This window comes from Oncorhynchus masou, chromosome 25, assembly GCF_036934945.1.
Source record: "Oncorhynchus masou masou isolate Uvic2021 chromosome 25, UVic_Omas_1.1, whole genome shotgun sequence".
Classification (NCBI taxonomy): Eukaryota; Metazoa; Chordata; class Actinopteri; order Salmoniformes; family Salmonidae; genus Oncorhynchus; species Oncorhynchus masou.
Genome location: NC_088236.1, coordinates 16,698,763 through 16,770,851, shown reverse-complemented (window position 1 = coordinate 16,770,851; position 72,089 = coordinate 16,698,763).

The window sequence follows — 72,089 nt, the reverse complement described above, 5'->3', positions numbered from 1 at the left end:
ATTCCGTTTCCTACATATTCCCTAAGGTGTCTACAGCATTTTGACGTAGTTTCACGCCTTTATTTTGAAGAATGTGGCAGGGTAGCCTAGTGGTTAGAGCATTGGACTAGTAACCGAAATGTTGCAAGTTCAAATCTCTGACCTGACAAGGTACAAATATGTCGTTCTGCCCCTGAACAGGCAGTTAACCCACTGTTCCTAGGCCGTCATTGAAAATAAGAGTTTGTTCTTAACTGACTTGCCTAGTAAAATAAAGGTAAAATTAAATTTTTAAAAAAATGAGCGTAAACGACTACAATGCGTAAGTGGCCAGCTGAGGGCTATCAGAGTGATTCTTGCGTAAAAGACAGGGGTAGTCATTTTCCCTCTCGCTCCTACTGAAAAGTCAATTGTCCCGGTTGATATATTATCGAATAGATATTTGAAAAACACCTTGAGGATTGATTATAAAAAACGTTTGCCATGTTTCTGTTGATATTATAGTTATATTTTGGATTTTTTTTTTCAGAATGTTTTGGTGGCGATTTTGGTATTTTGGGTGTAAAAATAATTTTTGGGAACAAAAGGAACATTTGCTGTCTAACTGGGGGTCTCGTGAGTGAAAAATTCCAAAGCTCATCAAAGGTAAATGGTTAATTTGATTGCTTTTCTGATTTTCGTGACCAAGCTTCCTGCTGCTAGCTGGACATAATGCTATGCTAGGCTATCGATAAACTTACACAAACGCTTGTCTTGCTTTGGCTGTAAAGCATAATTTCAAAATCTGAGATGACAGGGTGATTAACAAAAGGCTAAGCTGTGTCTCGTTCTATTTCACTTGTGATTTCATGAATATGAATATTTTCTAGTAATATATTTTGACCGTTGTGCTTTGCTAATTAGTGCAGTTGATGACAATTCTCCCGGATCCGGGATGGGTAGTTCCAAGATCTCTGATTGTCCACAAGAGGTCACAATGTCCTTGTCCTTAGTTGTCTGTGTTAACTTTCACTTGTTCTGGAAAAGTGGTCTTCTGAGGACAGCTAATCAGCTGTGTTGATGATCCCTAGAGTTGTGATGAGAGCAGTGTAGTCGACGTTGATTTCAAATCAAATCAAATTTGTTTATATAGCCCTTCTTACATCAGCTGAATTCTCAAAGTGCTGTACAGACACCCAGCCTAAAACCCCAAACAGCAAGCAATGCAGGTGTAGGACTCCATAGAAAGGCCAAAACCTAGATAGAAACCTAGAGAGGAACCAGGCTATGAGATGTGGCCAGTCCTCTTCTGGCTGTGCCGGATGGAGATTATAACAGAACATGGCCAAGATGTTAAAATCTTAAAATATGACCAGCACGGTCAAATAATAATAATCACAGTGGTTGTGGAGGGTGCCACAGGTCAGCACCTCAAAAGTAAATGTCAGTTGGCTCTTCATAGGCGATCATTGACAGTATCTCTACCGTTCATTCTGTCTCTAGAGAGTTGAAAACAGCAGGTCTGGGACAGGTGGATGTCCGGTGAACAGGTCAGGATTCCATAGCCGCAGGCAGAACAGTTGAAACTGGAGCAGCAGCTCGGCTAGGTGGACTGGGGACAGCAAGGAGTCATCATGCCAAGTAGTCCTGATGCATGGTCCTAGGGCTTTGGTTCTCCGAGAGAGAGAAAGAGAGAGCATACTTAAATTCACACAGGACACCGGATAAGACACGAGAATATTGCCCTCAAAGATCTCTGCCACGGCAAAACCCAAGGGGGGCGCCAACCCAGACAGGAAGACCACGTCAGTGACTCAACCCACTCAAGTGACGCACCCCTCCTAGGGACGGCATGGAAGAGCATCAGTAAGCTTGTGACTCAGCCCCTGTAATCGGGATAGAGGCAGAGAATCCCAGTGGAGAGAGGGGAACCGGCCAGGCAGAGACAGCAAGGGCGGTTCGTTGCTCCTGTGCCTTTCCATTCACCTTCACACTCCTGGGCCAGACTACACTCAATCATAGCGATTTCTCCTACACAGAGATTCTTTCAGGAAAAACTGAACATTTGCTATGTAACTGAGAGTCTCCTCGTTGAAAACATCCGAAGTTCTTCAAAGGTAAATGATTTTATTTATTTGGTTTTCTGTTTTTTGTGAAAATGTTGCGTGCTAAATGCTACGCTAAATGCTACGCTAAATGCTAAGCTAGCTAGCAATACTCTTACACAAATGCTTGATTTGCTATGGTTCAAAAGCATGTTTTGAAAATCTGAGATGACAGTGCTGTTAAGAAAAGGCTAAGCTTGAGAGCAGGCATATTAGTTTCATTTCATTTGCGATTTTCAGAAATCGTTAACGTTGCGTTATGGTAATGAGCCTGAGGCTGTATTCACGATCCCGGATACGGGATGGGTAGTATCAAGAAATTAAAGACTTAAAGGTTTCAGACCGAGTCTGTGTCTCTCATATGGGTAGGCAGACCATTCCATAAAAATTGAGCTCTATAGGAGACAGCCCTGCCTCCAGCTGTATGCTTAGAAATTCTAGGGACAATTGCGTCTTGTGACTGTAGCGTACTTGTAGGTATGTACGGCAGTACCAAATCGGAAAGCTAGGTAGGAGCCCTCCCATGTAATGCTTTGTAGGTTAGCAGTAAAACCTTGAAAGCAGCCCTTGCCTTAACCTCTTACATCTATGGGGGCGCTATTTCATTTTTGGATGAAAAACGTTCCCGTTTTAAACAAGATATTTTGTCACAAAAAGATGCTCGACTATGCATATAATTGATACCATTCGAAAGAAAACACTCTGACGTGTCCAGAAATACCAAGATATTCTCTGTGCGTGCCCTAGAACGTGAGCTTCAGGAAAAACCAAGATGAGATGGCATCCAGGAAATGACAAGGATTTTTGAGGCTCTGTTTTCCATTGTCTCCTTATATGGCTGTGAATGCGAGAGGAGTGAGTCAACCCTTTCTGTCGTTTCCCCAAGGTGTCTGCAGCATTGTGATGTATTTGTGGGCAGATCATTGGAAGATTGACCATAAGAGACCACATTTACCAGGTGTCCGCCCGGTGTCCTGCGCCGAAATTGGTGCGCAAAAGTCACCTGCCAGTATTTTTCCATGTGATACAGAGAGGAAAGCAAGCTTCCACGAACTGCATATCAATGAAGAGATATGTGAAAAAACACCTTGAGGATTGATTCCAAACAACGTTTGCCATGTTTCGGTCGATATTATGTAGTTAATCCGGAAAAAGTTTTACGTTGTAGGTGACTGAATTTTCGGTTCGTTTCGGTAGCCAGACGCAATGTAGAAAACGGAACGATTTCTCCTACACATAGACGCTTTCAGGAAAAACTGCGCATTTGGTATGTAACTGAGAATCTCCTCATTGAAAACATCAGAAGCTCTTCAAAGGTAAATGATTTTATTTATTTGGTTATCTGGTTTTTGTGAAAATGTTGCGTGCTAAATGCTACTCAAAATGCTATGCTAGCTTTGCATACTCTTACACAAATTAGTCAATTTCTATGGTTCAAAAGCTTATTTTGAAAATCTGAGATGACAGTGTTGTTAAGAAAAGGCTAAGCTTGAGAGCAGACGCATTATTTTCATTTTATTTGCGATTTTCAGAAATCGTTAACGTTGCGTTATGCTAATGAGCCTGAGGCTTTAGTCACAAACCCGGATCCGGGATGGGGAGTTTCAAGAAGTTAACAGGAAGCCAGTGTAGAGAGGCTAGCACTGGAATAATATGATTACATTTTTTTGTTCTAGTCAAGATTATAGCCGCCGCATTTAGCACAAACTGAAGATTATTTAGTGCTTTATCCAGCTAGCCGGAAAGTAGAGCATTTCCGTAGTCTAACCTAGAAGTGACAAATCATTTTTGGACAGGAAATGTCTGATTTTCAGATTTTTGCAATGTTACGTAGAATGACTGGGTGGTCCTATTTAAATTCACATTCTTACAGTATTTAGAGCAGCTACTCAACCGTAACATTGATTGTTAGAGGCTAGTTTTCCTTTTTCAACTTGTGTTGATTTTCAGGGTCGTGACCAATGGAGACCTAGCTGCAGCTTGTGGTCCTTCTATTCTAGTATTTTCATTCTTAACTCAATATTTTACACACATGGGTAAAAAAAAAGGGGTGTTTCCGTCATACTGACATGCTCTCTGAGCTCCCTCAGGCGTGGCTACAGGGCAAAACATCATCAAAAACAGTTAGAAAACATTCATCACATTCCGATCTTAGCAAAAGTATTTTCTTCATCTTTTATATTTCCTACACAGTGTAAAGGATGTAAACCTGATATACACAGCGTAAAGGATGTAAACCGGATATACATAGCGTAAAGGATGTAAACCTGATATACACAGTGTAAAGGATGTAAACCTGATATACACAGCGTAAAGGATGTAAACCTGATATACACAGCGTGAAGGATGTAAACCTGATATACACAGTGTAAAGGATGTAAACCTGATATACACAGCGTGAAGGATGTAAACCTGATATACACAGTGTTTACACTGTGGATGTAAACCTGATATACACAGTGTGAAAGCTCTTGAAGTTACAATATTTTCTTTATATCACTTTTATACTATTTTTTATGACAAAATAGACATTAATCTCCCATTTTCCCGCTCTCATCATTCCCCACATTCGGATGTTGAAATATATTGTCCCAGTGTATACTGTTGGACTTTAGAGTTTTTGGGTGGCAAAACCTCTAACAAAGTGATTCCATTCACTAACAATAGAGACCAAAATGAGTCGTCTGCTGCCTACAATTTACCATTGACGTGAGGTGTCATAAAACCTCCACACCAATCCCTCCTCCCCTCTGCAGGTGAGAGGCCTCTGTAGACGCTGATCCATTGTAACCTGATCTTTGGATCCTAACAGGAGAGTGATGACACATGACAACTCATAATCAGTTCTCTTCCTTTCTAATCAACACTCAATCCCAGAGCTGTCCTTTCCTTCCTTACGAGCAGATTTGTTTTATGTCTGAATTAAATTCTTCTCTGGAAATACTTCTATCACCTATCAAGTTCTTTCAGATAAAAGGTGACCAGAAAAGTAAAGGAAGCTGTGTAAGGTTATTGGAACAAATCCAATTCTTAGAATCACATACGGTATGGGTCAGAACAGAACCTCTCTCTCTCTCCCAGCCCCCTCCCTCCTTCCCTCTCTCCTCCATCTGATTGATGGTCTGAGTGTAGTGAACATTGTGGTTCATGTGAACTGTAGTGTCCCCTGGCTTGATTAGCTGTAGATTTCGGAAGTTTTCTAATGCAGAATTAATTTACAGGCGTAGCGTTTGTTGTGTGGACAAATGTTGATTTACAACTCCAGCGTCATGACAGGCAGAAGATTAATCACCCGAGTCTCGTTAAATCAATGGGAAAATATCTTCCAAGAGTTGCTCTCATCGTTATGGCTACAGGCAGTTCTAAGTTACAGCATGTCATGTTTTATGTAAACAGTCTTTTCAGATGTATCTATATGTGTTTCACCAAACCCCATTAAAATGTTGGATTTAAATTCAATAATAGCTTTACCAGACATCAAAAAACACTTGTCAAATTAAAACTAGGTAATTACAATAAATGTTGATACTAAAACGTTCCACCTTTAATATCTCAAAACACTTGTATTAAATGGAGGAAAGATATTGTGGTTCTGTTTAAGAGAAAAAGAAAGAGTTGGGGGAGAGAGAAAAATAGATAGGCTTTGTAGGAAGGGACATTGACTGCGGGAGTGTATTAGAAAGTTAACGAGATGAGGGTTGAACCTCTCACTCCCCACGTCCCAGCTTAAGTGCCTGTTACTTTGCCACTCTACACACATGTACATCTCACACAGACATCACTGGGAAAGTGAAAACAGGGAGAATCAAGTCTAATAAAAAAGTCCCTTTGCTCTAAGTGGAGTGTTTTGAGGGCTCATGGGTGTGGTTCACATTCTATGATGTTTATGTCATTCTGCCCTTTCACAACACTAATGGCTTTAAACACCTCCCACTTCAATCTGAAATAGTACACCCAACACATGCTCATACGCATACACGCACACGCTTACACATACACACAAACACATAGCCATTGTAGCAGACCTCTTTGACCTCTAGGTCTAAAAAGACATGTTAAGCCAGTTGCCAATTTGAGACTGACTGAAGACATAAACTGGTTGTAAAATGAGCCTGTATATGTCAGGCTCTTAGTTTCCTGGGTCTAATTTTACAACTTGTTTCCCACTGTGTGGTCTGCCCCTAATAGAGAGAGGAGCAGCCATATTCTTTGAGTGTTTCGTGGGTGATTGTTCCTGTCTCTGTGTTTATATTCACGTGATAGGCTGTATAGTTTTTCACGTTTGCGTCTATTGTTTTTTGTTGTTTTTTGTACGTTTCAGTTATTTCATTCAGTTATTTCATGTCTAGTCATTTTTCATCAATAAACTTGAGTAACCACCACGCTGCATTTTGGTCCGCTCCTCCTTCAACAGAAGAAAGCCGTTACAGAATCACCCAACACAACAGGACCAAGCGGCGTGGTAACAGGCAGCAGGTGCAGCGAAAGGAGGAATGGACATAGGAGGACGAATTGTTTGGAGAAGGACCCTGGGATCTGCCTGGAGAATTTCGCCGCCCCAAAGAAGAACTGGAGGCGGCGAGAGCTGAGAGGCTTTGGTATGAGAGGCTTTGGTATGGGGGAAGGACTGCCCGTTCCATGATCTCGCCATCACGGTTGACAACTCCATTGTGTCCTCCTCCCAGAGCGCTAAGAACCTTGGCGTGATCCTGGACAACACCCTGTCGTTCTCAACTAACATCATGGCGGTGGCCCGTTCCTGTAGGTTCTTGCTCTACAACATCCGCAGAGTACGACCCTGCCTCACACAGGAAGCGGCGCAGGTCCTAATCCAGGCACTTGTCATCTCCCGTCTGGATTACTGCAACTCGCTGTTGGCTGGGCTCCCTGCCTGTGCCATTAAACCCCTACAACTCATCCAGAACGCCGCAGCCCGTCTGGTGTTCAACCTTCCCAAGTTCTCTCACGTCACCCCGCTCCTCCGCTCTCTCCACTGGCTTCCAGTTGAAGCTCGCATCCGCTACAAGACCATGGTGCTTGCCTACGGAGCTGTGAGGGGAACGGCACCGCAGTACCTCCAGGCTCTGATCAGGCCCTACACCCAAACAAGGGCACTGCGTTCATCCACCTCTGGCCTGCTCGCCTCCCTACCACTGAGGAAGTACAGTTCCCGCTCAGCCCAGTCAAAACTGTTCGCTGCTCTGGCCCCCCAATGGTGGAACAAACTCCCTCACGACGCCAGGACAGCGGAGTCAATCACCACCTTCCGGAGACACCTGAAACCCCACCTCTTCAAGGAATACCTAGGATAGGATAAAGTAATCCTTCTCACCCCCCCTTAAATGATTTAGATGCACTATTGTAAAGTGGCTGTTCCACTGGATGTCAGAAGGTGAATTCACCAATTTGTAAGTCGCTCTGGATAAGAGCGTCTGCTAAATGACTTAAATGTAAATGTAAATGTAAGCAACAGCGGCAGCAGGAGCAACAATATCGGGACTACACTACTTGGGAGGAAATAGACAGGTGGGCGGTCGACCCAGGGAGAGTGCCGGAGCCCGCCTGGGATTCACTGGAGCAGTGCGAAGAAGGTTATAGAAGAATGGAGATGGCGAAGCAAGCACGGCGGCGCGGAAGGAAGCCCGAGAGTCAGCCCCAAAAATGTCTTGGGAGAGGGCTCACAGGGAGTATGGCTACGCCAGGTAGGAGACCTGCGTACACTTCCTGTGCTTACCGGGGGGCTAAAGAGAACGGGCAGGCACCGTGTTATGCTGTGGAGCGCACGGTGTCTCCAGTGCGGGTGCATAGCCCGGTGCGGTACATACCAGCTCCTCGTATTGGCCGGGCTAGAGTGGGCATCGAGCCAGGTAAAGTTGGGCAGGCTCGGTGCTTAAGAGCTCCAGTGCGCCTGCACGGTCCGGTCTATCCAGTGCCACCTCCACACACCAGTCCTCCCGTGGCAGATCCCCGCACCAGGCTTCCTGTGTGTGTCCTCGTCCAAGTACCACCAGTGCCAGCACCACGCATCATGCCTACAGTGTGCATCGCCTCTCCAGTGCTGCCCGAGCCTTCCTCCTCTCCTGCGTTGTCGGAGCCTCTCGCCTGTTCAGCGCAGCCAAAGCCTTCCTCCTCTACAGTGCTGACAGAGTATCCCGCCTGTTCAGCGCAGCAAGAGCATTCCGCCTCTACAGCGTTGCCGGAGTCTCCTGCCTGTTTAGCGCAGCCAGAGCTGCCAGTCTGCATGGAGCAGCAAGAGCTGTTAGTCTGCATGGAGCAGCCAGAGCTGTCAGTCTGCATGGAGCAGCTAGAGATGTCAGTCTGCATGGAGCAGCCAGATATGTCAGTCTGCAAGGAGCTGTCAGTCTGCAAGGAGCTGTCAGTCTGCAAGGAGCTGTCAGTCTGCATGGAGCTGTCAGTCTGCATGGAGCAGCCAGAGCTGCCAGTCTGCAAGAAGCCGCCAGAGCTGCCAATCTGCAAGAAGCCGCCAGAGCTGCCAATCTGCATGGAGCTGCCAGAGCTGCCAATCTGCATGGAGCTGCCAGAGCTGCCAGTTTGCATGGAGCAGCCAGAGCCGCCAGTCAGCATGAAGCAGTCAGAGCTGTCAGTCAGCATGGAGCAGCCAGAGCCGTCAGTCTGCCAAGATCCGCCAATCAACCAGACTCTTCCAGACCTGCCAGTCAGCCAGACTCTTCCAGACCTGCCAGTCAGCCAGACTCTTCCAGACCTGCCAGTCAGCCAGACTCTTCCAGCCCTGCCAGACTCTTCCAGACCTGCCAGTCAGCCAGACTCTTCCAGCCCTGCCAGTCAGCCAGACTCTTCCTGACCTGCCAGTCAGCCAGACTCTTCCAGACCTGCCAGTCAGCCAGGATCTGCCAGAACCGCCAGCCAGCCAGGATCTGCCGGATCCAACTACCTGGCTGAGCTTTCTCTCAGTGCTGGGCTTCCTCTCAGTGCTGGGCTTCCTCTCAGTGCTGGGCTGACCCTCAGTCCCGAGCTGACCCTCAGTCCCGAGCTGACCCTCAGTCCCGAGCTGAACCTCAGTCCAGTGGGGTTCTGGGTGAGGACTACTAGGCCATGGTCGGCGGCGAGGGTGGACTATCCTAGGACGCGAGGAGGGGGGACTAAGACATTTATAGAGTGGGGTCCACGTCCCGCGCCGGAGCCACCACCATGGACAGACGCCCACCTGGACCCTCCCTATTGTTTTGATGTGCGTCTGGGAGTCCGCACCTTAGGGGGGGGGGGTGGGTTCTGTCACGCCCTGGTCAAAATATATTATGTTTATCTTCATTTATTGGGTCAGGCCAGGGTGTGACATGGCTTTACTGTGGTGTGTTTCGTCTTTGGGTTTTGTGGGGTGTATAACGTAGCCTATGGCTGCCTGAGGCGGTTCTCAATCAGAGTCAGGTGATTATCGTTGTCTCTGATTGGGAACCATATTTAGGCAGCCATATTCTTTGAGTGTTTCGTGGGTGATTGTTCCTGTCTCTGTGTTTATATTCACCAGATAGGCTGTATAGTTTTTCACGTTTCCGTCTGTTGTTTTTTGTACGTTTCAGTTATTTCATGTCTAGTCATTTTTCATCAATAAACATGAGTAACCACCACACTGCATTTTTGTCCGCTCCTCCTTCAACAGAAGAACGCCGTTACAGTTAACATGTGTTTCCCATGCCAATAAAGCCCTTGAATTGAATTGAATTAAATTGAGAGAGAGATAAACTCCCACATCTATCAGGTGAAATATCACAGTGTGCCATTACCGCACAACAAGCTCTCACAGTCTCACGTAAGAATTAGACGTTCATCCATGTTTCTCAAACGTCACATTTCAAAGTGTTTGAGGTTAAGTTAAGGCATAAACTCTGAAATCTTAAGGTTAGGCATAAACTCTGAATGGTTAAGATAAGGGTTAAGGTTGGGGATAGTCTTAAAACAGAACTTTCAAAAACAACCTTCTGTCGCTGGATATGAACATGCAACCTTTGGCATCCACAGCACCCTAACAAAACCGAAACATACTTGAAGGTAACAATGCTCACTGTTGCTCCTAGTGGACCGTTTTTATATATCATCTCCCGACCGACGTTCTCAGACATTTATGGACGTCGAATACTGACTTGTATCATGGGTGACCTGGCTGCACAGATACAAGATGTGTGACCTGTTGCCATAAGAAAAGGGCAACCACTAAAGCACTAACACCACTGTAAATACTAACTATATTTATCAGTTTATTTGTTTGCCCTTTCATACTTCAACTATTTGCACATTGTTACAACACTATACATAGCCATAATATAACATTTGAAATGTCTATATTCTTTTAAAACTTTTGTGTTTACTGTTAACTTATGATTGATAATTTCTCTTTTGTTTATTATCTATTCCACTTGTTTGGCAATGTAAACATGTTTCCCAAGCCAATAAAGCCTTTTGAATTTAATTAAATGTAATTGAGAGAACGAGAGAGAGAGAGAGAGAGAGAGAGAAGAGAGAAGAATGATAAGGGAGGGAGAAACAGAGAGCGAGACAAAGGAGGATGAGGAGGACAGGAGAGAGAGAGTTGGTGGGGGTGGGGGAGGGATGGAGTACACAGAAGCAGAATAGATGAATGATTCTATGTCTCTGTGGCCCCCTCTCCAGTTGTGTTTTACAGAGGGCTTCCATCAGAATTAACCAGTATCAACCACATGAAGTTCATGCTAAGACAATTGCATTCACATAGTTCTACTTCCTGATAGTGTAGATAGAGGATGGGACCACTGGCTAGTCTGAGTAGACTTTAATTAAAGCCCTGTACAACTGATGCACCCAGCTGTGTATTTTCTCTGTGATTCAGAAGACATGTTGCAAGCTCTAAGGAGTGTGTGTGTGTTGTGTGTGTGAATATTGAGGTTATAGAAAAGGGCTCTGCTGCGTTAAAGGCCCACTAATGAGAGAAAGAGAGAAGAAAAAGAAGAAGGAGAAGGACAGGTGTTTCATATTTTGGTGTGAAACAGACCAGAGGAGAGGATTGTTTTTACTCTGCTTTCTCCTCTCCCAGCACAGGGAGGAGGGAAAGTATAGAGGGAGTGGAGGGGAGAGGTGGAATGAGAATGGAGGAAAGGTCAAGAAAAGGAGAGAGATCTAAAGAAAGGAGAAAGGAAGGAGAGCGAAAGACTAGGAGAAAATATAGAAATTAGGAAAAAAATGAGGCTTGGGGAAATGAGTGAGCAGAGAGAGGAAGGACAAAGAGTGAGAATATCAGAGAGGAAAGAGAAACGAGGAGGCGAGAGCAACACGAAGAGATGGCAGACAAGGAAGGTAAAGAATAGAGGGGTAGAAAGAGGAGAGGATGGAGAAAGTAGAGTTTTGAGGGGATTATGAAGTTGCCCTGTTTGGTCTCTTCCTCTGGTCCTCGTCTCTCGTGACAGAGTAGTGAAAGAGGCTTATTACTGAGCTATGCATCACAGAACGTGTGTGTGTTAATTCATATTGTCTAAAAAGGGTTCCTATGAGACCCGTTGTCTCAACTCTGGCCTGTACAGACAGCATGCTACTGACCTCATGACTATCAGCCTAATCAAACACATACAAACACATGCACAGACGAGCACATACACATACACTCACACACAAACCCACACACAAACACACACACACACAACCTGCTAAACTGGAAATGACAATGTGGCAACTTGCAAAATCTATGCATCTAATAGCAATCTATGCATCTAATACTTTTATTCTTCTTATGAAAATCAATGACAAAACAGCATAAGAGTCAGACGACACAACAGTAGTAGGCTTGATTACCAAATATGACGAGACAGCCTACAGAGAGGGAGGTGAGGGCTCTGGGAGTGAGTGCCAGGAAAATAACCTCTCACTCAGCATCAACAAAACAAAGGAGATGAGCGTGGACTTCAGGAAACAGCAGAAGGAGCACCCACGGCGTACACATCACAGACAAATTGAAATGGTCCACCCACACAGAAGTGTGTTGAAGAAGGCGCAACAGCTTATCTCTCAATTCTAGAAAATGTGTCTATACTATACTTTGACCCTTGATAACGAACTTTATGTTGTAAATCCATTACATGATCACTGCCCATATCATTGCATAGTACAGAAAATACATGAGAGTTCAGGGGCCTTGCTTTAATAAAGTTAACCATTTTCACTGTAGTGTCCAAACCGTCTTTCAAGCTGTCAGGCATTCCCTTGGCAGCAAGAGACTCTCTGTGGATGCTGCAGTGTACCCAAGCGGCATTGGGAGCAACTGCTTGCATGCATGTTATCACTCCACTATGTCTCCCTGTCATGGCATTTGCGTCATCAGTACAGATACCAACACATCTTGACCACCAAAGTCCATTTGATGTCACAAACCTGTCCAGTACTTTAAAAACATCCTCTCATGTTCCCCTGGTTTCCAGCGGATTGCAGAAGAGGATGTCTTCCTTAATTGACCCCCCATAAACGTAACAGACATATACCAGGAGCTGTGCCATGCCTGCCATGTCTGTTGACTCATCCAACAGTAACGCAAATGATTCAGTGGCTTGTATGCGAAGCAGCAATTGTTGCAAGGCATCTCCTGCCATGCCACTGATGCGCCGTGAAACAGAAGGCATTGTTTGTATCGTTTTTTTTTTTTTTTATTTCCCCCAGCATTGTCCCAGCCATATGCGCAGCAGCAGGAAGAATTAAGTCCTCCACAATAGTATGGGGTTTGCCTGTCCTAGCCACTCGGTAGCTCAAGCCCCTTCTTATTAATGGTATCTGTTGCTTTTTACATGTCTTACTACTCGAAAGTCGTCTTTATTCTTCCTCAAAAAACTCCAGTCGCTTATTTTTCAAATTGTCATGTTTCGCTTCTAAATGTCTGCACAAGAGAGAAGGTTTCCAGCGAGAGGGTAACGGGTGTGTTGTTATTTCGTGTTGTTATTTTGCTGAACACTGGATGGTTTCGTTTTATTTTTGGCAGTGAAACGAGGCTACTTAGGCGAGAAAAATCTTGCCCAAATGTATAGCCTCGTTGGAAAATATAAATATACCTTTTGAAAATGTAAATATTAATTTTTTTGTTATTTGGCGTACCCCCAAAAGCATTGCACGTACCCCAGTTTGGGAATACCTGGACTAGACTAAACTAGATGGTCAGGCGACAGCTGGTAGTTTGCAAGACTAACCGCCTATGAGCTTAACATGACACACACACACACACACACAGACACACACACACACACACACACACACACATTTCCACACCTCTCAAGTTAATTTAAATGGTATGGATTTTACGCCACACGCAACATAAATATCATAAGCAAGCATTCCGATGGGCGCTAAGCTACAATAAATATTGCTTAAAATATATGTTGTGGGCAATGAGTTGATCTATTCAGCTAATACATGTATTTATGAACTGGAATAAAAACATATCGTTACATGGAGTGGGCTAGGCTGCAAAGACATGAAGAAGTGATGCAATCTACCTGAACTATAGCATTCAGGTCTATACACACAGCACAGACATGTGGATAATATCGTGGTGCCATATTGAACATGTAAAAATCTAACACAGTGGGCTCTAAGTTCCACAGAAAGGCTTTCATTCTTTCTTTTTAATTTATAATCTAGAAACCAGATGTGTACCCAGCAAACCAATATTGGTTCTGTGAATGTTCTGAAAACATTCATTAGGTCTCCCAAAAAGTTCTAATAACACAAAAACTGTTAAATTGTGCTGATGATTATACATGTTTGTATAAAACATTTGCCTGATGTTGAAAGAACGTTGCCAGAAGACATGTTGTTATTACATTACCTGGAAACATTTTATTCACCATTGAAACCAGGGTCTCTTTCGGAAGGGAGCCTTGTTTATATAATTCATAGACAAAATCAAATCAAAATCTGATAAAAAATAATAATAAAATACAGCACAACAAACATTCAGAAAAAACAGCCACATTCCTTAACAAATAGTTCCCCCTACTAGCACTGACTTTGCTAATAGCAAATTTAGTGAGGAACATGTACTTGCTATGACTGAGTTACAGTGCCTTCAGAAAGTACTCATATACCCCTTGACTTATTCCACATTTCGTTATGTTACAGAGTTCAAAATGGATTAAAAATGTCTTTCTCTCACCCAAAGTTCTCTAATGACAAAGTGAAAACATGTTTTTAGTTTTTACATAAGTATTCACACCCCTGAGTCAAAACTTTGTAGAAGCACCTTTGCAGCGATTACAGCTATGAGTCTTTATGGGTAAGTCTCCAAGAACTTTCCACACCTGGATTGTGCAACATTTGGCCATTCTTTTTTCCCCAAAATGTTTTGCAGTATTACTTTAGTGTTTCATTACAAACAAGATATATGTTTTGGAATAATTTTATTCTGTACAGGATTCCTTCTTTTCCTTCGTCAATTATGTTAATATTAAGGAGTAACTACAATGTTGTTGATCCATCCTCAGTTTTCTCCTACCACAGCCATTAAACTATGTACCTATTCTAAAGTCACCATCAGTGGTGTAAAGTACTTAAGTAAAATACTTTAAAGTACTACTTAAGTAGATTTTGGGGGCATCTGTTACTTTACTATTTGTATTTTTGACAACTTTTACTTTTACTTCACTACATTCCCAAAGAAAAGATTGCTATTTTTACCCCATACATTTTCCCTGACAACCAAAAGTACTTGTCACATTTTGAATGCTTAGCAGGACAGGCAAATGGTCCAATGGTCCAATTCACAATTCACACATTCATCCCAACAGCCTCTGGCCTGGTGGACTCACTAAAGACAAATGCATCTCTTGTAAATAATGTCTGAATGTCTGAGTGTGGCCCTGGCTATCCATACATTTTTAAAACAAGAAAATGGTGTCGTCCGCTATGCTTAATATAAGCACTTTTAAATGATTTATAATTTTACTTTTGATACTTAAGTATATTAAAAACCAAATACTTTGACTTTTACTCAAGTAATAGTTTACTTACTGCCTGGCTTTCACTTTTACTTGAGTAACTATCTATTAGGGTATCTATACTTTTACTCAAATATGACATTTGGGTACTTTTTCCACCACTGGTACCATTGGCCTCATGGTGAAATCCCTGCGTATTTCCCTGACTTAGGACGGAAACCTGTTTATATGAGGTGACTGGGTGGATTGATACACCATCCAAAGTATAATTAATAACTTCACCATGCTCAAACGGATATTCACTGTCTGCTTTTTTTACCCATCTACCAATACAGTAGGTGCCCTTCTTTGTGAGGCATTGGAAAACTTCCCTGGTCTTGGTGATTGAATCTGTGTTTGAAATTCACTGCTTGACTGAGGGACCTTAGAGATAACGTGTGTGGTACAGAGATGTCATTCAACAGTCATGCTAAACACTATTATTGCACACAGAGTGACTCCATGCAACGTATTATGTGACTTGTTAAGCACATTCTTACTCCTGAACTTATTTAGGCTTCCCATATCAAAGGGTTGGATGTTTATTGACTCAAGACATTCAGCTTTAATTTCTAAAAAAATGTTTACAAATTTCGAAAAACATAATTTTACTTTAACATTATGGGGTATTGTGTGTTGACCCATGACAAAAAAATACTTTTTAAAATCAGGCTGTAACACAACAAAATGTGGTAAAATTCAAGGGTGTGAATACTTTCTGAAAGCACTGTACAGTATGTGGAAGTCTCACCTAGCTATCTTAATTCTTGCGGTTATCAATCCCGGATCTGGGAGCGTAATCATAGCCTCAAACTAATTAGCATAACGCAGTGGACATAAATCTTCCTACAAAATCTTAGTCGAGCATCTTTTCGTGACAAAATATCTTGTCTAAAACGGGAACGTTTTCTATCCAAAAATGAAAATACTGCCCCCTAGTTACAGTTAAGATTAATGCACTAACTGTAAGTCACGCTGGATAAGTGTCTGCTAAATGACTAATATGTTCATGTATGCAATCAGTGGCAAGTGATCAATGAACTCCCAGAGGGAGAGGTGACAGCCAAAAGATGCTGGGGCCCTTTAGGATTGTAGTTTGACACCCCACATAAAGTATAGATCTTTTAATAACATCTATAGATGGATCTATAGGAATGTGTGGCAATGCCTTCCATAGTAATGGGGCTTTCATGTTTTGATGTTAACAGTCCTAAAGGCCTTTATCTCTGAGCAGGAAACCGGCCCAACAAGCCAGTCTCCACTACCTGGCCATGTTAGAGCAGTTGGTACAGTACTTTCTCACCACATACCCACATTTCAACCACTAACCCTAACATTTACCCTTAACCCCTGACCATAACCCCTTAAAGTAAGGAAAAAAAGGTTGTCCTACTTATTCATCAGTTCTTACAATATTTATTTTGTCCTTTCCAACATGACTATCTAGTGATGACCGATCTCAAAATTATAGGGATTTACCCGGAGTCTGGTATGCAGATGGCTCGGAATTGACCTATCTATGACTTTCTCTATGCTATAGGAACATAGGCAGGTTCAAATGGAAAACAGTTTCTGTTGTTCAATTGATTTCTCTTAAATAGCGATCATGAAACAGAAACCTTATCATGGAAATGGTTTCACCACTCACACAATCTCAAGCCAAGCACTAGGAATAACACTTGGAATAACACAGTCAAAACCAACAGGAGTCACACTCATTTAATACATATTCCTTCTGTCCATCCTTTAACTTTAGGGTGTGACATTTTATCTTGTTTCTTCACTGCATTGAGTGTTGTATTATAGGAATATTATAGAAGTATTATAGATGTATTATAGATGTATTATAGATGTATTATATATTTATTTTAGGTGTATTATAAAAGTATTATAGATGTATTATAGGTGTATTATAGATGTATTATATATGTATTATAAAAGCATTATAGATGTATTATATATGTATTATAGATGTATTATAGGTGTATTATAGGTGTGTTATAGGTGTATTATAGGTGTATTATAGGTGTATTATAAATGTATTATAGGTATATTATAGGTGTATTATAAATGTATTATAGGTGTATTATAGGTGTGTTATAGGTGTATTATAGGTGTATTATAGGTGTATTACAGGTGTATTATAGGTGAATTATAGATGTATTATAGATGTATTATAGGTGTATTCTAGGTGTATTATAGGTGAATTATAGATGTATTATAGATGTATTATAGGTGTATTCTAGGTCTATTATAGGTGCGTTATAGGTGCGCTATAGGTGCGTTATAAGTGTCACGGACCGACTTGTCACAAAAAGGGAGACAACATGGAGATAAAGAATCAAGCAAAAATATTTAATAACTGAAGTAACCAATATACAATAAACAATGGTGTGTGTAGTCAGTAGTGTATGTGAGTGGTTGCGTGCATGGATGTGAGAAAGAGGGGTGTTGAAAGTTACCAACGCAAATAAACAAAATGGTCACAAAAGTGCCACAACCAAAATCAAACAGTGTCTGAATGGAGTCTCCTCAATGAATGGGGCAGAGGTGTATTCATCCAGGGACACCCCCGGGCCCCTGGTATAGGAATGCCACCAAAAGTCTGACATTTCTATCCCCAATTACAACTTTTTCCATCAAGACTGAACTGCTGAAGGGGGCGGAATTGCAATCTACTGTAGAGATAGTATGACAGAACTCTGCAGGCTATCTAGGTCTATGCCCAAACTGTTTGAGCTTCTACTTTTAATGTTCCATCTCTCCGGAAATAAGTCCCTCACTGTTGCCACTTGTTATAGACCCCCTCAGCTCCCAGCTCTGCCCTGGACATCATATGTGAATTGATTGCCCCCATCCATCGTCAGAGTTCGTACTGCTATGTGACCTAAATTGGGATATGTTTAACACCCCTGCCTTCCTACAATCTAAGCTAGATGCCCCCAATCTCACACAAATGATCAAGGAACCTACCAGGTACAACCCCAAATCCGTAAACATGGGCACACTCGTAGAGATCATCCTGACCAACTTGCCCTCCAAATAGACCTCTGCTGTTTTCAACTAGGATCACAGCGATCACTGCCTCATTGCCTGCATCCGTTATTGGTCAAACGACCACCCCTCATCACTGTCAAACGCACCCTAAAACACTTCTGCGAGTAGGCCTTTCTATCGACCTGGCCCTGGTATCCTAGAAGGATATTGACCTCATCCCGTCAGTAGAGGATGCCTGGTTATTCTTTAAAAGTGCTTTCCTCACCATCTTAAATAAGCATGCCCCTTTCAAAAATGTTTAAACTAAGAACAGATACAGCCCTTGGTTCACTCCAGACTTGACTGCCCTTGACCAACACCCTTTTGCATACTGCACTAGGATCAAATAGTCCCCGCAATATGCAACTTTTCAGGGAAGTCAGGAACCAATACACACAGTCAGTTAGGAAAGCAAAGGCTAGCTTTTTCAAACAGAAATCTGCATCCTGTTCCAAAAAATTTTGGGACACTGTAAAGTCCATGGAGAATAAGAGTACCAGCTCCCAGCTGCCCACTGCACTGAGACTAGGAAACACTGTCACCACTGATAAATCCATGATAAACGTGGACACTTCAAGAATACCACTCTCCATCAGATTGGCGTTCAATATCAACCTAACAGAATTTTTTTTAAATGTTTATCACTAATTTCAACCTTGTAGTGATCAGCGATCTTCAACAGCTGTTCTTTAGTACATAATTCTAACAGTTCCTCTGATGGAAAGTGAATGAAATTGTCTACATTAGACGCCAATAAATACTAAAATAAATACCAAAAAAAGGATCTCGCTCTTCCCCTCTGCTGAGTACACCAGACCGGACCACAACAAGGGAAACACCAATCACACGGGCACCACAGGAAAGAGATGAGATACAGTGCCTTATGAAAGTATTCAGCCCCTTGAACTTTGCAACCTTTTGCCACATTTCAGGCTTCAAATATAAAGATATAAAACTGTATTTTTTGTGAAGAATCAACAACAAGTGGGACACAATCATGAAGTGGAACGACATTTATTGGATATTTCAAACTTTTTTAACAAATCAAAAAGTGAAAAATTGGGCGTGCAAAATTATTCAGCCCCCTTAAGTTAATACTTGGTAGCGCCACCTTTTGCTGCGATTACAGCTGTAAGTCGCTTGGGGTATGTCTCTATCAGTTTTGCACATCGAGAGACTGACATTTTTTCCCATTCCTCCTTGCAAAACAGCTCGAGCTCAGTGAGGTTGGATGGAGAGCATTTGTGAACAGCAGTTTTCACTTCTTTCCACAGATTATTGATTGGATTCAGGTCTGGACTTTGACTTGGCCATTCTAACCTGGATATGTTTATTTTGAACCATTCCATTGTAGATTTTGCTTTATGTTTTGGATCATTGTCTTGTTGGAAGACAAATCTCCGTCCCAGTCTCAGGTCTTTTGCAGATTCCATCAGGTTTTCTTCCAGAATGGTCCTGTATTTGGCTCCATCCATCTTCCCATCAATTTTAACCATATTCCCTGTCCCTGCTGAAGAAAAGCAGGCCCAAACCATGATGCTGCCACCACCATGTTTGACAGTGGGTATGGTGTGTTCAGGGTGATGAGCTGTGTTGCTTTTACGCCAAACACAACGTTTTGCATTGTTGCCAAAAAGTTCAATTTTGGTTTCATCTGACCAGAGCACCTTCTTCCACATGTTTGGTGTGTCTCCCAGGTGGCTTGTGGCAAACTTTAAACAACCCTTTGTATGGATATCTTTAAGAAATGACTTTCTTCTTGCCACTCTTCCATAAAGACCAGATTTGTGCAATATACGACTGATTGTTGTCCTATGGACAGAGTCCCCCACCTCAGCTGTAGATCTCTGCAGTTCATCCAGAGTGATCATGGGCCTCTTGGCTGCATCTCTGAACAGTCTTCTCCTTGTATGAGCTGAAAGTTTAGAGGGACGGCCAGGTCTTGGTAGATTTGCAGTGGTCTGATACTCCTTCCATTTCAATATTATCGCTTGCACAGTGCTCCTTGGGATGTTTAAAGCTTGGGAAATCTTTTTGTATCCAAATCCGGCTTTAAACTTCTTCACAACAGTATCTCGGACCTGCCTGGTGTGTAACAGGGGAAAAGAAAGGCTATAGCTCTGGGTATCAAATGACACTACTCTACCCAAATCTCCCATTGAGGTACACAGCAGAATGTACTCACCTCAGACCGATGTCCCAACAGCGAGTAGAGCAAGAGTTTCCAGCCTGGGCAGGGGCCGGGAAACTGACCCATCTACTTTTGTAACGGTTCTCGTCTGGTGAAGGAGAAGAGGACCAAAATGCAGCGTGGTATTTTTGAGACATGTTTAATGACGATGAAAAACGAACAATACAAAGACAACAAACGGAACGTGAAAACCTATACAGCCTATCTGGTGACAACAAACACAGAGACAGGAACAATCACCCACGAAATACTCAAAGAATATGGCTGCCTAAATATGGTTCCCAATCAGAGAAAACGATAAACACCTGCCTCTGATTGAGAACCACTTCAGACAGCCATAGACTATGCTAGATTACCCCCACTAAACCACACACCCAATACCTAACAAAACACAACACAATAAACCCATGTCACGCCCTGGCCTGACCAAATAAATAAAGACAAACACAATATATTTCGACCTGGGCGTGACAGAACCCCCCTCCCCCTCCCCTAAGGTGCGGACTCCCGGACGCACATCAAAACAATAGGGGAGGGTCCGGGTGGGCGTCTGTCCATGGTGGCGGCCCTGGCGCAGGACGTGGACCCCAATCTATCAATGTCTTAGTCCCTCCTCTTTGCGTCCTGGATAGTCCACCCTCGCCGCCGACCATGGCCTAGTAGTCCTCACCCAGGACACCACTGGACTGATGGGCAGCTCGGGACTGAGGGGCAGCTCGGGACTGAGGGGCAGCTCGGCACTGAGGGGCAGCTCGGCACTGAGGGGAAGCTCGGCACTGAGGGGAAGCTCGGCACTGAGGGGAAGCTCGGCACTGAGGGGAAGCTCGGCACTGAGGGGAAGCCCGGCACTGAGGGGAAGCCCAGCACTGAGAGGAAGCTCAGGCAGGTAGTTGGATCCGGCAGATCCTGGCTGGCTGGCGGTTCTGGCAGGTCCTGGCTGAGTGGCGGATCTGGCAGACTGACGGCTCTGGCTGCTCCATGCTGACTGGCAGCTCTGGCTGCTCAATGCAGACTGGCAGCTCTGGTGGCTTCTTGCAGACTGGCAGCTCTGGCGGCTTCTTGCAGACTGGCAGCTCTGGCTGCTCCATGCAGACTGGCAGCTCTGGCAGCTCCTTGCAGACTGGCAGCTCCTTGCAGACTGGCAGCTCCTTGCAGACTGGCAGCTCCTTGCAGACTGGCAGCTCTGGCTGCTCCATGCAGACTGACAGCTCCATGCAGACTGACAGCTCCATGCAGACTGACAGGTCTGGCTGCTCCATGCAGACTGGCAGCTCCATGCAGACTGACAGGTCTGGCTGCTCCATGCAGACTGACAGCTCTGGCTGCTCCATGCAGACTGGCAGCTCTGGCTGCTCCATGCAGACTGGCAGCTCTGGCTGCTCCATGCAGACTGGCAGCTCTGGCTGCGCTAAACAGGCAGGAGACTCCGTCAGCGCTGTAGAGGCGGAAGGCTCTGGCAGCGCTAAACAGGCGGGATACTCCGGCAGCGCAGGAGAGGAGGAAGGCTCCGGCAGCGCTGGAGTGGCGAGCCGCACTCAAGGCCTGATGCGTGGTGCTTGCACTGGTGGTACTGGGCCGAGGACACGCACAGGAAGCCTGGTGCGGGACCTGCCACCGGAGGGTGTGTGGAGGTGGCACTGGATGGGCTAGACCGTGAAGGCGTACTGGAGATCTTGAGAGCAGTGCTGGCACAGGACGTGCAAGGCTAGGGAGGTGCACAGGAGGACTGGTGCGTGAGGCTGGCACCATCTTCACCAGCCGACTAACACGCACCTCAGGACGAGTATGGAGCGCTGACCCAGGTGCCATCAAATCCCCGACACGCTCCGTCTGGCGAATTCCATGCTTAAAGCACCAACACAGCAACTCCCTCATTACGCTCTCCTCCAATTTCCCCATTAACTCCTTCACAGTCTCTGCTTCGCTCACCTCCAACACCGGCTCTGGTTCTGGTCTCCTCCTTGGCTCCTCACGATAAACAGGGAGAGTTGGCTCAGGTCTGACTCCTGACTCTGCCACACTCCCCCTGAGCCCCCCAATAAATTTTTGGGGCTGACTCTCGGGCTTCCATCCGCGTCGCCGTGCTGCCTCCTCATACCGGCGCCTCTCAGCTCTCGCCGCCTCCAGTTCTTCTTTGGGGCGGCGATATTCTCCAGGCTGATCCCAAGGTCCATCTCCGTAAAATTCGTCCTCCCATGTCCATTCCGCTCTTTGTTGCTCCTGCTGTTGCTGTTGCCTATTACCACGCCACTTGGTCCCGTTGTGGTGGGTGATTCTGTAACATTTCTCGTCTGGTGAAGGAGAAGCGGACCAAAATGCAGGGTGGTATTTTTGAGACATGTTTAATGACGATGAAAAACGAACAATACAAAGACAACAAACGGAACGTGAAAACCTATACAGCCTATCTGGTGACAACAAACACAGAGACAGGAACAATCACCCACGAAATACTCAAAGAATATGGCTGCCTAAATATGGTTCCCAATCAGAGACAGCGATCAACACCTGCCTCTGATTGAGAACCACTCCAGACAGCCATAGACTATGCTAGATTACCCCCACTAAACCACACACCCAATACCTAACAAAACCCCAAGACAAAACACACCACAATAAACCCATGTCACACCCTGGCCTGAACAAATAAATAAAGACAAACACAATATATTTCGACCAGGGCGTGACAACTTTCTCCAACGCAGCACAACCAACTATCCACTGCAGTGGCAAGCTTACCAAACAAACAAACGCAACCAACACTGGGACTACCAAACATCACAACTCAAACAAGCTGTAACAAAAGATGCAAACAAAGCACCTACAGAGTTTATTGAACAATAACTCCACATTTTCTCCAAATCAAAATACTCATACCAGTTAGCCTAACACTAGTAATATAACAAAGTGCTATATGCCAAAATGTCTAGGAACCAACCTTATGATCACGGATGACTCGCACCACAACGTGAGAAACATGCCTTCAAAATCCCGGATGAGCCCCCACTTGTCACGAACCAGCTAGAGCCCATAACAAAAAGGGAGACAACATGAAGAATAGGAATATCAAAAATATATTGAATGACTGAAGTAACCTATATACAATAAACAATGGTGTATGTAGTCAGTAGTGAAGTGAGTGGTTGTGTGCATAGTTTTGATAATGACGGGTGTTGAAAGGTGCCAATGCAAACAAACGGGCACAAAAAAATGCCACAACCAAAATAAAACAGTGTGTCTGCATGGAAAGAGTCTCCTTAAATGAATGGGAAAAAGGTGTATTTATTCCGGGACACACCCGGGCCCAAGTGTGTCCCGTTATGCTGACAACCCTCCCGGCTCCGCCCACCAACATCCTAAATAAGGAAAACAAGAGGAAAGAGAAAGAATACGGCAGACAAAGTGGGAGGGTCGTCACATAAGTGTGTTATCGGTGTGTTATAGATGTTTTAGGACTAACCTAACCTGTTGCTTTGTACCATATCACACAGACATATTGTCTATTAATTGTCGTGTCTTTGGCATCATTAAAGTGAAGACTGTTATTTTCCCAAATCAATTCTCTGTAATTATTATTACATGATTAAACTAATCACGTAAATGTAATCCACCAGGGTGTCAGGCACCACTGAAAATCTCCAGATTAGAAAGTTATAATTTTCCAAATATAACTCTTCAGATATTTTAATATGTGATCAACTAGTCTTCTATTAATGAATTATTCTTTAACTCACTTCAGTCTCATTCCAAATGTTGTAACTTGTTGGTTTTCTGCACGAACCAGCCTTTACTATGAATCATCCATACACCAATTGGCTAAATCAGTGATTTACTAACTAACTAAATAATCCCAGAAATGCATAAACAAACAACACAGTAGATATTGGTTACTAACACGGGACAGGGAAGATTCCCTAGTGGGCTAAGCAGATATGACGGCTTGGTGGACAAAGGGAAGTGGGTGTGGACTGAGAAAGAAGTGGAAAAGACAAAAGGGATCACTACACACAGTTGGTAATTATATTAATTGAAATGCTAATCCTTTTCACATGAACGCTCACTCATTCGGGAATAATTGCAGTCAATATATATTTACACCCATGTGTTATCGTGATCATCTCTGTTGGAATCTGGTCTCTCTGCTGGAGAGTTCATCCAAGTCTCTTTCTCTCTTTTGGTTTCCATGAAGAGCATTTAAGTATTTAATGGTTAGAATGGGTACTTCATAGTACCATTCAGAAATGTTCTCATAGAATCGATGTTTCAGCGGTTGTCAGGTTTACATAATTTCTAGTTGCAGACTAGTAATTAGTATCTAAGATTTGCTCTTATTCTGAAGGATTCGATAGTCTCAGAGTTGAACCATTTCCAGCCGTGTAGCCAATGCTCCACTTGGTATAGTTTTCTAGCTTTGGTACTCAAACCTGTGCCACCTCAGCTTATACAAGGTATGCGTGGTCTAAACAATTCGCAATCACAGCTCACGCTGTGGGTTTGCTCAGTCTGAAGAGGATGTTCTTAGGAGGGGCTTTAATTCGTAACAGTAGAAAAGGCGGTTCTATGACGCCTGATCATGTCTGTGCTCACGGGGGCCGGTCAATGACTTAGCTCAACTTTAAAGGGAATACAATTCTCTCACATTAAAGGTTTAACATCACATCATTTCACAAATAGTTTCATCTTTACTCATTCATTTTAAACAAGATTTTGCGACCTGAGATAACAGAACCTGGGTGTAGGAGATAGTGAGTGAGGGGGAAGGCATGATCTATACCCAGAAAGGGCCAAGTCATGACACTATGTAATTAAAGAACGGTATAGACTAAGATGGCTCCCGATTGGCGCAGCGGTCTAAGGCGTCACTACAGACTCTGTTTCTATTCCAGGCTGTATCACAACCGGCCGTGATTGGGAGTCCCATAGGGCAGCGCACAATTTGCCCAGCATCGTCCGGGTGAGGGTTTGGCCGGGATAGGCCTTCATTGAAAATAAGAATTTGATCTTAACTGACTTATCTGGTTAAGTAAAATAAAAAATAAAATAATATTTCAACCATCTACTAACCCCAGCTAACCCTAACATGAGCAAGCAGCTGCTTATCAACAGATAGTTGAGAGCATGAAAATCTGGACTATCCAAATAAAGTATGACTGAAAGATCATCTCAAAGCACCATTCATAGCATAAGACACTGTTACACACCAAAACAAACACACACAGAGACACAGACACACCTAAAAGCAGGCATGAGGCTGCTGACAGCTGAGGGCCTTGAGAGATCTGCCCTGATTGGAGCTTGAGTCGAGATGTGATGAAACAGGAGATAGACTGAACTCTTTGTCTCCACAGCACTCAATGTGTGTGTACAGCACTGTGTGTAGAGAGGACTGTCTTTATTCAACCTTTATTTCAACCAGGAAGTCCCATTTATATAAATAATGTATTTTCTAACGAAGCCCCAGCAAAGAAAGGATCCCTCTCTTTCTCAATATCCCTACTTCTCCCTAGGGCTCAATCTTGAAGTGTGTGTTTGTGAGTCTGTTAGCACTGTTCTGTCTCATGACTGGCTTGTGTATGATGGTGGGGTGTGTGTGTGTGTGTGTGTGTGTGTGTGTGGTGTGTGCGTGTGTGTGTGGCGTGTGCGTGCGTGCGTGCGTGCATGCTTTCAGGGTGCGTGGGGTCATGTGCAGTGAAGCCAGCGGTTGCTGGGCTGATGAGACCCCGTCTTTAAACACAGGTCACAAGGGACCACAGTGACAAGCAACAGAGTCTGCTGTAAGACTCTGGTGAAAGAGTACATACCAGCCTAGAATGAGGAAAAACACATTCCTGTGCCTTGAAAGTATATGATTTTTTAACGTATGTAGAAGACAACACATCTGGACTTAATCATGTGATGACAAAATCAGATCTGATGTTTCCATTGCTGGTTTTATTGCGCGAAAGCCGAGGTCGGCCTTTTCGGCTTCACTGTATATTTCACTTGGTACAATAGAGGTCATTGTTGAATGTTTATTAGAACATCTTTTCATCCTTGAGCATGGGGTACACACAAACACACACACACAACGCTGCTTTATCCTGTAGCCTGTGAAGTAGAGAAATGGCGAGCCCTCCAAGGAACTCTGTCTCTGTTCATATTATTCAGAGGAATGAAGCTTTTCCATCGAATTGAAATTCAAAACAAAATGCCTATTAAGGACAAGTAGTCGTCTCTAGAGGAAAGGGCTGGCGCTTAACATTCAAACCCTGCGTTTATTTCCACCCTTTCAAAAAGCACTCTAACCAAACCTAATTTCCCAGAGAAAGAAACAACAAATGTTTTGTGGATGGATTCCACTGGAGGCACAGATGTATAAAGTGAAGCGAAAGCCTTCATGGTTCATAAAAGAGGAGCTGAGAGTGTGTGTGTGCGTCCGTGTGCAAGAATGTACCGTAAGCTCACTCCACAACGGAGCGTGGTCACGTGTGTTACGAAGCAGAGCATCACTGGTTCGAGCCCAGTATGGGGCAGTCGGATAGTGGAGGAAGCTAAGCTGTGAACAGGACTTTGACCACAGTTACACAAACACACACTTTTTAACACATCTACCTACTGTAACAAATGTAATTCCTGAGAACATGATGGTCACCAATATATTTCTTACCCCCTATTAGTAGGTTAAGTGTCAAAGTGTTTTTTTTAAGTCAGACTCTAGACATTTGGTAATCAGTAGGGGCATGACTGTGTGTCATAAGGTGTAACTATGTTAATCATGACCGTGTGTCAAGGAGTGACTACGTTCATCTACAAAGGCACGGGGTCACTGGCCTTTACTTAAGAGATTTAGCGGAGCAGAACAAAACAGAAACTCATTACAATGAAGTTAATGTGGAGTTAATCTCCAGGTTTCCAGTCAGAACTATGAGATGAGCAGGTCAGAAGAAGCATTACTCTGACTTTCGAACGGGAGGTCGGGGAGGAGATCTGGGAGGAGGTCTGGGAGGAGGTCTAGGAGGATGTCTAGGAGGAGGTATGTGTGGTGGTCTGGGAGGAGGTCTAGGGGGAGGTCTGGGAGGAGGTCTAGGAGGATCTGGGAGGAGGTCTAGGAGGTCTAGGAGGATGTCTAGGAGGAGGTATGTGTGGTGGTCTGGGAGGAGGTCTAGGAGGATGTCTAGGAGGAGGTATGTGTGGTGGTCTGGGAGGAGGTCTAGGGGGAGGTCTGGGAGGAGGTCTAGGAGGATGTCTAGGAGGAGGTATGTGTGGTGGTCTGGGAGGAGGTCTAGGGGGAGGTCTGGGAGGAGGTCTAGGAGGAGGTCTGGGAGGTGGTCTAGGAGGAGGTCTGGGAGGAGGTCTAGGAGGAAGTCTAGGGGAAGTCTGGGAGGAAGTCTGGGGGACTAAGCTGGGTGTTTAGTTAAATAATTAGGCTTTGTCCTTTACTAATTTTCTCATTGGTCCATTTTCAGTCATGGCCCACTACGTACAAAAACAGCTGACTCCAACTCTGACTCTTCTGAAGATGATTAGTTGTCCTGTCAAGTAGGGGAGAGGCAGACGGAGAGATATTATTGTGACTTCTCATTACATTTTTTACATTTCCAGTGTAGAAACTTAATTGGTGGTCATGGAAGTCAGAGGAGCTAACCGGTGTAGGATTTTTACTGTTTTTCAATTCAATTTTTTTTTCATTATCCTTGTCAGATGAGCTAATTGGTGTGTTATTTTAGTAGCCGTTATTCTGTCATGCTATCCTCGAGATGGGCAAACTTTTTTTTATGAAGTTGAACATGTGCTCTTTATGACAGAGTGTTAAAATGAGATGAAATACAACCTTTTTTGGACCAAGTTAAACTTCCCCCAAAGAGACAGAATTGGTGGAAGGACCCAAGTATTTCATGTTGATGAAAGAGCAGATACAATCCAATGGCATCCATCACATCAAAGCTGCTATTGGTAATGTGAGGACCCAGCTAGCACATAACGTGCTGAGAGCCACATGTTTCTTAGAGCTTGGTGAGAGTATGGTTGTCCTATGGTCATTTTGCATACAAACTTCCCACAATGTCTGGGAATGGTGCAAGGTAGTTCCTTGGCTTTGGAACATTCCAACATATTTAAGGAATTTGACAAAATATCAATATTTTATTGGTACCTCATCACATGAAGAGAACATTCCCTAAAAGATCAAACATGGTTACATTTCCAAAAACATTTTTGGTAATGTTCTAAGAACGTTCTCCAACTGGTTTGATATTGGGAATGTTCTCAAATAGTTCAGAAAATGTTAAGAAACATAGTTTCTTAAATTCCATACTTCAGCATAACTTTTCCACCAGGTTTCATCTTGGTTCAATTGAAAGTAAAGTTCTCAAATTGTCCTGAAAACATTAAGAAATAACATTCTGCTGTGTGAATTTCAATACTTCAGCATAACTTTTCCTACAGGTTTATAATTTTCTCATGGTTTTCTTGTGGTCTAAAGTCATATTCTCAGAACATTAAGACAACTTTCCATAAAGAGGTACATGAAAAAAAGAACGTTCTAAGAATGTTATCGAAAAACAAATACATTCTGTTCTCAGCATCGTGTGTTGTTAAGTGTGTTCAGGTGTGTTGGCCGCACCCACTAATGGCCTCACCTTATCTTAATGAGTCCTTGTATCCTTTGAAATGGTGTCTGTTTCAATAGACTAAAATGAACAGCTTTGTATGAGTTTAAAAAGTTTGCATGCTCTCTCCATCCTGGTGGTGCTGTGGATTCATTTTGTGGATAGGAAACAGAAAATCACAGGTTCAAATCTCACTGAGGTCTTGCCACAATAAAAAATGCATGTGTTCGTTTGATTAATTCATTTTCTTGTGTCCTATTTGTGCTTGGAATTCAAAACAGTTACCAAAGCTAGCAGTGTTACTACAAGTCTTATTGAAACATTCATTCAAAGGAAGTTATTCAAAAAGCAAAAATTAACCTCTTGCGACGAGCAATCTCAGATCCGGGATCGTAATCATAGCCTCAAATGCATTAGCATAACGCAGTGGACATATATACCCCTAGAATACCCCTTTCCTATTCATGAAAATCGCAAATAAAATGAAATACATATATTCAAACACAAGCCTTTTGTTAACAACACTGTCATCTCAGATTTTCAAAATATGCGTTGCAGCCAACGCTAGACAAGCATTTGTGTAAGTTTATCATGGCATAATGCTATGCTCGGCTCTGCTGGCAGCAGGCAACATTTTCACGAAAATAAGAAAAGCAACCAAATTAAATAATTTACCTTTGAAGAACGTCAGATGCTTTCACTCAGGAGACTCCCAGTTAGATAGCAAATGTTCCTTTTTGCAAAAATATTATTTTTGTAGGCGAAATAACTCCCGTTTCTTCATCATGCTTGGCTGAGAAATCGACCGGAAGATGCTACAACTATAACGCCAAACTTTTTTCAAAATTTGCTCCATAATATATACAGAAACACAACAAACGTTGTTTAGGATTGATCCTCAAGGTGTTTTTAACATATATTTTGGGTAATATATTTGTCGAGGCAATTGGTTTCTCAAAAGAAGCGATTGGAAAAATGGCTACCTTAGTATTTTACGCAAGATTTTCTGCGGGAGACACCATGTGACCACATGCTATAATCATAAATTAAAAATACGTTTTGTCCTTGGGGAATACGTGGAAAACGTAAGCTCATTCGTAGCTCATTCACAGCCATATGAGTCATTGGCATGCAGGGCTTTCAAAATATGATAGACTTCCTGGTTGGATTTTTATCTGGGTTTTGCCTGTAACATCAGTTTTGTGGCACTCACAGATAATATCTTTGCAGTTTTGGAAATGTCAGATTGTTTTATTTCCAAAGCTGTCAATCATACGCATAGTCGAGCATCTTTTCGTGTGAAAATATCTTGTTTAAAATGGGAATGTTTTTCATTCAACATTTTAATTTTTATATTATTAGGCAAGTCAGTTAAGAACAAATTCTTATTTTCAATGACGGCCTAGGAACAGTGGGTTAACTGCCTGATCAGGGGCAGAGCGCCAGATTTGTAAAACCATTCAGTTGCAAAACCACTAGGCTACCCTGCTGCCCCCTAATGCATAACTGGTTTTAACCTAAATGCCATTCTCAGAAAGTTAATTAAAAACTCAACTTTATAATATTCATTCTCAGACATCTATATAGGGGCGCTATTTTATTTTTGGATGAAAAACGTTCCGTTTTAAACAAGATATTTTGTCACAAAAAGATGCTCGACTATGCATATAATTTGCCACCGTTCGAAAGAAAACACTCTGACGTGTCCAGAAATACAAAGATCTTCTCTGTGCGTGCCCTATAACGTGAGCTTCAGGCAAAACCAAGATGAGATGGCATCCAGGAAATGACAAGGATTTTTTTTGAGGCTCTGTTTTCCATGGTCTCCTTATATGGCTGTGAACGCGAGAGGAGTAAGTCTGCCCTTTCTGTCGTTTCCCCAAGGTGTCTGCAGCATTGTGACGTATTTGTAGGCAGATCATTGGAAGATTGACCATAAGAGACCACATTTACCATGTGTCCGCCCGGTGTCCTGCGCCGAAATTGGTGCGCAAAAGTCACCTGCCAGTATTTTTCCATACGATACAGAGAGTAAAGCAAGCTTCCACGAACTGCATGTCAATGAAGAGATATGTGAAAAAACACCTTGAGGACTGATTCCAAACAACGTTTGCCATGTTTCGGTCGATATTATGTAGTTAATCCGGAAAAAGTTTTACGTTGTAGGTGACTGCATTTTCGGTTCGTTTCGGTAGCCAGACGCAATGTAGAAAACGGAACGATTTCTCCTACACACAGACGCTTTCAGGAAACACTGCGCATTTGGTATGTAACTGAGAGTCTCCTCATTGAAAACATCAGAAGCTCTTCAAAGGTAAATGATTTTATTTATTTGGTTATCTGGTTTTTGTGAAAATGTTGCGTGCTACATGCTACTCAAAATGCTATGCTAGTCAATTTCTATGGTTCAAAAGCATATTTTGAAAATCTGAGATGACAGTGTTGTTAAGAAAAGGCTAAGCTTGAGAGCAGAAGCATTATTTTCATTTTATTTGCGATTTTCAGAAATCGTTAACGTTGCGTTATGCTAATGAGCCTGAGGCTTTAGTCACAAACCCGGATCCGGGTTGGGGAGTTTCAAGAAGTTAACAATTAATGTTCCTAGAACAGGTGATGTTTTCAACGGTCAGGAAACCTACTGCTTCATTCCAAGTACCGATGGGAAACCAAAAACTTGCGTTCCCACAACTTCCAAGGAACCAAATGTGGTCACTGGTGATTCTGAACACGCTACATATCTAGAGGGGGATTAATTGAACTCTCTCAGAAGAATGTGAAACATCTAATCTGGGGGTAGATGACTGTCATCATATTTTTATGGCCCTCTACAGTATTTTTTTTAATTGAACCTTAATATAAATAGGCAAGTCAGTTAAGAATAAATTCTTATTTACTATGATAACTGCCTTGTTCAGGGGCAGAACGACAGTTTTTTACCTTGTCGTCTTGGGGAGCTACATCACATCCACAGAGGTAATAGACATTAAAGTTTACAGGAAGCCCAGGTCACCCCTCTCTCCTCTCTATCCTCTCCTGGCCCCACTTTGCTCTCTCCTTTCTCCAGTGACCTCTGTCACATTCTAAATGGAATCAAGCATTTGTCTGGCAGCCAATGTAGCAAAAGAAGAGGGAAAAAAGGACAGCTCTGCTCCATGTTGTCTAGCATCGACCAAGCAGACAGTAAAATGTAACATCTCACAGTTCAATTGTCTCCCTCCGACTGCCTGTCATGGGCTTTCACTCCTTCTCGTCCCCTCTCTCTCCACTCTGTGTGGACGGTTGAGTGAGTCTGTACATTGACATGACCAACATGAAACATGTAATCATCACAGGCTTCTCCTTAGCGGATTAGCTTTGAGACCTCAGACACCATTTTTTGCAGTTACACACACACACAGACTGAAACACAAGCATAAAGACATGCATGCACACGCACCACTGAATCCAGTTCTACTTTGGGAATGAATCACTGCTCAATGGACAGGAACCGGCACAATGAAACACTGCCTTACTTCAATTTGGGCGCTAACCACTGTTATTCAACACTGTAACAGAGGAAAATGAACTAAAGAGAATCTGTTGAGGCTAGGGGGCAGCATTTTCACTTTTGGATGAAAGGCATGCCCAGAATAAACAGCCTCCTACTCTTTCCCAGATGGGAATATATGCATAGTATTATTACTGGTGGATAGAAAACACTCTGAAGTTTCTAAAACTGTTTGAATTATGTCTGTGAGTATAACAGATGGCAGACAAAAACCTGAGAAGAAATCCAAACAGGAAGTGAGAACTCAATTTTGAAAACAGTGCCAAATTATGTCCACCTTAGATATGAATGAGAATGCACTTGCTAGGGCTTCTACAAGATGTCACCATCTTTAGATTCTGGTTGTATGATTCTACTATAAAGATGGGGCTCATAATAGCTCTTTAAGTGGGTGGTCTGGCAGAAAGCCTCGGTTTCATTACGCGCGGTCACGAGAGTGTTCTTGCGTTCCTATGCTTTTCTTATATGGATTGCATACATCATTTGACTTGTTTCTACGATCTGTAACGGATCTTTTTGAGTTTTTGTCTGGAGGAATTGCTCGTGCTTTTTGAGGATTGAATGCTGGGCTGAACAAGCTAAATGGCTAAATTATGGGCTTTTTGGAATTTTATGGAACAAATCAGTCATTTATTGTCAAACTGGGATTCCTGGAACTGCCTTCTGATGAAGATATTCAAAGGTAAGTGAATATTTATAGTGTTTTTTGTAGCTTCTGTTGACGCCAAAATGGCAGCTATTTATTTGGGTTCTGAGCGCCGTTCTCAGATTATTATTTTTCTGTAAAGTTTAGAAAAAAAATCTGACACAGCGGTTGCATAGAGGATACATTTATCTTTAATTATGTGAATATCACTTGCATCTTTTATCACTGTTTATTGTGAGTATTTCTGCAAAATCACCGGATGCGTTGGAATCAAAACATTATAGCACGTAATGAGCAAATGTAAACTGAGATTTTTATATATATATATATATATATATAACTTACCCACTCTATATATATATAGTGCCTTGCGAAAGTATTCAGCCCCCTTGAACTTTGAGACCTTTTGCCACATTTCAGGCTTCAAACATAAAGATATAAAACTGCATGCTTTTGTGAAAATCAACAACAAGTGGGACACAATCATGAAGTGGAACGACATTTATTGGATATTTCAAAACTTTTTTAACAAATCAAACACTGAAAAATTGGACGTGCAAAATTATTTAGCCCCTTTACTTTCAGTGCATCAAACTCTCTCCAGAAGTTCAGTGAGGATCTCTGAATGATCCAATGTTGACCTAAATGACTAATGATGATAAATACAATCCACCTGTGTGTAATCAAGTCTATATATGCACATTATCGAACAAAACACACAATACATGTATAACATGATGTCCTATGAGTGTCATCTGATGGAGATAATCAAAGGTTAGTGATTCATTTTATATATATCTATATATATCTATATCTATATATCTATTTTATATATATCATTTTATATATATCTATATTTATGCTTTTGTGACTGTGAAATATTGCTCTGTGTGCTTTTGAATTTGGTGGTCATCTAACATAAATATATGTTGTGTTTTCCCTGTAAATTATTATTATTATTATTTTTTTTAATCGGACACGATGGGTAGATTAATATGTGAAAGTTAAATATTTCTAAAGAATATTTGTTTCAGCTGAATGGGAGGGGGTGTTCCCTTTAGGGAACTCCTTGTGCCCCCCTAGCCCCAACAGGTTCTCTTTTCTCCCCCATTTTGTGCCATCTGATGCGGCAAGAAGGATTCCTAGATTTGAGTCATTGAGGACAACTTGGAATGTGTTATGGTATTCCTATCTCCATGTTAATGACTTACTACTGACATTATGTGGGCGCCAGGGTAGCCTTGGAATGTGTTATGGTATTCCTATCTCCATGTTAATGACTTACTACTGACATTATGTGGGCGCCAGGGTAGCCTTGGAATGTGTTATGGTATTCCTATCTCCATGTTAATGACTTACTACTGACATTATGTGGGCGCCAGGGTAGCCTTGGAATGTGTTATGGTATTCCTATCTCCATGTTAATGACTTACTACTGACATTATGTGGGCGCCAGGGTAGCCTTGGAATGTGTTATGGTATTCCTATCTCCATGTTAATGACTTACTACTGACATTATGTTAAATGTGTTATGGTATTCCTATCTCCATGTTAATGACTTACTACTGACATTATGTGGGCGCCAGGGTAGCCTTGTGGTTAGAGTGTTGGACTAGTAACCGGAAGGTTGCCAGTTCAAACCCCCGAGCTGACAAAGTTCAAATCTGTCATTCTGCCCCTGAACAGGCAGTTAACCCACTGTTCCTACGCAGTCATTGAAAATAACTGACTTGCATAGTTAAATAAATGTTTTGTTCCTATTGTGAAGGAGGTAGTTCTGAATCCTGCATGTGAGTGTGTTTAAGGGGCTTTGAATAGAAGGTCATCAAGGAGAGAGACAATAAAGCAACTGACTCACTGACCAAAGCAGAAAGGCGCAGGCACACTGACAGACGGCACACTCACAGACGCCCCAATTTATGTTGGGCCGAGGGTTCCAACCAAAGCATACATTGGCCCTGGTGCCCATTGGAAAGGCAGAGGCACACAGTAATCGTCTTCTTCCTCCTTCACCCCCGGAGGACATAGAATTCTGAGAACAACATGTGGATCTATGGGTAGGTAAGTACAGGTTGACTGAAGCACCTCGACTCTGTCTATGAGGATTCTGTACTGTAAGGCCCAAATACAGTACATTACATACAGGATCTTTACAGGGTTCCTCTTCACAGCGTACTAAAAGTCTTCTATTTTCATTCTTTTGGCACAGTGAAATAGAATGCATGTATAGGCAGAAAGGAAGATGTAAGACATACAGAGCCGTGAAAAAGTGTTTTCCCACTTTCTGATCTTCTCTATTTTTGCTCAGTTAACTCAGTGACATTTGTGGGTTTTCTAGCATGAACTGCTCATTTCAAGTCCTGCCCCAACATCTCAATTGGGATTAGGTCTGGACTTTGATTAGGCCATTCCAAAATGTCAGATTTGTTGCTTTTTAGCCATTTTCATGTAGACTTGATTGTCTTGCGGCATGACCGAGTTATGCTTGAGCGTCAGCTCACAAACAGATGGCTTCCTTCTATTAAGGCGAGTCGTCCAGGTTCTGAGGCAGCAAAGCATCACCATGAGGTTCTTACTGTGGAATGCAGTGTTTGGTTTTCGCCAGACCCATCTCGTCCAAAACGTTGACTCAAGTTTGTCCAAAAGCACCTGGAAGACTTTTGGAAGCATTTCTTTGGACATATGAGTCCAAAGTATAACTTTATGGATGAGATGGGTACCATTATCTCTGGCAAAAACCAAACACTGCATTCCACAAAAGAAAAAATTAAAACAGATGTGTGTGCATGCATGATGAGTGAATGACAGGTCATGAAAACAAGAACACATGAGCTGATGCTCGACTCAGCTATGAACAATAGATCAAATCAGCCACCCTCTTCTTCCTAATCAGCTAAACTCCTCTCTGTAGAAATGAATGGACTCAACAGCCCAAGGAAAGAGCCATTTGTTCCAATATGAATGGACCTTAATTTACCAACTTGAGATGAGAAACATGTTGTTCATTGATGTTACGGATAAAGGCATTTTTTTCATGTCTGTGCAATTCAGTTCCCTTAAATTAAACTCTTCAAGTTCACAAATTGTCCAATCAATTCTATCATAGAATTTCTAAAACAACAATATAGGGACCCAATTATCTGAAGCATTCAAACAGCATAATAGATGACTCTTGGTATTGTAGAACTATAGAGTGATGAGGAAAAAGTTTGGAGAGTTGTATATGTGGAGTTATAGTTAGCCGGAGAGCTGTTAGAAATGTACTCTGTAGCGTTTAAGGTCAGGTCAACAAGAGCCCAATGTAGAAAAAACAACAACACCCTCTCCATCAGAATGGCTTGTTTGTGCTGTGGAGTGCCAAGAACCATTCACATTCTGAAGAAGAACTTACCCACTCTATTTCTCTGTCTTTCTTTCTCTCTACCGTTTTCTCCCTATCCTCCAGATCTCCCCCCCCCCCGCCCCCTTTCTCTAGGGAGCTGATTTATTAGAGTCTGGGGTGTGGAGAGAGGGGAGAAAAGGGGGAGAGAGGGGGAGAGCAGAGGTAGTGACAGGAAGACTGAAGGAGGTTTCAATCAGTGATCTTGGCAGTAGGTCTTCAGCTGTGGAATGCCAGGACAGGGAAGATCCATTCTAAGTGGTTGCCTTTCAGAACTTACCTTACTAAGTGGAATGCCAGCGGAACGCCCACGGAATGGTAGAGCAGTCGTGGCCAATGGGAAAGACTTAGCGTCTGTCCAGAGTTTGGCTCTGGCCTTATAGGAGGAGTGTGAACTCTGAGGACCTTCTACCTAATAGAGTTTATTATCTACTGAGGCTAAGACTGACTAGAGCACATGGAGAGGGATAGAGGGAAAATAGGGAGAGAGGGAAAGAGATGGCGGGAGGAAAAGAGAGGGAGAGAAATAGGGACAGATGAGAGAGATTGAGGAAATGGGGAGGGCAGGCAGAGAGAGGAGAAAGAGATAGATAAAAACGGAATAGAGGGGAGACATTAAGAAGAGAGGGTAAACAGAAAGTAAGCAGATAAATGTGTTGCATGCCCAGCAAACACTAGTTTTCGTTTTCAAAACTCACATTATTTCTAAAGACATCAATAAAGAGGGAGCAGTGTTTGGCAGAGATTACGAACCATACAGGGAGTGTATCTGTGGATGATGTACATGATGAAGTGGTCTTTGGACGAACAATATTCCTCTGTCGGACGAGCTGAAGAGCGATCGCTCATGTGGGCTGACAGCCGGTTATTGGAGCTCTGCTGAGCGATGGTGTTAATTATGTTTGGGCCAACACTGACTATTTTTACACCTCAAACCAGGTCACATCATTATTGACCGTTTGACTATAAACAACTTAACACTAGAGGGTAGATCAGGTGGGCTGTGACTATAAACAGCTAAACTCTAGCAGGTAGATCAGGTGGGCTGTGACTATAAACAGCTAAACTCTAGCAGGTAGATCAGGTGGGCTGTGACTATAAACAGCTAAACTCTAGCAGGTAGATCAGGTGGGCTGTGACTATAGACAACTATACTCTAGAAGGTAGGTCAGGTGGGCTGTGACTATAGACAACTAAACTCTAGCAGGTAGATCAGGTGGGCTGTGACTATAGACAGCTAAACTCTAGCAGGTAGATCAGGTGGGCTGTGACTATAGACAACTAAACTCTAGCAGGTAGATCAGGTGGGCTGTGACTATAGACAGCTAAACTCTAGCAGGTAGATCAGGTGGGCTGTGACTATAGACAACTAAACGCTCGCAGGTAGATCATTGTGGGCTGTGAGTGACAGTCGATCAGACAGGTGGCTAGGTGGATTGGTTATTGTCAGAGGAAACAGGAGGAGGTACATCGGGACTATGGGCGTCATTCATCAAATATCATTCATTAACATTTGGTAGAGGCCTAGATATGAGAGTAGGCATTACAACAACACACAGGTCTCATCACCTATTGGTTGATTTAAGATCATAGAGAAAGTCGTCATTAAGATACCATCCACTATGTACTCACTAGTGGTAGAGACCTTTGTGTATTTGGCTCTCCCTAACCACAGCGGCCAACTTCACAGTGGTTGTAGTGCTTAACAGGTATGTTAAAACCTGCTATCTGATGAAGACAGAGAATAGAGAGGTATTATTGCTCTGAAGTCTGACTGATGGAGGCCCTGGTCTGTTGTAGTCTGACTGATGGAGGCCCTGACTGATGGAGTTCCTGGTCTGATGGAGTCCCTGGTCTGTTGTATACTGATGGAGGCTGGTCTGATGGATGGAGGCCCCGGTTGTAGTCTGACTGATGGGTGTCTGTTGTAGTCTGACTGATGGAGGCCCTGGTCTTGTAGTCTGACTGATGGAGGCTCCAGCCTGGTCTGTTGTAGTCTGACTGATGGAGGCCCTGGTCTGTTGTACAGATGGAGGCTGGTGCTGACTGATGGAGGCTGGTCTGTTGTAGTCACTGACTGGTCTGTTATAGTCTGACTGATGGAGGCCCTGGTCTGTTATAGTCTGACTGATGGAGGCACTGGTCTGTTATAGTCTGACTGATGGAGGCACCTGGTCTGTTGTGTGTATAACAACACACATAACAACATGCGCGCCTACCCACACACAAACAGACGCACACCGACCTGGAAACACACAAGCCCACACAAGCGCACAGGCATGCCTACAGACACACACATGCACACATATACACACACACGTACATACACACATACACACATACACACACACCAACCTGGATACACATCACCACACAAGCGTGCACACATGCACACACAGGCACGCTTACAAACACACACACACTGAGACCACAGACTCAATCTGTCTGCAAGGTCAAACCTGTGGATTAGCAGTGTCCCTCTCCCACCTTGTCCTCTACTCTCTATCTCACTCTGTCTGTTTGTGTCTGTCTGTCGCTCCGCTCCTCACCTTTCGACCATCGTTCTTGTCTACCCCCACCCTTGCATCCGCTCCTCCCTCCACTGCATGTTAATGCCCCTGGTCCCTCCCATCCCTCTTGTTCTATCTCTTTTCCTATCTTTCTAGGCTCACCTCTTTTCTGATCTATTTCCATATCTCTCTAGTCTCACCTCTTTTCTTACCTCTTTTCTTACTATCTCTCTAGGCTCACCTCTTCTTACTATCTCTCAAGTCTCACCTCTTTTCTCACTCTCTCTCTAGTCTCACCTCTTTTCTTACTATCTCTCTAGTCTCACCTCTTTTCTTACTATCTCTCTAGTCTCACCTCTTTTCTTACTCTCTCTCTCTAGTCTCACCTCTTTTCTTTCTCTCTCTCTCTAGTCTCACCTCTTTTCTTACTCTCTCTCTAGTCTCACCTCTTTTCTTACTCTCTCTCCAGTCTCACCTCTTTTCTTACTCTCTCTCTAGTCTCACCTCTTTTCTTACTCTCTCTCTAGTCTCACCTCTTTTTCTTACTCTCTCTCTAGTCTCACCTCTTTTTCTCTCTCTAGTCTCACCTCTTTTTCTCTCTCTAGTCTCACCTCTTTTTCTCTCTCTAGTCTCACCTCTTTTTCTCTCTCTAGTCTCACCTCTTTTTCTCTCTCTAGTCTCACCTCTTTTTCTCTCTCGTCTCATCTCTTTTCTTATCTCTCTAGGCTCACCTCTTTTCTTACTATCTCACTAGTCTCACCTCTTTTCCTATCTCTCTAGTCTCATCTATTTTTTGTGACCAACTTTAATTTGAAGTTTGTCATTTTTTCAAAAGGTTTATCTGACCTCTTTAACCTGTGACCCAACCTGTGCTCGATACCAACTCCTCTGCAGCCCACCAGCTGTCAATCAGTTGAGGCTGCTGAGGGGAGGACGGCTCATAATAATGGTTGGAAGGGAGCGAATTAAATTAAATCAAACCATGTGTTTGATGTATTTGGTACCATTCAACTGATTCCACTCCAGCCATTACCACGAGCCCATCCTCCCCAATTAAGGTGCCACCGACCTCCTGTGCTGTCAGTTAACAGGATTCCAAGGCTACCAACCAGTTTAAAACCATTGTCCTCTATACAAGCCCATCTCTATAACATGTCTCTCTCCCCTCTCCGCTGTATGTCAGTTTAGTTTCCACTGAGTCCTTCTCCCCTTCACAGCCCCATCTTACTCCAAGCCCAGCCTCTCTCTTCTACAAAGGGACAGACAGATTGGCCTGTTACACTTCTGCCCTGGCCTATACTGCATGTCTCTTCTCTTACCGCACCTCTTCAGGACTCATTCACTGCCTGTGTGACATTTTCTGTTCTCTCTCTCTCTCTCTGTCTCTCTCTCTCTCTCTCACGCGAGTGCAATCTCTCTGTCACACACACCTCGGTTTTCCAATCTGTTTTACAACTCCACCTTCCACCACAAGGTTATTGCTCAGGAACTCAATCATTATGTAAGTGTGTGTTTGTTCTCTCTCTCTCTCTCTCTCTCTCTAATGTGCCATAATGCTCAACTTTTTCTCTCTTGTTTGCTTCTCCCTCCAACCTCTTTCTCCTTCCACACTGCTCCCCTATATAGTAGTGGTCAAAATGTGTTGCTTGACTATTTTGGGTAAACTACATACATATTGGATCATGTTAAATAAATAATTAAGCAAATAAAATAAACCCGGAGTTCTTATTTATGTGTGAGTCTTTAAGACCTGATACTTTCTCCATCTCACCACCAGGGAGGGAGTAGCAGTGTCAGTCAAACCTAACTTTCTCACTTGATTCTCTCCACACCCTCAACTGGAAAGGGATGCTGTTGGTTCTCAATGTTGGAGAACACGCTCTATATAGCCACCCAAACACACCCAAACAGCTTGTCATTTTCTACTGAGCCAGAAAACATATAGGAACATATTTATGTTGACTTAAATATGTCAATACTGTAGCAGAACAACACAGGCCTCTAATTATACAACTATACTGACCAACATTGCAGAAGTGGAGGCATGAGGTGAGGTCATTGTGTGGATGTGTTGTTTGTGGCACACAACACAACTATGTTTTATGTTGTTTTGATGATTAGTGTAAAGTAACTGGCTCCAAACCTTCTCTGCCCTCAAGTGAACTTCACACATGGAGTTCAATAATATTTCTGTTTGGAATGTCCCTGTATTATCATGAAACAAGCTCATGATTCAAATATTGATAGTAAAGCAATGTATCTATGGTAACAGTGTGGTTAAGCACAGCAATATTTTTGGCAAGTCACGTACTGTAGCTGTTGCAGCAACAATATCTACATTAGTATCTACCGAAACCATAGCAACACTTGTGAGTGCCCTCAGGAGTTTTTTTGTCCAATTGGCCATAGCCAAGTATTTCAAGTCTTGGCGATGTGTAATACTTATTTCTAATCAACATGTTTCAGCATTTAGCCTCACCAGGGTGCTTGGGTCGCCACCAGAAACATTCAGTGGGTCTGGAGAAAATGTCTAAATCTTTTGGTGGTTCACAGAACAGTTTCAAAACCACTGGTATAGAAAAACCAAACCACCAACTGCTAAACAAAAAGTGCCTTTATTATTATTATATGTGTTGATAAGACTGAATAGTGTCTTGGATAAACCAAAGGCATATGGACATAGAAGTAGTCACATTTCCATACCTATGTATGCTATACATAATGTCATTTATATTCCCTCTACCTATTCAGGACAGACTCGTTAGGGACAAATTCCTAATCAGGTTGTTCCACAGGGTAATGTGTGGGGGCAATGAGTCATTTAGAAGCCCTTAGACCTAGAAATCTGAGTCTCGGTAGTTCCTCTGTCTGCAAAATAACCACTTTTCTAGAATCAGACCAGGTAGGATTTCACACGACTAATTGTCTCATCATATCATCCTAGTGGATTCAAGCCTTAATTTGTCATTTTTATGCACGACAATGAAAACCCAGGCATAATTTATCCTGCTAAACATTATCGCACCTCACACATCCATGCTTTTCCATAACTCATTTCCCCTACTCATACGAAGGAGCATTTGAGCATGGTGCCTATGCTGCTCGACATACATCACCTTCATCCCAGGCTTTTATTCCATGATTAGAATCTGACGAGGCAGGCTGAACTGTGTGTCTCTCGTACCTGGGAGAGGAAGAAGCAGATTGGAGAACCAAAATGTTGGAGCGCTCTGTATTCACTGTCCGGAGTGAGAGGATGATTAGGTTCAACACATTAACAATGACATCATTTCCTCGGTTCAGTCAGGGCCCAGGAAATAAATGGCAACCGCAGCACTGTGGGGTGCACACACAGATGGTGACAAGGATGATGAAGATTCTTGCAGCAGTAGTGTATGAGAGTTGAGACGGAGGTGCCAGGGATGGTAACAGGTTGTAGAAGATATTGTAGAAGACAAGCGTATAAACACAGTAAGTTGTAGGGTACAGACGTGGCCCAGTGTAGAAGACATGTATAACAACACTGGCCAACTGACTGACAACCTAAACATCAAAATCACCAGCCAGCAGTCTGTCTCTCACCAAAACACACACAAGCACAAACAGGTATACACGCACACAACTGACTGCCAAATCCCTCTATCAAATCACCAATGGACTCACCAAAGATTAACATCTCACCCTAATGCTGGCCAATGAGACAATCTCTGTCTAGTCAGACAATGAAATGTATGAAGCATCACTACATCTGATGAAGTCTTGGTGTTACGAATACCTTTTGGCCCGACAGTCTAGGGGGGGATGGTAATGAGAACCGTAACATAACTCATGCAATTGATAATAGTGACAAAGTAAAAGTGAGAACGAAATAACCACGACAACTGAAATCTACCGTCAAACTCAGGGTTTATTGTAAAACACACGGTAATGGGGGGAGCAGGAAAATGGGCTGAGCTGGACCCAAGGAAAGAAACAATAGGTATTCAAAAAACCCCTAAGCTAGACTAGCCTACTTTAACAACAGCTAACTAACTAACCAAAAATACAGTGGGTGGTCTGCCCAGCTCTAACTAGTGTATTTAACAAAGTTTACCTACGGGTAGTGTATGCCCATGGGCGACTTGTCTTGGTTCCCCCTTTTCCCACCGGTAAACAAACAAACACCATAACCGAAACAATACTCACAGGTGATGACAAAGTGCTATGGAGGTGCTCAAACAAAAGAGAGGTCAATACACAAAGAGAGCGTGAAACAGAGAGACCTACAGACATGGTATTTACAGAGAGATTGAGCTTTTTTACAGCAAACAACTGACAGGGGTTTTAAACAAAGGGAAAGGAACGGTGATTGGGTAGGAAACAGGAGGAGGTGTGTCTTCTGATTGATGATTGTTGACTGATTGGGGAGTGATGATTTTCACCTGTGAGGGGAGAAGGAGAGAAAAGAAACACACACACAGGATACACACACAGGATACTTGTATCTGTAACACTTGGTACCTTGGAAGTTTCTTTGGTCTGCTCCTAATGTTGGCTAATGCTCAACAGATGCAGTCTGGGCATAACTCAAAATGCAGATAAACACAGTACGTACAAACTCATACTTTTAAAAGAATGTTGTCCTTTTTTAGCCTACTTGTTTGCAGAGAAGAACATTTTGGGATATTCCTCACACGCACTGACCTGTCAAACATGTCTAGTCTCTGAACACAAAGTGGAACGGCAAAAATAGTTCTGAGGATGTCTCTTTTCCTCTGTCACTTTCTTTCTGACAGTCCCTCTTTGGTCTTCATTCCCCTCTTGTCTGGACAGAAGGGTTTTCTGGAATGGGGAGGAGTGAAAAGGAGAGCAGAGGGGTAGAGAGAAGAGGAGAAATGAGAGGGGGAGAGAAGGGAGGAGTGAAGAAAGGAGCGGAGGGGTAGAGAGAAGAGGAGAAATGAGAGGGGGAGAGAGGGGATGAGTGAAGAAAGGAGCGGAGTGGGGAAGAGATGAGAGGAGTAGAGAGGAAAGGGAAGGAGAGGAGTGGAGAGTTGAAGAGAGAAGAGGAGAAAATGGTGTTGTCAGACAGTATACTTCAGTTATTGTAATAACAAGGTTTTTATTGAAACACAGAGACAATGTAAAGCAACGTCTTCAGCTCAATAGCACTCTGCTGTAAAATATGAAAAGTATTGATCTGGTTTCACCTCAAACAGCTTAGCACACACCACCACGCACTGAGCCAATAATGCCTCTGCGGCTAACCTTCAAACTCAATACACTTTTTTTTCCATCACTCCGTTTAGAGAGAAAAAGACGAGTCTGTCAGCATAGACAGCTCTGAGGCTGTATGACAGATGGCTCAAGTGAAGTGTCACTGATATTTTTCTTTCATGCCAAAGCAGAAGCGATGAGGGTTGGCACAGGAGAGAGAAAGGTCCAGTGACCCATACAGCTCTCATACAGCCTCTGAGGATCCCTGCGACAGCACTTTAAACACACATACACAAGAACTCATACTGAACACACACACACACACACACACGCACACACACACACACACACACACACACACACAGACAGAACTCCTCTCCTCTGTGAACCCGAGAGGAGAGGAGATGATGAGAATAGAGAGAGAGAGTTGAAGTAAAGGAGGGTGGGTCACTGTAAGGAGTGATACACCTGAGTGGTAATCCTACAGCGGGAAAGTGAGAGGAATCAGTGGGGGGAATCGACAGAGCAGTTTAAGAGCACAGATCCTAGATCAGAGAGAACTAGTCCATAGAGAGGAGCACAGAAGGAGAAAGAACGTTCAGAGAGCTACAGAAACACAGATCCGACCGAGAGAGAGAGCACGAGAGAGAGAGACAGACAGAAAGAAAAGGGAGGATCTGAAAGATACAGTCTACAGATCCTAGATCAGACAGAGAACTGGTCCACATGGAGAGTAGAACAGAGAGAGAGAGAGAGATCCCAGGTCATATATTAGATGAGAAAGAACTAGTCCACAGAGATGGTTGACTTGTGGACTTGCTCTCACACATGGAGCCAATATAATACATCATCTTGAAGTTCAACACCTGTCTTTTTTTAGGAGACATGCAGGGCCTTCTAAGCTAGCGGTGAGAAATATTGTCCTAGCACCACTCTTTAGTTGTTTGTTTATGTTTGGGTGGCAGGTAGCCTAGTGGTTAGAGTGTTGGAACAGTAATCAAAAGGTTGCTAGATCAAGTCCCTGAGCTGACAAGGTAAAAATCTGTTGTTCTGCCCCTGAACAAGGCAGTTAACCTGCTTTCATTGTAAATGAGAATTGGTTCTTAACTGACTTGCCAAGGTAAATAAAGGTAAAAAAAATATATTATAATAGGTTGAGTTTCCATCATAATTCTCACACCCATCCACTCCTTCATATCTATGTAAATGAGGGTCATGTTGAGGTGCTAGATTTTGAGTCAGTGGTTAAATGGATGAGGGAAAAGCACGAAGGTGAATAGGAGCAGAAGATGTCAGGTCTGATCAGAGCAGGGTTGTGTTTCTGAAGCCCTCTTAGCAGCTGGATTAAACACAGGCTGTGAGGTTATTGATGTAATTGAGAGGCCTGTCTGATGAACACAGTCTGGGCGGTGTGGGAGTCTGCAGACTGCTGGTCAGTTAACCACTGCAGGCTTAGGAGAGGGGTATGTGTACCATTTCAGCACGTGACAGAGTAAGCAATGAGAAGTTGTATCGTCATGTGTTTCATAAGAATAATTTGTTTTCTAATCAGACCAGATGTGTGTCTGTGTGCCTGACATATTTTTACAACTCTGTGTGAATAACAATACAACTATGGCAGAGCTAAAGGAGAATCCAGCCTCAGCTTGCATCACTCGTTTCGGGGTTCACCTACCACTCAGTCTGCATTGTAATGCCATTATAGTCCATCTAAGAACACTTTAGTGTCTACCCACTGTGTAGTGAAATAGCTAAATGAAATAGCAAAACGAAATAGGAAAATCACTTAAATTGAATCAAAGCACCCAATGTTTCCATGTCCCTATGAAATTGTGTTATATATGCTGCAAAGATGTTATAGTAATTAACTTGCAAAGCCTTTATATTTGTTGCATCTCTCTGCCTCATAATAATCTCTCATCTTCTTCGCTTGGTGTGTTCGTGCACAGATAAACTCACACTGTGGCATGCAACACACACACAAACACACAATCACATGGGCTGCCAATTTCTTTTCTAATATACACAAAAGGACTATTTATCATCCTGGAGGCAGAATCAAATTATTTTAGTGATAAGGTCATAAGGCTTACACATATTTGTCTAAATTCCTTTCTCAGACCGAGAGGGAGGCAGAGACGGAGCCAATTCAGAATGTTTTCTCTGGTGAGCCGCATATCATATCCTATTCAGACAAGCAACTCATCTGACCAGTTCCTCCCAGCCATATGATCTAAAGTAAGTCATCTGTGTGACATAGAAATAATAACATATCTCACCTGCTCTTTCTCTCTCTGATATACCTAACCAAAGAACCAAATCAAAACAGGGCCTCTGAACTGGGACTGAGGGCGGGAGAGGACTGAGAGATGAAGGACTATCCCCTGTGGAAGAAGTGGTGGGATAGCAACAAGTTGGAGGAGTTCTTTCTCTTTTATGAAAAGAGATCTGTTATCGTCTGTCAGCGATGAAGAAAGTTAAAATTCCAGAAACACAAAACCTTGGCTCCCAAACACAGTGTCCAGGGCCAAAAATGTAACAGTGAAATTTCACAGAATATTGGGGCATCTTTCATTTCCTCCTTAACCTCTGATTGAACTAAAATGTCAGCCCTTGACCAAGGAGTAGGATCCAAAGTGGGCAAAATGTGGCACATGACGTCTTTATCACAATCAACATGTATATCACAGCGAACAAACATAAAGTACATTTTCCCTAATACGTTTTGCAAAAAGCCACATTTTTTGACTGACCTATAAAGTTACTGACAACACTGCACATTAACAAGAAGAGAGGGAGTAGATGAACTGTACACAAGCCGTCTTGAAATAACGTCACGTCTGTCACCTCCTCTGATTTCGTTTCAACTCTCCTCTGTGCAAAAGTCGAGTTCCTTTCAACTGTCTGAGGAGAATGGCAGTGAGGAGACGTCCTGTCAGTACTTTTACCACAAGAATTCATTTCCTGAATAGTGGGCTTACATGTCGTTCATGGCATTACAGTGAAGGGATGAGGGAACAGCTGGACAGGACTGGAGGGATGAGATCGGTCAAGTAGGCCCATAAGCTCTCTCAAACACACACACACACACACACACACACACACACACACACACACACACACACACACACACACACACATACACACACACACACACACACACAGCAGAGGTAACTCTGGGTCTTCAGTTCCTGTGGCTGTCCTCATGAGATCCATTTTCATCATAGCGCTTGATGGTTTTCGGTGACTGCACTGCACTTGAAGAAACTATCAAAGTTCTTGAAATGTTCCAGATTGACTGACCTTCATGTCTAAAAGCAGGGGTGCAAACTTTTTATCTCAAGGGCCACATTCAGCTTTTTAAACCATGTGAGGGGCCAAATACTATATGTTTGACAAAGCATATGAAGCCTTTGTTCACATTGACCCAGAACTACTAGTGTATTTTAGGTTTACATATGTTGCTAAGATTGCAGAACTATTCAGTCACTGTACCATCTCTAACCCTTCTAAAGTACAATGCGACTCACAGCCACAAAAATAAACATGAAAAAGCATGTTTATATAACTAGAAACTGTAGATGTCTGATACAGCACTCTAAAAACCATCTCCACTACTAAAGTACAATCTGAGTGACACAAATAAGAGCAAAATGTACACTACTGTTCAAAAGTTTGGGGTCACTTAGAAATGTCCTTGTTTTTTTAAAGAAAAGCAATTCTTTGGTCCATTAAAATAACATCAAATTGATCCAAAATACGGTGTAGACATTATTAATGTTGCAAATGACTATTGTAGCTGGAAATGCAGATTTTTTATGGAATATCTGCATAGGCGTACAGAGGCCCATTATCAGCAACCATCACTCCTGTGTTCCAATGGCACATTGTGTTAGCTAATCCAAGTTCATAATTTTTAAAGCCTAATTGATCATTAGAAAACTATTTTGCAATGATGTTAGCACCGCTGAAAACTGTTGTCCTGATTAAAGAGGCAATAAAACTGGCCTACTTTATACTAGTTGAGTATCTGGAACATCAACATTTGTGGGTTCGATTACAGGCTCAAAATAGCCAGAAACAAAGAGTTTTCTTCTGAAATTTGTCAGTCTATTCTTGTTCTGAGAAATGAAGGCTACTCCATGCGAGAAATTGCCAAGAAACTGAAGATCTTGTGCAGCGCTGTGTACTTCTCCCTTCACAGACCAGCGAAAACTGTCTCTAACCAGAATAAAAAGAGGAGTGGGAGGCCCCGGTGCACAACTGAGCAAGAGGACAAGTACATGGACGAGTACATTAGAGTGTCTAGTTTGAGAAACAGACGCCTCAAGTCCTCAACTGGCAGCTTCATTAAATAGTTCCCGCAAAACACCAGTCTCAAAGTCAAGAGTGAAGAGGCAACATGGGGATGCTGGCCTTCCTAGGCAGGGTTGCAAAGAAAAAGCCATATAACAGACTGGCCATTAAGAAGAAAAGAGTGAGATGGGCAAAAAAACATTCACTGGACAGAGGTACTCTGCCTAGAAGGCCAGCATCCCAGAGTCGCCTCTTCAATGTTCAATGCTTTTCTTTCAAAAACAAGGACATTTCTAAGTGACCCCAAACTTTAAACTGTAGTGTATATCATTTGAGTTCATACTGAATTACCTGTTTATGACAGCATATTATGGAGCAGTTCTCAATTCACATCCACACTAAAACAGAAGATTGTGAGCCACATAGAGTGTACATAAAACAACATGAATTAAACCTCTACAGGTTTGTGTCTCGTCCACGGGACTGCAGAGCTAACGTAGGCTAATGCAAATAGCATGAGGTTGTAAGTAACAAGAACATTTCCCATGACATAGACATATCTGATATTGGCAGAAATATTAACAAGAATTTAAGCTAACTGCACTGCCCAATTTGCTATTACAGTAAAATAATACCATGCTATTGTTAGAGAATGCACAATCTTGAACATTTGGGCAGTCGTGATAGAATACTTTGAACATACACTGCTGTCATCTAGTGGCCAAAATCTTAATTGCACATGGGCAGGAATAATACATTATGGCCTTTCTCAAAACAAATGACAAATCCATAATTGTGCTGTGTTATCCGGTGCAAATGTGTAGATGGACTACTTCAGCGGGATGTAGCTATCACTCACAGCCACATTTTAATCTTTGAGTCCTTGAACATTTGGTTGTTTACATACAATTTAACGTCCATTAGACAAACATTCTGCTTCTCTGCTTGGAGCCTTTTGAAAATGGGGTACAAGAAATGTTGTCACGCTAATATTTCATGGGCAAATTGTTTATTAAGAGAGAACAGGGTGTTCTTCAGTTCCCTACCCTGTTGTAACAAGGCAAATTTCCTTTTGCAGTGAATTAGCATAGCTACGATCGGACAGGCCCTCCTCCTCCCTCTGCCACCAAAACGGTGAGCGCTTTGAAAATCAATGTATCCACCTCTTCGTTCGTCATCTTGAAATTACGTTTCATGAACACCTTGACTTTTTCCTCCGTTTACTGATAGTTTTCATTTTCATCCTCCTTTTTCCCATTCGAGCAATATTATTCTTCACACTTCACACTTTAAATCAAGTAATTCAGCTGTCATTGTTTTATTATCATACCGTAGCCTCTCTGTGGTGTAGTTAAGAAAGTCCACGTTAGTTTTCAATATCTTATTTTCCGCTCGTATTTCATCCATCATTTTATTACTGTAATCCATTTTTGTCTTTAAGGCCTCAACCTCCCCCAGTAGCCCAGGCAATAGATCCAGTTTTTTTAACTGCTCGCTCATACTTGTAAGCAATGCTCTATCTTCTGGAGATACAGTTATAAAAATGTCCCCCTCCAATGTTACATTTGGAATTTTAGATGGCGGCTTCCCTTCTCACAGAGCTCGAAGGAAAGGTCTTCTCTTCTTCACTGTCATGTATCTAATAAGTCAATCATATCAAAACGCTGATCAATAAATAGTTCAAGGTTCTCTATATTATTCATAATGTTTGTTTCGCAGTTATCAGCGAATCCTCCATTTCTATGATTAATTCATGGGACAAGCTGTGCCTACAACTGTGCCACCTGCCATGTCATCAACCACCTGACGTTCTATAACACGGAGCATGGACTCACTCTTTGTGCAATAATAGTGTTTCACATGGTTTTTCAATGACTATCTCATATATGTACCCCACACATACAATTATCTGTAAGGTCCCTCAGTCGAACAGTGAATTTCAAACACAGATTCATCCACAAAGAACAGGGAGGTTTTCAAATGTCTCACAAAGAAGGGTAACTATTGATAGATGGGTAAAAAAACAAACAGACATTCAATATCCCTTTGAGCAAGATGAGGTTATTAATTATACTTTGTATGGTGTGTCAATACACCCAGTCACTACAAAGATAAAGGTGTCCATCCTAACTCAGTTACCGGACAGGAAGGGAATCACTCAGGGATTTCACCATGAAGACAATGGGGACTTTAAAACACTTACAGAGTTTTATAGCTGTGATAGGAGAAAACCTAGGATGATGCAACAACATTGTAGGTACTCCACAATACTAACCTAATTGAAATAGTGAAAAGAAGGAAGGCTGTACATAATACAAAATATTCCAAAACAACCATCCTGGTTGTAACAAGGTACTAAAGTAATACTGCAAAAACGTGACAAAGCAATTAAGTTATTGTCCTGAATATGTTTGGGCTAAATCTAATACAACACATAACTAAGGACCACTCTCCATATTTTCAAGCATAGTGGTGCCTGCATCATGTTATGGGTATTCTTGTAATTGTTAAGGACTGGGAAGTTTTTCAAGATAAAAAAAGGCACAGGCAAAGTCCTAGAGCAAAACCTGGTTCAGTCTGCTTTCCACCAGACACTGTAAGATTAATTCACATTTCAGCAGGACAATAACCTAAAACAGAAGGCCAAATCTACACTAGCATTTCTTACTAAGAAGACTGCAGAATAATTTTGAAGAATTTGAAGAATTTGGAAAATGTAGCACAATCCAGGTGTGGGATCCAGAAAGACTGGCACAGCTCTCGTTTGTAGAAGGAGACCAAGGCGCAGCGTGCGTAGAGTTCCATATATTTTTAATAAATCGAAACTCATAAAAACAAAAACAATAAAGCAAAAACGAAACGTGAAGCTACTGGTGTGCACAAAGGCAACTAACTGTAGACAAGATCCCATGAATAACAATGGGGAAATGGCTACCTAAATATGATCCCCAATCAGAGACAACGATAAACAGCTGCCTCTGATTGGGAACCATATCAGGCCACCATAGAAATTACATTTCACATAGATGACCCACCCAAGTCACTATCACACCCCAACCAAAGCAAAGAATAAACAGCTTACTATGGTCAGGGTGTGACAGTACCCCCCTCCCCCACAAAGGTGCGGACTCCGACCGCAAAACCTGACTCAATAGGGAAGGGTCTAGGTGGGTACCTATGAAGGATGACACAGGGCGCCGGGGGTGGCTCCGGTCTATAGAGGAGATTAGGGAGAGAACATCCTGGACTTGGGATGACATTATAGCAGGAGAGGGGAGGTAGGCCACAGAAACCCCAAGAACATGTCGCGGGGGCACATGGAGCAGTCGGTGGTGCCGAGGAGTGAACCAAAGCCAGTCTGGGAGAAGAAGGGGAATTTGGAGGAGAGAGAAATGGGAGAGTTGTTGAGTTGGTGGAGGATACACGGATTTGGAATAAAGGAACGTGTTGTCAGTTTAGTGCCACCAGTTTAGTGTTCCAACTACAGAACAATTGATGCTCGGCTCTCCCCAGGTCTCAAGTGCATCTTCACAACCCAGTGTGTCCTGTTCCTGCTCCTCACACTCTCCCTCCAGTGAGCCTTCCACAGTCAGTTGTGTCCTGTTCCTGAGCCTGTCCCTCCAGTGAGCCTCCACAGTCCAGCCTGTCAGCCTGTACGGTCCCCAGTCCAGAGCCTGCAGCGACGGTCCCCAGTCCAGAGCCTGCAGCGACGGTCCCCAGTCCGGAGCCTGCAGCGATGGTCTCCAGTCCGGAGCCTGCAGCGATGGTCTCCAGTCCGGAGCCTGCAGCGACGGTCCCCAGTCCAGAGCCTATAGCGACGGTCCCCAGTCCGGAGCCTCCAGCGACAATCTACGGTCTGGAGGCCCCGGCGACAATCCCTGCACCAGAGGCGCCCCTGAAGTGGGGGGAGCCTCAATCGTCCCGCACCGGAGCCTCCACCGAGAGTAGATGCCCACCCGGACCCTCCCCTACAGGTTCAGGTTTGGGGCGGGGGGGGTACTGTCACTGACCTTAGAGATCCTCATTATTCTCTATGTTTGTTTAGGTCAGGGTGTGACTCGGGTGGGAAAGTCTATGTTTTCTATTTCTTTGTTTTTGGCTGTGTGTGGTTCCCAATCAGAGGCAGCTGTCTACCGTTGTCTCTCATTGGGGATCATATATAAGTTGTCATTTTCCTTTTGGGTTTTTTGGGATCTTGTTTTCTTTTTAGTGTCTGTACCTGACAGAACTGTGCGCTTTCGTTTTCACTTTGGTTATTTTGTTTGAGTGTTTTTTGAATAATAATAATAGTAAAAATCACGAACACTTTCCACGCTGCGCTTTCGTCCACTCCTTTCGATGAGAGCCATTACAAAGACTCACAGCTGTAGTCGCTGCCAAAGCTGATTCTAACGTGTATTCACTCAGGGGGTTGAGCGCTTATATAATCAAGATAGTATTTTTGCACGTTTTTTTTATATATATTTTTCATTATCTTCCACTTTGACATCACATAGTACTTTGTGTAGATCTTTGACCAAAAAAATGACAATTAAATCCATGTTTTGAAAAGATTATGGGCGTGAATACTTTCTGAAGGCACAATATCCCTTGTGACTACAGATTACAATTTGCTGTAAGTCTAATATTACCCTGAAGCTGAACTGTAAACAATAAACAGTATCCTATCTATACACTTGAATTTGCTGTCAATAGCTTTATGGTAGTCTTGTAAACAATGGGAAGGCAGATGCAGAGTAGAGCTGCACTCACATTGTTTAAAACACTCCCAAGTGGCTACTTCAAGACAAGAGCAGGAAACATAGACTAAATTACCCACAAACAACCTACTGTTGATGTCACATCCTGATCTGTTTAAAATGTCTTGTACTTGACTCCACCCTCCACCAGATGTCTCCCATTTGCCCCTATTATCTCCTGTGTATATATACATGAATTTTATTTTTGTCTGGCTAGTTCGTCTTGTTCCGTCAAGTCCTACTGTACCAGCGTGTATCCTGTGCTCTAATTTTTGTTTACCCTAGTCTTCGCAGTTTTGACCATTCTGCCTGCCCTGACCCAGCCTGCCGCTCTGTACCTTACTGACTCTGCCCTGGATTACTGACCTCTGCCTGCCCTTCACCTGTCGCTTACCTGCCCACTGTTTTGCAAATAAACATCTGTGATTTGAGCTGTCTGTATCTGGGTCTTGTCCTGATAGTGTGGACTGGCCGTGACTGACCCAGCAGACTCGGACCAGCGCTGTGATGCCATCTCCTCCCACAGAGCCACCATTGGAAGACACGAGGAGTTACTTCACAACCTTATTGAAGGATTCCAGACCTTGGCGAATTCCACAATCAAGCTTTCCATACATTGCAGGAGCAAGCCCGAGGATTGTCTATTAGACAGCCGTCCACTACCGTAACCTCACGGCCTCTCAGTATCCCCGCTGTCAGCAGCACGTCCCCCCAGCCTACACTGGCTTCCTGAGAACCCTGCTTACCTCTTCCGGAACACTTTGCTGGAGATTCAGGGAACTGTCAGGTGTTTCTCTCCCAGTGCTCCCTCATCTTTGAGCTACAGCCCTCTTATTTACCCTCGGACAGGTCAAAGGTAGTCTACCTTATAACACCGATGTCCGGGTGGGCTCTCGCCTGAGTTACGGCAGTGTGGGAGCAACAAGCCACCGTGTGTTTCAGTCTAGAGGAGTTCATGGTAGACGTGAAGAAAGTGTTTGATTCTCTTGGCCGAGAGAGAGGCTGCTTGGAATCTACTCCAGCTACGCCAAGAATCCCGTAGTGTGGCAGACTGCGCGGTCGATTTCTGCACGTTGGCCACCGAGAGTGCCTGGAACCCAGGAACCCTGTCCAACACATTCCTTCACGGGTTATCCGAGGAGTTGAAAGACGAGCTGCGCATCGATTTCGACTCTCTCATCGCCTTGACCATCTGGATTGTTGGCGACTATGGAAGTCTGCCGACTCGTCTCCTCCGGAGCCTATGCAACTTGGCAGAGCTAGATTGTCTCCTGCCAAATGGTTACACAGACTGAACACCAAGAGCTGTCTGAATTGTGGGATTACAGGTCATTACATTGCTACCTGTCCTGTAAAAAGACCCAGCTCATCAGTAGGTATGAGAACGCTTGTGGACATTACTGAGAATGTCCGGTCTCCCCTTACTCGTATCCCTCTCCATGCCATCCTTTTGTGGGGTGACCGGTCCTCTCCAGGTACTCATTGACTCTGGGGCCGACGAGAGTTTTATAAACTACCCTGGTGTCTGAGCTGGGAATCCCCACTCAATCCCTCTCCATTCCCATGGACGTCAGAGTGCTGGATGGGTGTTCGATTGGCAGAGTCATTTATAACATGATTCCTAACAACCTGCGAGTGTCAGGCAACCACAGCGAGTCGATCCAGTATCTACTCATCGATTCTTCGTTGTGTTAGATAACCCGTCGTGTTAGTTTTTGTTGTTGTATATCTGGTCTTTTGAAGGGCATTCTACACACACATGCGGACAGGCACAGCAGTACAGACACAGACGTGCACACACACACACACACACACACACACACACACACACACACACACACACACGCACACACACACACGCACGCACGCACACACACACACACACACACACGCACGCACGCACGCACGCACGCACACACACACACACACACACACACACACACACACACACACACACGCACACACACACACACACACACACACACACACGCACACACTGTATGCATACCAGGGTTGGGTTCAATTCTAAATTGAGCTACGAATTACTCTTTCAGTCCAATTCTATTATTGCATTCGAATTGCCACTCCCCACAGGAAGCAGAATTTAAACGGTTCACTCCCCACAGGAAGCAGAATTTAAACGGTTCACTCCCCCAGGAAGCAGAATTTAAACGGTTCACTCCCCACAGGAAGCAGAATTTGAATTCAATCTGAAATTAAGGAAATACATTTTAATTCAATTAACTTAAAATGGCTTATTTTTTTTACACATCACCATAATAATGTTTATTTTGACATCATGTATGGTTACCAATACCATGTAGCATAAGGTTGAAACACTTCAGACCTAAAACTATTTTGAATAATTACATTGGTCTGGAAATATTCTAAGATCATGTTGTCTATAATCTTGTTTTTAAATATCAGAAAAAAATAATTTCCCAGATTACATTAGATCAAACACTGCAGTATAAAGGGAACAATCTAACATCTCATAATAGAAAAATACATTCTGAAATGTAAAATTGACCCAACAGTGGCACGCCCATCAGAGTCCCCACAGCATCACACCAATTGGGGCATCAGGCCCTCAGCCCCTCACTGGGAAATAACCCACTGTCCAGCCAGCAGGCCGGGAAACATGGCGACCAGTGTGAAGGGAGTAGGTTATAGAGGGGCCGGGGGCTGTGAGACTGTGTCTGTCACGCTTAAGATCACAACAACCCAATCTGTTCCTTTGATCCTGAGGGGAATTCAAACCCTGAACAGAGGCTGGACTGTAACAGTGGGGAGTGGGGAGTGACGTGTCATACCAGTGGCTCTAACGTGTCAAAATTCTGATATGGCTTAGAGACTATAGCGGCCGCCAGGCCATCTGTTGTGTTAGAATAGTGGAGGCTTGAAATAAACCACTAAAAGGTCTGGAAAGCTTGTCAGATTTGTGAGATCATGACACCAGAGAATGTATCACACTTTCAATGTAGGTGCAGTGAATTGTATCAATGCGCAAATCAAACAAGGGCTCGATCTCCCAAAAGTATCTTAAGGCTAAGGTAATTTTAGAACCATAGGATGCTATGGTTCTAACGTTGAAATAAGCCTAAATAAAATAAAATAAAACTTTATTTATACAGGACATTTCAGACATGGATCCAGTGGAGGCTGCGGGGGAGGAGCTATACGAGAACAGGCTGTAATGTCTGGAACGGAATTAAAGGAATGGAGTCAAACTTTGTTTCCATATGTATGATGTGTTTGATACCGTTCCATTGATTCCATTCCAGCCATTACACTGAGCTGTTCCTCCTGTAGCTCCTCCCACCAGCCTCCACAACATGGAATGCAATGCAATGTGCTTTACAGGAAAAAACTAAGAAAATAAAACATTTAATATTTACCACACAACAAACATGAGATTTAAAAAAACAAAAGAATGACACAAACTGAACAACTAAAAAGCATCTTAAGGAAAAGAAAATATATTTTAAATATATCCATAGTTTCGGGCCCCCCTCAGGTTCTATGGCAGTCTATTCCAGAGGCTGGGGGCATAATTACTAAAGGCTGCCTCTCCATGCCTCCTATGCTTTGGGATAAGATGCTTTTGACAATGTACAATATCAAAACATCACATTATAATACAATAAAATTAGCTCTTATTGTGATGCTAGTACACAATGTTCAATTTGATGTTTCTATTTAGCTGTTGGAAAAATAAAACCTTCCATTCGACGCAGTGGAGGCTGCCCATGATAATGGCTGGAACAGCGCAAATGGAATGGTATCAAACACATGGAAACCATGAAAACCATGTGTTTAATGTATTCGATACTATTCCACCTTCAGCCATTACCAAAAGTCCGTCCTCCCCAATTAAGGTGCCACCAACCTCCTGTGCATTCGAGGGATGAGTAAAACAAAAATTACATGACAATAGATAGTCTGAGTCATCTCCCAACGGGCATAGATTGATTTTAATTTGGCAAACAGTTTGTGTGTATAAATATTCATAACCCACCTTGAAAAGGCATAGAGGGCTTTGTAGCCCCAGTCAATAGAGACAGGCCTTCATTCCCTCCCTTTACCAAAGCAGCTGGGCTTAGACCCACTTCCAGCACACAACCTTTACAGCCTGAAACAAAGATTTGCACAATTAACTACTTTTAAATGTCACCCACTACCAAATCTGCATATCAACACCAGACCTAGAATAGAAATTAGGATGTTTTTGAAATAGTATTTTTTTCTTACAATTTTCCCCAAATGGGGTTCTGTCTCTGGTTTTAGGAGAGAGAGACATGTAAATGTCAACATATCTGGTAGCGGTACCTTCTGCTGCTAATTAACCTTTGTGGATATGTGGGACTATAAGCCCATCTCTGGCTAAACACTGCAGTTAACACCACCCTGAGAGACAGAACCAATAACTGAGCTAGAGAGTGAGACAAGTAAACCAATGAGAGATCCGGGTGGGTGGTATTGAAATGAGAGAAACCAAGTTTGTTTTTTGGATAAGGTGTATGTGTCCCATCTGTAAACTGTTAGTAATGCTTGGGTTTGTTTTCTAAGCCATGTAATCTTCGTCTGAAAGCTGTTATTAAGCAGTACATAATTATTTTCTATTCTAATCTATTGCTTTTATTCTGGTAGTAGCAGTGAGTTAGAGACTAACCGTAAAAAAGCCAGCCCAAACCTGGCAGAGTCAGTGTGGATGCAAGAGTGGAAAGAAAAGTCATATTTAGTCAAGTAAGTCATACGTTCTGTGTAGTGAAAGGAGGTCAATTTGGGAACAAAGCGTAGCAATCCAAAACAAGTAGAGGAGTTAGTGCAGCTCCGAGTTTCTCTCTGGCGTTCCCAGTGCCTGTAAGGTTCCTAGCCAGTGTTTCTCCTCTGCATTCATGGCTCAAAGGCTCTCAACCCTCCACTACTCCACTGGAGACCTGAGTCAGTCTGTGTCGATTACAAAATAAACCTACTAACATCTTCTCTATTCATAAGCCTGCTTTTCCCTTACTGCAGAATCAATATAACTCAAAGCCCTGAAATACCACAACTAGCAAGGCAAACAAAATACCTCAGAACCTGTTTATTTTTAAAGGTTGAGAAATATTGAGATTAGCCGGGCCAAGGTTGGACAATTGATTGACATAATTTCCAGATGGAAGGAAGACTTTGGTTTTGGAGGGGGTTAGAGGTGAGCTGGGGGGAATGCCGAGGGGTTGGTTTTGGACGGGGTTAGGGGCAATGTTCCCTTTAAGCTGTGAGCATGCGCTCAGCTCCCCAGGTCTGCGCCACAGAAGAAATATCAGCTCACAGAGAAGCATAAGATTGAACTTCACTCAACTTTCTAGAGTTCCCCCCTTAGCTAATAGGGCTAGGCGTCCCGCCAGCAGGACACCTGTCGACAACTTCCGGTGAAATTGGAGGGCGCATAATTCAAATAAATAACCATAAAAAGTATGGATATTAAACATCTAGATACGTACAAGTGTCTTGTATCGCTTAAAAGCTTACATTCTTGTTATTAATCTAACTGCATTGCCCAATTTACAGTAGGCATTACAGCGAAAGCATGTCATGCGATTGTTAGAGGATGGCGCCCCACATCAAAACATTTTTCAACCAGGACAGGCTTCATAAAATCAAAAATAGCGATTATATGTTCACTTACTTTTTGAAAATCTTTCTCTGATTTGCAATTCAAAGGGTCCCAGCTACAACATGCATGGTCATTTGGTTAGATAAAATCCTTCTTTATATCCCAAAAAGTCTGTTTAGTTGACGCCATCGATTTGTGTAATCCACTCATTTAACATGCAGAGAAAGAAATCCAAACATCTACCGCTAAACTTTGTTGAAACAAGTCAAAATACATTTCTATTAAATCCTCAGGTACCTTAAAATGTCATTAAACTATAACATTTCGTACAGAAAGAAGTATGTTAAATAGGAAAACGATATCAGCAGGTGTGCGTCCTCTTCGCCACGTGCACAGACTGATTTGCAACTCTGACTCCCAGTACTAAAACTCCAAATTCTTCCTCGTTTGGGAAGAAACAAGCCTGAAACCAAAGACTGTTGACATCTCGTGGAAGCCATAGGAATAGTAATCTGGGAGCTGGAATTGCATATGTCCCATAGCATGGGCTCTCTAAACAAAAAAATCGGGGTTTAAAAAAAACATTTTTTCCTACCGTATCAATTGTGTTATAGTCTCATACATTATTCTAACATTTCCACAAACTTCAAAGTCTTTCCTATCCAATGGTACCAATTATATGCATATCCTGGCTTCTGGGCCTTAATAACAGACCATTTACTTTGGGCAGGTCTGTCAGACAGGAAGTGGAGAAAAATAGACCCTAGTCTGAAGAAGATATTATTAACACTATCAACTTTGACCTTTTGCCTTAGTTAACAAAACCAATTGACCTCCTTTCACTACACAGAACCTTTAAGGTAAGTGGACCCTCCGCAGACTGACTTAGGAAGAGGGGGAGTATGAGTACGAGGAAGACAGAAAGGGAGATAGAAGCAGGGATGGGGACATCTAGAAGCAGGGATGGGGACATCATAAATAGAAGCAGGGATGGGGACAGAAGAGGGGGTGAGGGGTAGAAAGAGAGAAAGTGAGAATAGGAAGGTGGAGGGTGAAAGACAAGGAATAATGAAAGGAACAAGGTAGAAAGAGTGAGAGAAGGAGAAAGAGAGCTGAGTGACAGTTCAGTAAAACTGGAAAGGGAGAGAGTGAACACAGCTCAACAGCCAAAGCAAAGCTGGCCGGGAGAGGTTACCCAAAATAATGAAACTGGTTTAGACTAGTTTCAGCAAGAAGCCAGGGTGGGATTTATTGTACACACACAGAGTTCAATGTAAAACAGAGTGAAAATAAGCCTTGAAACCACCCCTTTATTGGTTTGTTAGCTAGATAATATCAATGCTAGGGTTGCAAAAGTCTGGTAACTTTCCTCAAATTCCCCAAATCCCAGTTGGAAGATTCTTGGATATCCGTCTTATTCTTCCAGATTCCAGGAATCTTTAAACCCCTAATCAGTGACCTTGACAACTGACATGAGAAATGTGCTGTATGGTCATCGCTGATTCTTTTCAGCCCCTCATAAATGATTTAACAAACGGCATAAATATTTACTAAGTTTAATTACATTTCTCTCTGGCTCTTCCTGTGCTGACCACATGGCCATCCCCACTCAGTGGTGGCTCTTCCTGAGGGCACGCTCCTCTGAGGACATACGAGGTTAGTGAAAGCACCTTGATGAATATTGCAGAGGTCCGAGTTTCACCGAGACGTTGATGGAGTCCACCTCAATCAGTGAGTGAATCGATGGCACACACTCACATTTGCCGAGGCGCTAATTGGCGGCAGTAAAAATCCAGTAGGCTGTATATTTTACCTCTGTGGGGAAAATAGAGAAGGGGGAGAAATTGCTTATTTGTAGCGAGCAGAGCAGAGACATTAGAAACCACTGTCATTCTACAGCCAACAGCTAACCGGAGGGCCAAATTATTCATGCCCCGTTCTTGCCAGGGCTAATGCAACAGAAGACTAACTGTGCATATTGAGAACATTGTATTTCATAATGAGGCAGAACTAGAGAGAGAAGCTCTCGATCTGGAGAGTGAGACTTTGAACATTCTGACTATAGAAAACGTCAGACCCTTTGGCTTTTAAAGCAGCCTCTGTCAAGTCAATGTCATCGGTAACACTGAAATGAAAGTGTGTCTCTAAACACAGTGAATAACAATAAGAAACATAGAAGAAGATAAATGGCATTAACAAAGGGGGATGAATAATTGTGTGAAGAGTTCTCTCTCTCTTTAATGACATGAATTCTAGAGAGAGGGCAGAGCAGGGTCAGGGCCTTAGCACCACTGGAAACAAGCAAGAACCAATTTGTTTCTTGAACAGCGTTAGTCAGATATGAGGAGAAGAGGTGAGGGATGTGTAAGAAGATGTGATATCAGGAAGAGGTGAGGACAGAAAGGCTCTTTGAGGAAATTAGCCTGCTAGCCCCTCACACACTCACAGGCCAACTTGTAGACTGGCCACACATTCTAAACTGCTTCTTACTCTACAAACTACAAAGAACTACAATACTCACGTACAGCCATTTTGACAGGGGTATAAAATATATGAGCTATTTGATTATGATTAGGATAATAATTGACTAAGACTGCATAAATATTGTGTCATCATCTAAAATAATGGAGAAAAAAAACAGCAAATATTCAAAATAACAATACTATGCATTTCTGGCCAATCACAGATGACTCAGACTCAGACTGTCAGTAAAAGGGCGCGTTCCTCTGCCCAGGCGTTGGTGATGCATGCCAGACCTTACAAGGCCTGGATAGCTTCCCGGTTTCATGCTCCCACATTAAACAAACAAACACCCCGAGAGTGCAGATCGAGGAAGAGCTTGGTTTTGTTTGTTTGAAAAATGTGTTGTTTGAAAGTGTATTAGAAAGTTCTTGGTAGCAAGCTATCTTCTTAGTTTGTACCTCGCAACGTAATTGGCATCAGTTTCTGGGACTGCCTGTCTCTTTCCACTGATCCTACCGACCAAAGACGGGTCTGAGGAGTTATTTGGCATCGCAGCTAGCCTAGCTGCAAGCTAGCTGCATATCAAGCTAGCAAGTTTTTCTTGAACGCAGCCCACGTTTAGCCATTGTGGCTGGGACCGCGGATTGTCCCGGGTTTGTGGCTGTCTAGATCCCTACTGTTTATTGTTTTCAGTCTTTGCCGTGACCTGCCCTGTCTGGAACTGTGAGGTGTAGCAGTATAACCTACGTTGCTAGCTACCATGACAAAGACCAAAGCCGGTGGGAGTACTGTTGAGAATGGTGGTGTCTCTCTATCACAAGTGAAGGATCTTTTAAATGAACAAAAGAGACCTACAAGCAGTTGTTACAACAAGAAAATATAATCAAGTGTTTTGTCCAAATACTGTATTTGTGGATTCTACTAATAAAAGAATGGACGACCTAACCAGAGAGGTCCAGGACCTGAAGAACAGTTTGCAGTTCTCCCAGGGTCAGCTCAATGAGTTGAAACAGGACAACGGCAAGATGACAGCAGTCTGTAAGTCATTGAGAGAGGACATCAGTTCTGTGTGTGAATCCATGATAACAATGACAGATAAATCTCGAGGGACTATCAAGGCAGAACAACATGCTTGTGGAAGGTATTGTAGAATCTCCACATGAGACTTGCATGGAGTCTGAGGGAATGATCTCTGAGAAATTGAAGATGGACCACAGGAAGATTGAGGTGAAGTGTGCCCACAGAACTGGAAAACCCACCACTGGCCCAGGTGATAGGCCCAGGCCAGTAGTGGTCAAGTTCTTGAGGTTCAAGGTAGCTGTTCTGGAAAGAGCCAAGAACTTGAGAGGAACATATATCTTCCTCAACGAGGACTATCCTGAAGCTGTGGAGCCAGAAGAGGAAAGAACTGATCCCAGCCATGAAAGCTGCCAGAGTGCGTGAGGACATTGCTTACATCTTCTATGACAGGCTCATTGTCCACCCTCCCTCCCAGAAGCCTGGAAGGGATGAGAGAGCCAAGCCTATGGGTTTGTGGACTGCTGAATGTGTATTTTTTTCTCTTGCTTTGTTTTCTCTTTTTTTATCTCTGATAAACTCATAAAGATCTGCCCCCTTTCTTTAAATATTCGCCTAAAATGACATATCCAAATCTAACTGCCTGTATCGTAGGCCCTGAAGGATATGCAGATTATTGCTACCATTTGAAAGGAAACACTTTGAAGTTTTGGAAATGTGAAAGGAATGTAGGATAATAATACACAATAGATATGGTAAAAGACAATACCACAAAAAAAACGTTCTAATGTATTTTTTTGTACCATCATCTTTGAAATGCAAGAGAAAGACCATAATATTTTATTCCAGCCCAGGTGCAATTTAGAGTTTGGACACTAGAGGGCAGCAGTGTATGTGCAAAGTGTTAGACTGATCAAATGAACCATTTCATTTCTGTTCAAAATGTTGTATCAAGACATCCCAAATTTGCCTAATTTGTTTATTAATAACTTTTACTGTTCAAAATTGTGCTCTCTCCACAAACATTTACATTTACATTTTACATTTAAGTCATTTAGCAGACGCTCTTATCCAGAGCGACTTACAAATTGGTGAATTCACCTTCTGACATCCAGTGGAACAGCCACTTACAATAGTGCATGGTATTATTTCACTGTAATAGCAACAGCGAATTGGACAGTGCAGTTAGATTAACAATAATTGAAGCTTTCTGCCAGTATCAGATATGTCTATTTCTTGGGAAATATTCTTGTTACTTATAACTTCATGCTAATCACATTAGCCTACGTCAGCTTAACCGTCCCGTGGACTCAAGAAGGGCTGAAAATGCCCATATGAATATATGTAGCCTTAGAAATAAGGTTTATGAAATCAATAACTTGCAAAAATCAGACAGCATTCATATATTATCAATTTCTGAGACTGATTTAGATAATTCATTTGATGATACAGCAGTAGCAATACAAGGATATAACATCTATAGAAGAGACATAAATGCATATTGGGGAGGTGTTGCTGTATATATTCAGAGCCATATCCCTGTAATGCTTAGAGAAGATCTTATGTCAAGTGTTATTGAAGTATTGCGGACGCAGGTTTACTTGGCACATCTAAAGCCTTGTATATTGGAGTGTTGCTATAGGCCACCAAGTGTGAACAGTCAGTATCTAAATAATGTGTGAAATGCTTGATAGTGTATGTGATGTAAACAGAGAGGTCTACTTTCCTGGGGACCTGAATATTGACTGGTTTTCATCAATCTGTCCTCTTAAGAGGAAGCTTCTTACTGTAACCTGTAACCAGTAATCTTGTTCAGGTTATTAATCAACCTACCAAGGTGTTTACAAACACTACAAGAACAAGATCATCCACATGTATCGATCACATTTGAACTAATACTGTAGAACTTTCTCTAAAGCTGTATCCGTACACATTGGATGCTGTGATATAGTGACTATTTCCAGAAAAGCCAAAGATCCAACTGCTGGGCCTAAAATAGTTTTTAAGAGATCATATAAAAGATTTTCCTGTGACTCTTATGGAGATGATGTTAAAAATATTTCTTGGTCTGATGTGATTAAAGATCTTATTCTGTTGGCACTCCAAAAGGCCCCAGTTACATCACATATGGTCCTTCTGTTCGATAAAGTTCTTTATATCCATAAAAACTCAGTTTAGCTGGCGCGCTTCATTTAATAATCCACCTGTTTCCCTCCAAAATTCATACAAAATGAATCCCAAACATGACCAATAAACTTATCCAAACAAGTCAAACAATGTTTATATCAAACTTCAGTTACCCTAATATGTAAATAAATGATCAAATTTAAGACAGAGAATAGTCTGTTCATTACTGGAGATGAATAACAAAGAACGTGCTTTCACCCATGAGCATGGAAACACTACAGCAAAATGGGAGACACTTTGAAAAATTAAAAGTTCTAGCTAAATTTTTTTAAACACCAGCCTGAAACTCTTTCTAAAGACTGTTGACATCTAGCGGATGCCCTAGAAACTGCAATCTGGGAGGACTTAGCCTCATAATAAACATGAAAGCCATTGGAAACAGCAGAAGGCTGAATTGTTTTTTGGGGGGGTGGTTTATCCTCGTGGTTTCGCCTGTCAAATCAGTTCTGTTATACTCACAGACATCATTCAAGCAGTTTTAGAAACTTCAGAGTGTTTTCTATCGGAATCTACTAATGATATGCATATATTAGCTTCTGGGCTTGAGTAGCAGGCAGGCATGTCTGGGCACGCTTTTCATCCAAACGTGAAAATGCTGCCCCCTATCCCAAACAGGTTTTAACCTGCAGCTGGCCCAGAACAGAGTGGCACGTTTTGGTCTTATTTGTAATCAGAGGACTCATATAAATACTATGCATGCCAGTCTCTCTTGCCTAAGAGTTGAGGAGAGACTGACTGCATCACTTCTTCTTTTTATAGAAACATCAAAGGGTTGAAAATCCCAAATTGTTTGCACAGTCAAGTTACACACAGCTTTGACACACACACTTATCACACCAGACATGCAACCAGGGGTTTTTTCACAGTCCCCAAATCCAGAACAAATTCAAGAAAGTGTACAGTATTATATAGAGCCCTAATTGCATGGAACTTCTTTTCATCTCATATTGCTCAAATAAACAGCAAACCTGGTTTAAAAAAAACAGATAAAGCAACACCTCACGGAGTAACGCCTCTTCCCAATTTGACCTAGATAGTTTCTGTGTATGTATTGATATGTAGGCTGTGTGCCTTTAAAACAATTGATGTATTTCTATCCTTGAGCTGTTACTGTCTTTTGATGTTCTGTATTATGTCATTCTGTATTATGTGTCATGTTTTGTATGGACCCCAGGAAGAGAAGCTGCTGCTTTTGCAACAGCTAATGCTGATCCTAATAAAACACCAAATACCAAAGGGACAATATCCTCCTCTTGATCGTCAAAGACGGTGGACATATTGAATGACAGCTTTCAGTGCTTTGAGCGTGTCGCTAGCATGCTGGGAGGCAAGTCGTCGCCTTGTCTCTGATGCATGACTGCTGTGATACTAACAAAGTGCTGACCTTGAAATCACAAGTTTTGCCTGCAACGAGAGAGAGACAGGTTGATTGAGATGTGAGGGAGCTGCTGAATATTCACAGTATCAAGGTGTCACTCCCTGAGGAATGGATCCAGTTCTGCTACTAGGCCTTGGCATGCAACTGTAGTAATACATATCGAAACAGACTGGATGGTTCCAGGATTTTGACTTGTAACAAAAATATACTTAGTTATGCATTAATTTATATTATGATTTGATGTTGAGGAGGAAAACACTTCATGTAGCATGGGTAAAGATTAATTTCAAATGTCACTTTTAATGTTTCTTTCTTCTATCAAACACAGAAAGCAAAAAATATATACTTAAATAAGAGAAAAAGGGAGAGCTTTATAAGTAGTAGTGTTTTATTCATCTGTATGTAAATCCAGTCATTTACGGTTTCCTTAACAAATCAGGGATCAAGTGTCAACACCAAGCTGAGAAAAAGAAAGTTCATGTTGGGATTACAAGAAAAGGGGGTTCAACGAGGACTCGATCTGAAAGTCTTAACAGTCCCAATTCTTTGTTTCTGTAAAAGATTACAGTGCTACTTCAAAACTCAAAAAAGTACTAGCCTATACAGTCCAGTGACAGCTTCTAGAATAATAGTCCACTTGGTTCACGCCATAGAAAAGTTATTAGCATAATAAATTAACATTGACTGTTTTCAAAAGGGCATGTTTATACGTTCTGAGCCAGAATCTTAGATCCTATTGCTAACAAAGATATACCGTAAATGCATGGCTACACAAGTAATACTGCAAATATATGCAAAAAAAAAAACAATATTAGGTTACATAAAATCCCATGGTACAGTACAAATAAGGTGGAAATCACTGAACTTCTCTTACAGCCGACACAATCCAAACCATTGATTATTACACCATCCTAATTGTACAATATACATCATCATCATGAGAGAGAGAGAGAGAGAGAGAGAGAGAGAGAGAGAGAGAGAGAGAGAGAGAGAGAGAGAGAGAGAGAGGACACTAGACTACAAACCCAACAAACAGGGGACGTCCTGAGGACATTCAGAGACGTTAAGGGTTTCGGATGGAATCCCACTGACATTCTAAGAAGGTTGCTTGATGATCCCATAGCCACTCTCCAGGGGACCTTTGTCTAGTTCCCTGTACGCTCCTAGGACGTCACTGAGGACCATGTTAGGACCTTTTAGAACGTTCTCAGGACTTTCATTTGACTAGTATTTAGGAAGCCGCATGATGGTCCCAAGGGAACTTTCTCTGGGGGACATTTGTCTAGCTCCCTGTATGTTCACAGGATGTCACTGATTTTCATTTTACTAGTCCTTAGTACGTCTTGTGATGGTCCCACGGGGACATTCTCTGGGGGACTATTTTATCGTTCCCAATGTTTTTTGGATGTTGTATTATGGTTCACTGGAGGTTTGGTCTAGTTCCCGGTATGTCCCGCTGACATTCTTTGGACATTGTGTCATGGTCCCCTGGGGGATTTGTCTAGTTCCTGGTTTGTCCCAGGGACGTCCTCAAGTAGGTTGTTAGGACGTTCTTTGGACGCTGTGTCCTGGTCCCCTGGAAGTTTTAGTCAAGTGACGGTCACAGGTGTCAAAAAACATTAAAAGTAAAAAAATGTAATTGTATGTGGAACTAGACAAAAACCTCCTGGAGACCATCACATCACGTCCCAAGAACATTCAGGGGACCATGACAAAACATCGCAAGAAAGTCCTAAAAATGTCCTCGGGGACGTCCCGGGGGTAACTGGGAACTAGACAAAATATCCAGGAGACCATGACACAATATCCCAAGAACTGACTAAAAATATCCTCAGGGACCAACCGGGAACTAGACAAAGCCTCCAGGGGAACTAGACAAAGCCTCCAGGGGAACGTGACAAAGCCTCCAGGGGAACTAGACACAAAATCCAGGGGAACTAGACAAAGCCTCCAGGGGAACTAGACAAAGCCTCCAAGGGAACATGACAAAGCCTCCAGGGGAACGTGACAAAGCCTCCAGGGGAACTAGACAAAGCCTCCAGGGGAACGTGACAAAGCCTCCAGGGGAACTAGACACAACATCCAGGGGAACTAGACAAAGCCTCCAGGGGAACTAGACAAAGCCTCCAGGGGAACGTGACAAAGCCTCCAGGGGAACGTGACAAAGCCTCCAGGGGAACGTGACAAAGACTCCAGGGGAACTAGACACAACATCCAGGGGAACTAGACAAAGCCTCCAGGGGAACTAGACAAAGCCTCCAGGGGAACGTGACACGACATCCAGGGGAACTAGACACAACATCCAGGGGAACGTGACAAAGCCTCCAGGGGAACTAGACAAAGCCTCCAGGGGAACTAGACAAAGCCTCCAGGGGAACGTCACACGACATCCAGGGGAACTAGACACAACATCCAGGGGAACATGACACAACATCCAGGGGAACTAGACACAACATCCAGGGGAACATGACACAACCTCCAGGGGAACTAGACACAACCTCCAGGGGAACATGACACGACATCCAGGGGAACTAGACAAAGCCTCCAGGGGAACTAGACAAAGCCTCCAGGGGAACGTGACAAAGCCTCAAGGGGAACGTGACAAAGCCTCCAGGGGAACGTGACAAAGACTCCAGGGGAACTAGACACAACATCCAGGGGAACTAGACAAAGCCTCCAGGGGAACTAGACAAAGCCTCCCGGGGAACGTGACACGACATCCAGGGGAACTAGACACAACATCCAGGGGAACGTGACAAAGCCTCCAGGGGAACGTGACAAAGCCTCCAGGGGAACTAGACAAAGCCTCCAGGGGAACGTGACACGACATCCAGGGGAACGTGACAAAGCCTCCAGGGGAACTAGACACAACATCCAGGGGAACTAGACACAACATCCAGGGGAACTAGACACAACCTCCAGGGGAACTAGACACAACCTCCAGGGGAACGTGACACAACCTCCAGGGGAACTAGACACAACCTCCCGGGGAACTAGACACAACATCCAGGGGAACGTGACACAACATCCAGGGGAACTAGACACAACCTCCAGGGGAACTAGACACAACCTCCAGGGGAACTAGACACAACCTCCAGGGGAACTAGACACAACATCCAGGGGAACGTTACACAACATCCAGGGGAACTAGACACAACCTCCAGGGGAACTAGACAAAGCCTCCAGGGGAACGTGACACGACATCCAGGGGAACTAGACACAACCTCCCGGGGAACTAGACACAACATCCAGGGGAACGTGACACAACATCCAGGGGAATTAGACACAACCTCCAGGGGAACTAGACAAAGCCTCCAGGGGAACTAGACACAACATCCAGGGGAACTAGACACAACCTCCAGGGGAACTAGACACAACCTCCAGGGGAACTAGACACAACCTCCAGGGGAACGTGACACAACCTCCAGGGGAACGTGACACAACCTCCAGGGGAACGTGACACAACCTCCAGGGGAACTAGACACAACCTCCAGGGGAACTAGACACAACATCCAGGGGAACTAGACACAACATCCAGGGGAACTAGACACAACCTCCAGGGGAACTAGACACAACCTCCAGGGGAACGTGACACAACCTCCAGGGGAACTAGACACAACCTCCCGGGGAACTAGACACAACATCCAGGGGAACGTGACACAACATCCAGGGGAACTAGACACAACCTCCAGGGGAACTAGACACAACATCCAGGGGAACGTGACACAACATCCAGGGGAACTAGACACAACATCCAGGGGAACGTGACACAACATCCAGGGGAACTAGACACAAACTCCAGGGGAACTAGACAAAGCCTCCAGGGGAACGTGACACGACATCCAGGGGAACTAGACACAACCTCCCGGGGAACTAGACACAACATCCAGGGGAACGTGACACAACATCCAGGGGAATTAGACACAACCTCCAGGGGAACTAGACACAACATCCAGGGGAACTAGACACAACATCCAGGGGAATTAGACACAACATCCAGGGGAACTAGACACAACATCCAGGGGAACTAGACACAACCTCCAGGGGAACGTGACACGACATCCAGGGGAACTAGACACAACCTCCAGGGGAACTAGACACAACCTCCAGGGGAACTAGACACAACCTCCAGGGGAACGTGACACAACCTCCAGGGGAACGTTACACAACCTCCAGGGCAACGTGACACAACCTCCAGGGGAACTAGACACAACCTCCCGGGGAACTAGACACAACATCCAGGGGAACGTGACACAACATCCAGGGGAACTAGACACAACCTCCAGGGGAACTATACAAAGCCTCCAGGGGAACTAGACATAACATCCAGGGGAACTAGACACAACATCCAGGGGAACTAGACACAACATCCAGGGGAACTAGACACAACCTCCAGGGGAACGTGACACGACATCCAGGGGAACTAGACACAACCTCCAGGGAAACTAGACACAACCTCCAGGGGAACTAGACACAACCTCCAGGGGAACTAGACACAACCTCCAGGGGAACTAGACACAACCTCCAGGGGAACGTGACACAACCTCCAGGGGAACGTGACACAACCTCCAGGGGAACTAGACACAACCTCCAGGGGAACTAGACACAACATCCAGGGGAACTAGACACAACATCCAGGGGAACTAGACACAACCTCCAGGGGAACTAGACACAACCTCAAGGGGAACGTGACACAACCTCCAGGGGAACTAGACACAACCTCCCGGGGAACTAGACACAACATCCAGGGGAACGTGACACAACATCCAGGGGAACTAGACACAACCTCCAGGGGAACTAGACACAACCTCCAGGGGAACTAGACACAACCTCCAGGGGAACTAGACACAACATCCAGGGGAACGTTACACAACATCCAGGGGAACTAGACACAACCTCCAGGGGAACTAGACAAAGCCTCCAGGGGAACGTGACACGACATCCAGGGGAACTAGACACAACCTCCCGGGGAACTAGACACAACATCCAGGGGAACGTGACACAACATCCAGGGGAATTAGACACAACCTCCAGGGGAACTAGACAAAGCCTCCAGGGGAACTAGACACAACATCCAGGGGAACTAGACACAACCTCCAGGGGAACTAGACACAACCTCCAGGGGAACTAGACACAACCTCCAGGGGAACGTGACACAACCTCCAGGGGAATGTGACACAACCTCCAGGGGTCAAACCTCCAGGGAACTAGACACAACCTCCAGGGGAACTGACACAACATCCAGGGGAACTAGACACAACATCCAGGGGAACTAGACACAACCTCCAGGGGAACTAGACACAACCTCCAGGGGAACTAGACACAACCTCCAGGGGAACTAGACACAACCTCCCGGGGAACTAGACACAACATCCAGGGGAACGTGACACAACATCCAGGGGAACTAGACACAACCTCCAGGGGAACTAGACACAACATCCAGGGGAACGTGACACAACCTCCAGGGGAACTAGAAACAACATCCAGGGGAACTAGACACAACCTCCAGGGGAACTAGACACAACATCCAGGGGAACTAGACACAACATCCAGGGGAACTAGACACAACATCCAGGGGAACTAGACACAACCTCCAGGGGAACGTGACACGACATCCAGGGGAACTAGACACAACCTCCAGGGGAACATGACACAACCTCCAAGGGAACTAGACACAACATCCAGGGGAACTAGACACAACCTCCAGGGGAACGTGACACAACCTCCAGGGGAACGTGACACGACATCCAGGGGAACTAGACACAACCTCCAGGGGAACATGACACAACCTCCAGGGGAACTAGACACAACCTCCAGGGGAACTAGACACAACCTCCAGGGGAACATGACACAACCTCCAGGGGAACTAGACACAACATCCAGGGGAACTAGACACAACCTCCAGGGGAACGTGACACGACATCCAGGGGAACGTGACACGACATCCAGCGGAACTAGACACAACATCCAGGGGAACTAGACACAACATCCAGGGGAACGTGACACAACATCCAGGGGAACTAGACACAACCTCCAGGGGAACTAGACAAAGCCTCCAGGGGAACGTGACACGACATCCAGGGGAACTAGACACAACATCCAGGGGAACGTGACACGACATCCAGTGGAACGTGACATGACATCCAGGGGAACTAGACACAACATCCAGGGGAACTAGACACAACCTCCAGGGGAACGTGACACAACCTCCAGGGGAACTAGACACAACATCCAGGGGAACATGACACAACATCCAGTGGAACTAGACACAACCTCCAGGGGAACTAGACACGAC